Source organism: Bubalus kerabau, chromosome 15 (genome assembly GCF_029407905.1).
Source record: "Bubalus kerabau isolate K-KA32 ecotype Philippines breed swamp buffalo chromosome 15, PCC_UOA_SB_1v2, whole genome shotgun sequence".
NCBI classification, from domain to species: domain Eukaryota; kingdom Metazoa; phylum Chordata; class Mammalia; order Artiodactyla; family Bovidae; genus Bubalus; species Bubalus kerabau.
In genome coordinates, this window is record NC_073638.1 from 50588644 (window position 1) to 50660732 (window position 72089).

Genomic DNA, 72089 nt, shown 5'->3' on the forward strand with positions numbered 1-72089 from the left:
TCATGGTAATTTGTTGTGGGAGAAGAAGAAAACTAATATCCAGAGGAGCCAGAGGAGAGTTGCTTTAACCCCTTTTCAGAAATATTCCCAATCTTCCCATTCAGTCTCATTTATTCAGACCCTGTCCTTTTTCTTCATGGAAATTATTTTTAATATAAATTTATTTATTTTAATTGGAGGTTAATTATTTTACAATATTGTATTGGTTTTGCCATACATGAACATGAATCCGCCACGGGTGTACACGTGTTCCCCATCCTGAACCCCCCTCCCTCCTCCCTCCCCATACCATCCCTCTGGGTCATCCCAGTGCACCATGGAAATTAGACTTCTTTGTCCTAAGGTATACCCAGAAAAGAATTCTGAGATCCATTTCTGTGTTACACCTGAAAGAACAGAATGCCAGATAGAACTTGCGATGAGTTTTACAACTAACAACTGATCCAGTCAGGTGAAATCCAGCTCTGGAGAATCTCCCAAAAGACAGATTCAAACATTACTCAGATTGATGAAGTCATTGGCCTTGGTGTTGAGAACACAATTGGACTTAGTTTTCCTGTTCTTTCATAGAGATCTCTCATTCTATGCATTCCTAGTACTTGCAGCTACTTTAGTAATCTCCTTGAGTTTCCAGCAGCTCTATTTCCTATTGTAATTCTGAGTAAGACCTAGATGAACTTATAAATCATTCTAGATGTTAGTGCCTAACAGTTGCAGTAACAAAGATCAGTATTAAAATCTTGGTGTCATACAATTAAATATCTTCTATTTCAATTACTTGTTATCTTTAGAAGATGCATCCAAATGCACAGCTGAGATATCACTTTTGGGGGGTCAGTCTAGCCACAAATGATAAGAATTCAGGATTGAAGGAAAAAACAGTGCTATAATGGCTCTTAACCGTGATGCTCTTACTGAGCATCTCATAATGAGTTTCTAAAATAAAAGTGTTCATATATACACATACATGAATACAAGCAAAATTCTGCATAGAAATTAAGTGAATTCACATATTATTGCAACCCATCTCAGTATCCATATTAAAGAAAATGGAACAGAAGGCCGAGTCACAGAAAGAGCAAAGTCACTAGACAAAGTCGAGGGTTGGACACAAAGGGTAGAAAACTCTGGATGCTTGGGAATAAATGCAGACAGGAAAGAGTTGCTCCAAGTTTCTTGAGAGTCAATAGCTTAGTGCTGCACTATCCACTCTGGTAGCCACTAGATGCTGTGCTATGCTAAGTCACTTCAGTCATGTCCAACTCTGTGTGACCCCATAGACAGTAGCCTACCAGGCTCCCCCATCCCTGGGATTCTCCAGGCAAGAACACTGGAGTGGGTTGCCGTTTCCTTCTCCAATGCATGAAAGTGAAAAGTGAAAGTGAAGTCGCTCAGTCCTGTCCGACTCTTAGCGACCCCATGGACTGCAGCCTACCAGGCTCCTCCATCCATGGGATTTTCCAGGCAAGAGTACTGGAGTGGGGTGCCATTGCCTTCTCCGAGCCACTACATACCTGTGCCCATTTATCTTTATATTAATTAAGCTAATTACATCATCAGTACCTTAGTTGCCCTCACTGTGTTTCAAGCATTCAGTAGCTACATGTTGCCAATGAGTGCTGTATTTGGAAAGTACAGATGTATAATGTTTTCATCATTCCAAAAAATTCTATTAAGATTTGAAAAATTAGCGATGCAGACTGCAAATTTAGAGAATACCAACATTCTAGCTGACTTCTTGCCAAATCTTAGCTCCAAGTGGATTTAAGAGTCTTTCATACTGCATAACCTCTGCCTCTCTTTACCTATCTCTCTGTCTTTGTCTCTTTTTTGGGGAAATTAAATAGGAAAGTACCACTAAAACTCAAGATTCTGGAGAGAAACCACCTGTGTTTGAATCATAGATCTATTTCCTTAGACAAGTTACTTAAGAATCTCTGTGATTTATTCCTCACCTTTTAAAAATGAGTGGTATAGTTAAAAGAGTATTCACTGGGGATATTGGGCATTTTGTTAAGCACCAAATTAACACTCAAAATTTAGCTATAATTAATGAGCATCTTTTTTTCTCTGAACTTTGTCATATTTGGCTACCTGTGAAAATTAATCTCAAAAATATCAATAGGCTATGGAATTTATTTACACACTGATAGATATATCTACCTATCTATATATTACTGATATATTTTAATCAAATTCTATGTTATCTAAATCTTTGTATCCATCAGTAAATTTATTCCATCACTTAATATCAGTGGCTTGCATGCAGCGATTGTTGCAGTGCTCAAGATCATGAACTCTACTGATCTGTGCTCAGTGACTCTTCATTAATCATGGATGCTTATTGTGAAGAATTTATTGGAAGCAGATCCTAGATAATATAGAGATGAAGGGATAATACACTAGTAGAAATCATAGGTAGTGAAAATCAGTAAGAGGAAGAGAGGACTAAGGAACATTGATTCTGAGGGACTAGGAGTACAGAACAAACACTGCACTGACCGTCTGAGGAGATTCATCCCAGAGATTAACACAGGCCATCCAGAATTCAAGATGAGGTTTGCACGTAAGCCTGTTGATTCCTTAAGATCTGATGAACCCAGGAAAGCTTTCATGTTTAACTAATTTACTGATAAATGACTTTGTTGAATGCCTACTAAGTTCTAGACAAGTCATAATAATCAGAGGCTCAAAATGAGATTTTTTTTTTTTTTTTTTTTTGCCTTCTAAGACCCTTAGCAAAAAACACATGAAAAACAAGATCAGAAAGAGGAGTAGAATGTGTGCCTGGGTTGAATAAAAACAAGCTTTACAGATGGGTCACCTTGTTCACCTTGTTCACCTATGTAGCCTCAGCTGGACTCAAATTAACTCTGTCTCCATCAGAACTAGTGACAGACAGTGGAGAAGATCAAATGTAAACTTCCCTCACAGCAAAAGGACAGAAACTTTATGGCTTAAGAAGAGTATGTGGGGAGGTGGAGGAGAAGTAGAAAATGAGATTTTTCCCTTTTCTACTCACAACATTGAAGAACACTGAAGTAGCATTCAATGTTCTTTACCACCAGGCGGACAGGGAGAACTATTCCCTGAAGGACTGACTGAGAAATCTATACTCTTAAAGTGTCTGAGCTGCAGGCTGAAACAGAGTTCTGCTCCCTTGGATTTGTCTTCTGAGGAACCATAGACCAATCTTTCACTTTGAGAAGAAATGTATTTGCTATTGGCCTTGAGCTGGAACTTAGGAGGGAAGGGCAAAATTTTGGGGGATCTTGTTACTTCTCTAATTGGCCTTCGGTAAAATGACACACTCTCCACCTAATTCTCTTATTTATAGTTAGAAGTATTATTTCTCTACTGCTGCTGCTGCTAAGTCACTTCAGTCGTGTCCGACTCTGTGCGACCCCATAGACGGCAGCCCACCAAGCTCCCCCATCCCTGGGGTTCTCCAGGCAAGAACACTGGAGTGGGTTGCCATTTCCTTCTCCAATGCAGGAAAGTGAAAAGTGAAAGTGAAGTCGCTCAGTCAGGTCCGACTCAGCGACCCCGTGGACTGCAGCCTACCAGGCTCCTCCACCCATGGGATTTTCCAGGCAAGAGTACTGGAGCGGAGTGCCCTTGCCCTCTCCGATTTCTCTACTAAGAAAATATATATATATCAGTTCAGTTCAGTCGCTCAGTCATGTCCGACTCTTTGCGACCCCATGAATCACAGCACGCCAGGCCTCCCTGTCCATCACGAACTCCCGGAGTTCCTCAAACTTATGTACATCAAGTCGGTGATGCCATCCAGCCATCTCATCCTCTGTCATCGCCTTCTCCTCCTGCCCCCAAGCCCTCCCAGAATCAGGGTCTTTTCCAATGAGTCAACTCTTCATTTGAGGTAGCCAAAGTATGGCAGTTTCAGCTTTAGCACCATTTCTTCCAAAGAATACCTAGGGCTGATCTTTAGAATGGACTAGGTGGATCTCTTGCAGTCCAAGGGACTCTCAAGAGGCTTCTCCAACACCACAGTTCAAAACCATCAATTCTTCGGTGCTCAGCTTTCTTCACAGTCCAACTCTCACATCCATACATGACCACTGGAAAAAACCATAGCCTTGACTAGACGGACCTTTGTTGGCAAAGTAATGTCTCTGCTTTTGAATATGCTGTTTAGGTTAGTCATAACTTTCCTTCCAAAGAGTAAGCGTCTTTTAATTTCATGGCTGCAGTCACCATCGGCAGTGATTTTGGAGCCCCCCAAAAAATAAAGTCTGACACTGTTTCCCCATCTATTTCCCATGAAGTTACGAGACAGGATGCCATGATCTTAGTTTTCTGAATGTTGAGCTTTAAGCCAACTTTTTCACTCTCCTCTTTCACTTTCATCAAGAGGCTCTTTAGTTCCTCTTCACTCTCTGCCATAAGGGTAGTGTCATCTGCATATCTGAGGTTATTGATATTTCTCCAGGCAATCTTGACTCCAGCTTGTGCTCTTCCAGCCCAGCGTTTCTCATGATGTACTCTGCATAGAAGTTAAATAAGCAGGGTGACAATATACAGCCTTGATGAACTCCTTTTTGTATTTGGAACCAGTCTGTTGTTCCATGTCCAGTTCTAAGTGTTGCTTCCTGACCTGCATACACGTTTCTCAAGAGGCAGGTCAGGTGGTCTGGTATTCCCATCTCTTTCAGAATCTTCCACAGTTTATTATGGTCCACACAGTCAAAGGCTTTGGCATAGACAATAAAGCAGAAATAGATGTTTTTCTGGAACTTTCTTGCTTTATCAATGATCCAGCAGATGTTGGCAATTTGATCTCTGGTTCCTCTGCCTTTTCTAAAACCAGCTTGAACATCTGGGAGTTCACTGACCTTTTTTTTTTTTTCCCTAAAAACTGTATATACTACAGTCCCTGCATTCTGTGACAGCATCCTAGAAAAAGTATCACCCAAGTCTTGGTCTCCAACTTACTGAAAATCCAGTCTAGGAAATGAGAATCACTTCTGCTGCTGACTGATAGCCACAGCAGTAAAACTGGGATTATAAACTAGCAGCATCTAGTCTGGAATCCCCTCTGGGCTGATCCTCTGGAGACAAGAGTATCAGTCTTGCTAAAGATGTCACCAGGGGCATAGACCATACAGACCCAGGCTTCTGGGCATGTTGGACCTAATTTTCCCTAGTGCAAACCTGTGATGACAAACATTCAAATACAGAATCAATATGAATCTCATATGAATGGTACTTCACCAACTGTATCAAATTACAGATATACTTTACTGCCTAATCTTTACAATTCAGTCAAAAAAAAAAAAAGAAGGGAGGGAGGGTGGGATGCAGGGAGAGAGAGGAAGGAAGGAAAGAAGAGAGAAAGGGAAAGAAACTAAAAGAAAATGTGGAGCTCAGTCTTGTATCCACATACTATCTTGTTTCTTTTTTCTGCTTCATTATTGTAAAGCCTTTCAATGCTGTGATCTGTGGTCCCTCTTCCCACTTGCTTCCCATTTTCTCTACAGTCAGCTTCAGTGACAGTTCTTTCCCACTCCTCTGACATTATCTTTGTGTATGTCACCAATGGTCTGCTTATTGCCAAACATTCCTCATCTTACTTTCCTTTTCAGCAAAATTCAATACAGTGGAAAATTGCCTGGATGTTGAATTGCTTTCTTTTCTGTTTTTCTCATTGTTTGTTTTCTTTTTTATGTGTGTGAAACCATGTTTTTCTTCAGCTTTATTTTTTTTTATTTTATTTTATTTTTAAACTTTACATAACTGTATTAGTTTTGCCAAATATCAAAATGAATCCGCCACAGGTATACATGTGTTCCCCATCTTGAACCCTCCTCCCTCCTCCCTCCCCATTCCATCCCTCTGGGTCGTCCCAGTGCACCAGCCCCAAGCATCCAGTATCGTGCATCGAACCTGGACTGGCAACTCATTTCATACATGATATTTTACATGTTTCAATGCTATTCTCCCAAATCTTCCCACCCTCTCCCTCTCCCACAGAGTCCATAAGACTGTTCTATACATCAGTGTCTCTTTTGCTGTCTTGTACACAGGGTTATTGTTACCATCTTTCTAAATTCCATATATATGTGTTAGTATACTGGATTGGTGTTTTTCTTTCTGGCTTACTTCACTCTGTCCACTCTTCAGTATCCTTTGATGGCTTATCTTCTTCCTACATCACTAAATGTTAATGTATCTCTTATTAGGTCCATTCTTCTACTGAAGGATATTATCAAGTCCCATTGTTTCACATACCATCTATACACTGATTTAGTTCTGCCTTAATCTCCAGGATCAGCTTTCTACTTGATAATTCCACTTGGATATCAAATAGGAAGCTAAAAATTAGCATGATGAATACTGTAAACTTTTTTGCTGGTTAATTTCAAGAAATCAGACTAACCATACAATTCACTAAGCTGCTTAAATCAAAACTACAGATTTTTTCCCCTTCTTCCTTCTATCATTGCCAATTCCTATTAAGTCCAAACCAAAATATTTTCCACATACTTCAAATTCTCTTCCTCTTCACCTCTATCATTTTAGTAAAGTCACCATGACCCCTCATCTGTAGTATAGCAATAGCCTCCTAATTACTGATTTTTTTAATTTGCTTACTTGTTTGTTTTGTTGTGGTATAACTTAGGGACCATAGAATTTATCCATTTTAGATATACAATTTGAATAGTTTCAGTAAATCTATACAACTGTGAAACTATCATACCAAACTGATTTTAAGATTTTAATCACATAAAAATATTTCCTGATGGTGGTTTGTCAGTCCTGGGCCTGTCTCTAGCTCCAGGAAACCACTGATACACTTTCTATCTATATAATTTGTCTTTACTAGAAATTTCATGTAAATGGAGACATATTAATACAATATATTATCACGTAATATTATCAATATCTTTCACGTAATGCAATGTTACGAGTTTTACTCCTGTTGCTGAATATATTCATAATTCATTCCTTTCCTTTAATGAACAGTATGTCACTGTACAAATAAAGCATGTTTATTTATCCAGTCACTAGTTGATATATATTTGGATTGTTTACAGCGTTTGACTGTAAACATTTATAATAATGCCACTACAAACATTGATGGACAGTCTTTGTGTTGGCATGTTTGGGTACATATCAGGGAAAGGAATTACCGGATAGTGTGACAGGTGTTTGTCTAATTTTAAAGATGTCAGACTGTTTACCAGTGTGCTGAATAATTCTACATTCATATCAACCAGTTTTCAAATCTCACTTTACTTTCACTTTCCAGCAGAATCTTTGGCTGCCAACTTACATTTTTCCTTGATGAAACAGAAAGAACATCTGGACATCTGAGAAGCTCCAAGACTCAGTAAGTCTCCCAGTGTGGACCCAGGCAAACTTCTCTTTTGAGCATGAAGTGTTATTTGGGCATTTTGCCAGTTGGTTCTGACATGTATCTGACACCGAAGACAGTTTGTGAGCACAGAGTGTCATTTGGGCATTTTGCCAGTTGATTCTGACATGTATCTGACACCGAAGACAGTTTGTGAGCACAGAGTGTCATTTGGGCATTTTGTCAATTGGTTCTGATGTGTATCTGATGTCAAGGACCATCTGTGAGCATGGAGTACTATTTGGACATTTTTGCCAATTGATCTGACATGAGTCTACCATTGAGGGTCAGTTTGTGAACGCTGAGTGTTACTTGGGCATTTTGCCAATTGATCTGACGTGTGTCATGTCAGGAACTGTTTGTGTTGGGCAAGTGTTTATTTGGTCATCTTCCTGGGGGACTTGTGACAGTTCTGTCTTCTGGTGTGTAAGTATATATTCCATTTGTGTGACTGGTGTCATTGCTGTCTTTTGTAAAATGGGAACTACCGGGTCAATTCATTAGAAAAAAATTAACCATGAAATCATGAATAAATTAAACATTGTATAGCAACAGTATCCTTTAGACTCCAAAGAAACTTGGTTAAGGTGAAGCTCTTTTGAAATTTAAAAACTTATAGTTTTTGCATACACAGTTAGAGAAAGCTAGCTTGACAAAATACTATTTTCAGAATCTAACCCTGTGAGAACAAAAATATGCCTAAGAGAAAGCTTGAAGTAAACTCTTAACCATGTCCTTGAAATACACGACAATCCGGTTTGCTTGAAGCCTCAGCATTGGGTTAATTAGTAGAACTTTAAAATATATTTGGGTTCATTAAACACACATCTTGTACTACATCAAAGGGAAATTGTGGTATGAGAAAAGTGTATGCTTTTAGAGACTATGGAATATGTTCTTAAGTTTACCAATGAGAAAATACTGATATAACAGTTGTTACTTGTTTCTTGGTTTTGTTAAGGTTCTTTAAAAGTTAAAAATTAGAATATGTAATTAAACCTACTTAAATGATAGGGGAAACATTTCAGTATGTTAAGCATTAGGATATGTGTTGCCAGTGAGAGAAAGAATAAAGACTGGCAATATTTTTGTTGAGGAAAAAAAAAGGAAAATAATTTTGTCCTAGAGCTGGTTGCTTATGTATATGAGGATAATAAGGGACAAATTAATTTGGATCCAGAAAGTGAGAAAAAGTCTGTGAAAAAGGAAATTTGAGAAAAGAATTTTGTACATTGTCAGGATTAAAATTAGATTGAATTTAATTAGATGAATGAAAGTTTTGCTAATAGTAAGCTGGTACAAGACTTTATTGGTTTCAGAGTCGTAAGCAGCTGGGCCTCACTTTTGGCCCAGGTTTGCTGCCAGGTTTGCTGATAGCTGACAAAGCCTCGGATTTTTTTCCCTCCATCTCAAGTTGACTCTACTCTCTGAGACCATAGCAGTTGGCTTTGAGCCAGCTCCAACCTGGTAAAACTACTTTTTAAAAATTTGCTTATTAAATCAGTTGTGAAGGAATGTGTCCTTACATGAAGCTGTAAAAGATTTTCAAATATGTTTCTCAATCTGTTGTTTGACTTTGGCCTTAGAAACTTTTGTTGTTACATTTTAAAAAATAATTTATCCAGGTTTATGCATTTCTTTTTTTTCCTCTGAAGAGAGTATTCACCAACCTCTTCCTTTTAAAGTAGGCAGAAATCCATCTTTTCTTAATTTTTTTCTCTAGAGATTTTACATTAAAGGGAAGCAAAGAAATGAGACAATACCAGTGGAACACTTTCTTTCTGATGAAAAATATCACATCATGTAGGATATTGATAAAAATAACCAACCAGAGAGTAAAAACTTTATGATAAAAAGGTGATACAAAGAAGTGTCTAAATGATGTTGCTGAGTAAATGATAAGGACAGGATCTAGTACAAAAATGGAAGGATTGGTTTTAGAAAGGAGGATGAATAATTCATCTAATTTATACAAGGTAACAAAGAAATCAGCATATATTTGACCCTGTTAATAGACGAGTAAATGTGGTCAGGGCACTGGATACTGTTTTCTGATAATTCAACTTTCTTGATGATGTAGGTAATAAAGTCATCAACAAAGAATAAGAATTTGGAAAGATGTAATGGAGTAGAAGAAGAGACATAAAAAAAATGATAATTTGAAAGCTCTGAGGGAGTACATGAGGTCTTTGGTGATACATTTAAAGTAAGAATACAGTACTCAAAATGGTTATATGATCTCCTCTAAGTGTATTGGGCTCATCAATGCAGATGGAGAGGAGAGGGAACAGCTGGACTTAAACAGTAGATGTTGTTTAGTAATAGATAACAAGGAAATGTTGATTGAATAAGAAAATTAATGACTTTCTCTAAGATCAAACTTCCAGAAGATTAAAATGGTGATTTCAAGCAAGGTGCATCTGATTTCACAGACTCTACTCTTTCTGCTGAATTTTACCATTTTGGGTCTGGAAAGGCATACCCTTCATAAAGTAGAACTCCAGATATTAGGAAATTCTGTTAGAATAATATGGGTTCTAATGAGGTGGATGAAACTGGAGGCTATTATACAGAGTGAAGTAAGCCAGAAAGAAAAACACCAATACAGTATACTAACGCATATATATGGAATTTAGAAAGATGGTAACAATAACCTTGTGTACGAGACAGCAAAAGAGACACTGATGTATAGAACAGTCTTATGGACTCTGAGAGAGAGGGAGAGGGTGGGAAGATTTGGGAGAATGGCATTGAAACATGTAAAATATCATGTATGAAACGAGTTGCCAGTCCAGGTTTGATGCACGATACTGGATGCTTGGGGCTAGTGCACTGGGACGACCCAGAGGGATGGAATGGGGAGGGAGGAGGGAGGAGGGTTCAGGATGGGGAACACATGTATACCTGTGGAGGATTCATTTTGATATTTGGCAAAACTAATACAATTATGTAAAGTTTAAAAAATAAAATAAAATTTAAAAAAAATAATAAGAGAAAAAAAAAAAAAGAATAATATGGGGGCATTCCTGAATGAAGCTATTCTAAAGGGGACATCAGTTTCTGTAGGTATGGATGAGGCAAGTCCTGATGTTTGCAGAGGAGCTCAAGTCATCCATTAAACACTCAGATCAAGCATTTTGTATATGTCTATTTCTGTCTCTAACAGCACTTCAAGAGAGATTGGGAAGCATTAAATATTCTCACAGATTAGAAACTCCTTGAGGACAAGGATTTCATCCTTTAACTCCTTACACATAATGGCAAGGGATGCTTAAAGAAATGTAAATCTTTATATATATATATATATATATGTATACTATATATATATATACTATGTATATATAGTAATATATATCTACATAGGCATATGGACATACATACATGTATATAGTTCACATAAAGGATTATGTAAAATATAAATATACAGAAAATTATAGATTTCTATATGTAGTCACATACTCATATTAAAAAATATACAGAAATATCTGTTATAAAACACCAACCCTTCACATTTATGATAAAGTTAGTCTCCTGAAGATTATAATACACATATTTCTTAATAGGTTTAAATTAAACATTTAAACCCAAATTAAATTTAAACCCAATTTAAAATTAAAAACCCAAATTAAAAATAAGTAGATAAACTTCTTCCATACATTCTCTATCATACCTGAAAATAAGTATCTTCATAAGAATTGTTTATATCTGGCTTTTGTTTTCTGCTGTTAAAAATGTAAATATGGCAGAAGCACATTAGTCTGCTTTATTTAGGAAAATTCTATGAAAACCATTTTAACCTTTAAATCATAACAAATAGTTTAGCATATACTTTTGACTGAAGAGGAATAGGAAATTTTATTTGTTCTAGAGAATATTCAGCTTGTTCTAGAGTAGAGACTCCTCAGAATTTTTTTCCCATATTTTGTGATTTTTTTTGAATTTTATTTTATTTATTTTTTAATATAAATTTATTTATTTTAATTGGAGGTTAATTACTTTACAATATTGTATTGGTTTTGCCATACATCAACATGAATCTGCCACAGGTATACACATGTTCCCCTTCCTGAACCTCCCTCCCTGTACCATCCCTCTGGGTCATCCCAGTGCACCAGCCCCAAGCATCCTGTATCCTGCATTGAACCTGGACTGGTGATTCGTTTCATATATGATATTATAAATGTTTCAATGCCATTCTCCCAAATCATCCCACCCTCTCTCTCTCCCACAGAGTCCAAAAGACTGTTCTATACATCTGTGTCTCTTTTGCTGTCTCGCATACAGGGTTATCATTACCATCTTTCTAAATTCCATATATATGCATTAGTATACTGTATTGGTGTTTTTCTTTCTGGCTTACTTCACTCTGTATAATAGGCTCCAGTTTCATCCACCTCATTAGAACTGATTCAAATGTATTCTTTTTAATGGCTGAGTAATACTCTATTGTGTAACACTCTGGGCTTCCATAAAAATATTCAAAACAAAGCACAAAAGATCTATATCTGTGAAACTACCATATGATCCAGCAATCCCACTCCAGGACATATATCCAGAGAAAACCATAATCCAAAAAGATACACACATCCCAATGTTCAGTAGAGCACCATTTACAACAGCCAAGACATGGAAGCAATTAAATGTCCATTGACAGAGAAATGGATAAAGAAGATGTAGTACATAAATACCATGGGATATTTCTCAGCCACAAAAAAAAAAAAAAAAAAAAAGAAAATGAAATAATGCTATTTGCAACAACATGAACAGACCCAGAGATTAGCATACTCATTAAGTCAGACAGAGAAAGACAAGTACTGTATGATAGAGAGCTTATATGTAGAATCTTAAAAAGCTATAAATGACCATATTTACAAAACAGAAATAAAACCGCAGATGTAGAAAACAAACTTATGGTTATCAGGAGGAAGTGGAGGTGAGGGATGAACTGAGAAATTAGGACTGACATATCAGATCAGATCAGATCAGTCACTCAGTCATGTCCGACTCTTTGAGACCCCATGAATCGCAGCATGCCAGGCCTCCCTGTCCATCGCCAACTCCCAGAGTTCACTCAGACTCACATCCATTGAGTCAGTGATGCCATCCAGCCATCTTATCCTCTGTCATCCCCTTCTCCTCTTGCCCCCAATCCCTCCCAGCATCAGAGTCTTTTCTAATGAGTCAACTCTTCACATGAGGTGGCCAAAGTACTGGAGTTTCAGCTTTAGCATCAGTCCTTCCAAAGAAATCCCAGGGCTAATCTCCTTCAGAATGGACTGGTTGGATCTCCTTGCAGTCCAAGGGACTCTCAAGAGTATTCTCCAACACCACAGTTCAAAAGCATCAATTCTTCAGTGCTCAGCCTTCTTCACAGTCCAGCTCTCATATCCATACATGACCACAGGAAAAACCATAGCCTTGACTAGATGAACATTTGTTGGCAAAGTAATGTCTCTGCTTTTGAATATGCTATCTAGGTTGGTCATAATTTATAAAAGAGATAACTAATAAGGACTTACTGTACACCACTGGAAACTCTACTCAATACTCTATAATGATCTATATGGTTATAGAGTGGATATATGTGTTATATAACTGATTCATTTTGCTATATAGCAGAAATTAACACAACTTTGTAAATCAACTACTCTCCAATAAAATTTTTTAAAAAATGTAAATATGCCTATGAAGGTAAAGAAATGGTATGAAAAGAGACATTAAGAAGTGGTGGAAAGGGCTTGTGGACATTTTAATGACTGACCACACAAAGGCAATAAGCACAGTGGTGGCGGCTGCGACCGGTGCACTAAGCGCGGCTGAGAGGAGTTACCCCACGTCCAAGGTCAGGGGCAGCGGCCTAGAGTTCCAGGCTGTGATGGCACAGAAACAGCGGAGAAGAACTACCCAAGTCCGAGGTCAGGGGCGGCGGCCGGGAGGAGCTACCCCACGTCAGAGGTCAGGGGCAGTGACTGAGAGGAGATACCCGCGAATGAGGCCAGGGGCGGCGGCCAGTAGGACCAACCCCACGTCCAAGAAGCAGTGGCTGCACGGGCTCAGGAGGTCCTAGAGGAGCTATCCCACGTTGAAGGTCAGGAGGGGCTGCGGTGAGGAGATACCCCTCGTCCAAGGTAAGGAGCAGCGGCTGTGCTTTGCTGGAGCAGCCGTGAAGAGATACCTCACGTCCAAGGTAAGAGAAACCCAAGTAAGATGGTAGGTGTTGCAAGAAGGCATCAGAGGGCAGACACACTGAAACCATACTCACAGAAAACTAGTCAATCTAATCGCACTAGGACCACAGCCTTGTCTAACTCAATGAAACTAAGCCATGCCCATGGGGCAACCCAAGATGGGCAGGTCATGGTGGAGAGATTTGACAGAAAGTGGTCCACTGGAGAAGGGAATGGCAAACCACTTCAGTATTCTTGCCTTGAGAACCCCGTGAACAGTATGAAAGGCAAAATGATAGGATACTGAAAGAGGAACTCCCCAGGTCAGTAGGGGCCCAATATGCTACTGGAGATAAGTGGAGAAATAACTCCAGAAAGAATGAAGGGATGGAGCCAAAGCAAAAACAATACCCAGCCGTGGATGTGACTGATGATAGAAGCAAGGTCCGATGCTGTAAAGAGCAATATTGCATAGGAACCTGGAATGTCAGGTCCATGAATCAAGGCAAATTGGAAGTGGTCAAACAAGAGATGGCAAGAGTGAATGTAGACATTCTAGGAATCAGCAAACTAAAATGGACTGGAATGGGTGAATTTAATTCAGATGACCATTATGTCTACTACTGCAGGTAGGAATCCCTCAGAAGAAATGGAGTAGCCATCATGGTCAACAAAAAAGTCTGAAATGCAGTACTTGGATGCAATCTCAAAAATGACAGAATGATTTCTGTTCGTTTCCAAGGAAAACCATTCAATATCACATTAATCCAAGTCTATGCCCCAACCAGTAATGCTGAAGAAGCTGAAGTTGAATGGTTCTATGAAGACCTACAAGACCTTTTAGAACTAACACCCAAAAAAGATGTCCTTTTCATTATACGGGACTGGAATGCAAAAGTAGGAAGTCAAGAAACACCTGGAGTAACAGGCAAATTTGGCCTTGGAATATGGAATGAAGCAGGGCAAAGACTAATAGAGTTTTGCCAAGAAAATGTACTGGTCATAGTAAACACCCCTTTCCAACAACACAAGAGAAGACTGTATACATGGACATCACCAGATGGTCAACACCGAAATCAGATTGAATATATTCTTTGCAGCCAAAGATGGAGAAGCTCTATACAGTCAAGAAAAACAAGACCAGGAGCTGACTGTGGCTCAGATCATGAACTCCGTATTACCAAATTCAGACTGAAATTGAAGAAAGTAGGGAAAGCCACTAGACCATTCAGGTATGACCTAAATCAAATCCCTTATGATTATACAGTGGAAGAAATAGATTTAAGGGCCTAGATCTGATAGAAAGAGTGCCTGATGATCTATGGACAGAGGTTTGTGACATTGTACAGGAGACAGGGATCAAGACCATCCCCATGGAAAAGAAATGCAAAAAAGCAAAATGGCTGTCTGGGGAGGCCTTACAAATAGCTGTGAAAAGAAGAGAAGCAAAAAGTAAAGGAGAAAAGGAAAGATATAAGCATCTGAATGCAGAGTTCCAAAGAATAGCAAGACGAGATAAGAAAGCCTTCCTCAGTGATCAGTTTAAAGAAATAGAGGAAAACAATAGAATGGGAAAGACTAGAGATCCTTCAAGAAAATCATAGATACCAAGGGGACATTTCATGCAAAGATGGGCTCGATAAAGCACAGAAATGGTATGGATCTAACAGAAGCAGAAGATATTAAGAAGAGGTGGCAAGAATACACAGAAGAACTAAACAAAAAAGATCTTCATGACCCACATAATCAAGGTGATGTGATCACTGACCTAGAGCCAGACACCTTGGAATGTGAAGTCAAGTGGGCCTTAGAAAGCATCACTATGAACAAAGCTAGTGGAGGTGATGGAATTCCAGTTGAGCTATTCCAAATCCTGAAAGATGATCCGGTGAAAGTGCTGCACTCAATATGCCAGCAAATTTGAAGAAATACAAGCTGGAATCAAGATTGCCGGGAGAAATATCAATAACCTCAGATATGTAGATGACACCACCCTTATGGCAGAAAGTGAAGAGGAACTCAAAAGCCTCTTGATTAAGGTGAAAGTGGAGAGTGAAAAAGTTGGCTTAAAACTCAACATTCAGAAAACTAAGATCATGGCATCCGGTCCCATCACTTCATGGGAAATAGATGGGGAAACAGTGGAAACAGTGTCAGACTTTGTTTTTTTGGGCTCCAAAATCACTGCAGATGGTGACTGCAGCCATGAAATTAAAAGATGCTTACTCCTTGGAAGGAAAGTTATGACCAACCTAGTCAGCATATTCAAAAGCAGAGACATTACTTTGCCAACAAAGGTCCGTCTAGTCAAGGCTATGGTTTTTCCTGTGGTCATGTATGGATGTGAGAGCTGGACTGTGAAGAAGGCTGAGCGCCAAAGAATTGATGTTTTGAACTGTTGTGTTGGAGAAGACTCTTGAGAGTCCCTTGGACTGAAAGGAGATCCAACCAGTCCATTCTGAAGGAGATCAGCCCTAGGATTTCTTTGGAGGGAATGATGCTGAAGCTGAAACTCCAGTACTCTGGCCACCTCATGTGAAGAGTTGACTCATTGGAAAAGATTCTGATGCTGGGAGGGATTGGGGGCAGGAGAAGAAGGGGACGACAGAGGATGAGATGGCTGGATGGCATCACTGACTCTATGGATGTTGGTCTGGGTGAACTCCGGGAGTTGGTGATGGACAGGGAGGCCTGGCGTGCTGCGATTCATGGGGTCACGAAGAGTCGGACATGACTGAGCGACTGAACTGAACTGATACAAAGGCACACATTGATGATTAACACAATCCTAAGAATTACCTCATTGATTAAAAAGTATTATTATAGAAAAATGCATTAAAACAAATGAAAGACATTATATTTAAGATTTTGGAATAATAATGCAGAAAACCAAAGAAGTCCAACAAATTTAAAGAACTCTTTTTCTTTGTTCCTAATGGAAATTCCAAGCAATTCTTCTCTCTATCCAAAACAACAATAGACGTCAGTGCTACTTCAAGGTAAATCTCAGCACTATATTAGCAATGAGACTGAAACTGGTTTTGGAATCAGAAGCTCTAGGTAAAAATTAGGCTGTAACTCTAGGACTTCTTTAGTAATATCATATATATACATACACATACACACAGCCATACACACACATATGTATAAAGTGTGTGTGTGTGTGTGTGTGTGTGTGTGTGTGTGTGTTTGGGAGAAGTAGATCCTTTTTCCTTCCTCAGTCTTGGCTGAGAGGACACAAATAAAATCAAAATGAACGAAATTTTGAAACAGGTGTTCGTAAAAGAAAGGGCAATTTTACAGATGAAGGAGCAGCTTAGAGTTTTGGAAATTCACGATGAAATACGTCAGGTAGCACTACATAACAGGCCTCAAAGGATTTCTCCAGAGGAATTAAAAATCATACAGAACCGTGATGGCTGAGACACCACCAGAAGTTTGAGACGGCTTCATAAGTGCTCTGTTTACTAGTCTCAGGGAAGGAAAGAAGCCAAATTAATTCTGAACAAGAGCACAGAGGTTGATACAGGTAATAAATTTATCTTAAAATATTTTGACATGACCTCTATATACCAAGCTCTGTGTAGGATTATTTATGCACATTATTTCACTAAATCTTCATAAAAATTCTGGTGAGGAAAATGACAAAGGCAGATGAGAAGCACCTAGAGAGTGTCCAGTGTCATGGGGTTGCTGGAAGACAAAGAAAAGATGAGAAAAAAAGTAAAATGTAGGTAATGTTATTAGGAGTAAAATAAGGGATATACTGTGAGGGAGGATCCATCACATAGAAAAAAATGAACAAAAAGTGGATGGAAGAGTAAATGAGAAGTGAATTGGAAGCTAGAGAAAATAAGAGTCTGAAAAATCAGGGAGAATGGAAAAGAGATGAAGAATAGAGATAGAAATGAGATTGTTTAAAAAGGAGAAGATGGGGTAAAACATATTCAGGTAAAGAAAAACAGAGTCAAAGGCACATAAAAGAAAGGGGGAAATAAAATCAGCAATTTCCATAGAACAGCAGTGCTTCAGCAGGCCCTGGGGACTTAATCAGAGAGTATCAAATGTTTTATAAGTTTTTCCAAGAAAAATATCTAATAGGGATGAGCCAACTGATTCTTCTCAAGTAAAAGTCATCACCAATTTCTTGGGAAGAGGGACCAGCCAACTGAAGGGCTCTCACTTAAGCTATAAAGTATAAAAATGTCCCTTCCTCAAAGTGCTCCAGAGGGTTAGCTGGGCATCACAGAGTGCTTTGTTTAGATCTGAGCATTGTGACTTATTTGGAGAGACATCTGGATTCTGTTTTCAACACACAGCACAACCTTTGTAAGAAGACTACAGAATCTTTGAAAGACCCCCTGTGTAAGATCAGAATCTGCAAAATAACTTCTCTGTAGTATTGTCCCAAAACCACAAATTCTTCTCTCACAGCAGGAAAACAGGTGGAAGAATGAGCCTGAAAGTCCATCTGGTATTGTGTACCTGTCAACACCACCACCTCCCATCCCCAACTCTCCCAGAAACACACTCATTGATTTTTCTTTCTCCTTTCTCACAATCAGTACCTGGATGATAACAAAGAAACTTTAATTCCTCTCAAAGACCCTTCATTTAAGCATTTGTGCCCTGTTAGAAAAAGAGATTTTTCTCTAGACCAATGATTTTCAACCCACATACAGAAAATCAGGGAGGAGTTTGAGAGTTTGTAAAATATCTGAAAAGAATGATATTTAATCATCCATATTCATTTATTCTTGATTTCATTCCTTCGTTCAACACATACGGAAAGCTAACATATGATTGGCATATGGTCTTTTAAAGATTTATTTATTTATGTATTTTTTATTGCTGGTTGCAGGTTTTCTCTAGTTGCAGTGAGCAGAGGCTATTCTCTGGTTATGGTGTCTAGGCTTCCCATTGCAGTGGCTTCTCTTACTGTGGATCAGTGGCTCTAGGCACATGGGTCCTACTTTATGCAACCCCATGGACTGTATACAGCACAGGCTCAATAGTTGTGGTGCACAGGTGTAGTTGCTCTATGGCATATGGGATCTTTTGGGATCAGGGATCAAACCCGTTTCTCCTGCATTGGCAGGTGGATTCTTTACCACTGAGCCACCAGGGAAGCCCAGCATATGATCTTTTAGGTGATAAACAGAGTCCTTTTCTTCAGGAAGTTTAATTCTAGTAGGAAAGATAGACATTAAACAAATATATATTTAATTAACTATTAACTATTTAATATCTATTAATCTATTTAAATATCTGTTTAATTAACTGTACTTACTTATAAGAAGAATATGAAAACTATGTACTGAGGAATCTTAAACTCTTATGAGAATTGGAAAAGGCTTAATTAAGAAGGATTATTATTTGGGCTTCCCTGGTGGCTCAGAGGGTAAAGCGTCTCCCTGCAATGCGGGTGACCTGGGTTGGATCCCTGGGTTGGAAAGATCCCCTGGAGAAGGAAATGCCACCCCACTCCAGTATTCTTGCCTGGAGAATCCCATGAACGGAGGAGCCAGGTAGGTTATAGTCCACCGGGTTGCAAAGATTCGGACATGACTGAGCGACTTCACTTTCTTTCACTTTTTCTTTCTATTTGAGGATAGATAGGCTTTGATTAGGCAAAGAGGAACTTTATAGAACGTGGAGGAAGGCACAAGAAACAGAAAAGGACACATGTGAAATCCCATATCCAGAAGTTTCTTAGTGAGGTCCAGGAACTTAAAGACTGCAAATTTGCCTGGATTGAAGAGACCAAAGTGTGGTGGGGGGGGAGGAGTGGGGGCGGTGGGGAATAGTGCGAATTGGCACTAGAGAGGTAGACATGGGCTGAATTTTGCTGTGACTGAAGGAAGTGATAAAGATTTAGGACTCTGTTCTAAGTACAATAGAAGATCTTGAGGGACCTTTTGCTTTGGGTGAATAAATAATTTTCTAAATATTCAAAGTGCATTCTGACTGCAGAAAGGAATTTTTGAAAGGGGCACTCATGGGTGGAGGGTGATAAGTTAGGGTGTCTGGAGGAAATGAACTATGCTATTTTTGACTACACTAAAGGAAAAAAGGAAATAATGATTTTGTATGTTTTGAAGACAAATTTGAAATTCATTAAGTGTTAGTTTAATGAAAGAAGAGGTTTCAAGAATGGCCTCAGGTTTTTGGAGTGTTAGAAGACTCTCGAAATAAAGATTTTGTGAATGGCTACTCTCATATCATATATGTGGTTGTTTCTGGGTCAATAGCCTTTATTCTTTATCCCTTGATATTTTAAAATAAGGTTATGGGAAGTTATAAGTTAAAACTCGTGCAGATTAATTTGAACACTTATGTCCACTAATATGTCTATTTACAAATGTATGTATGTGCTCAGTAGTTCAGTCCTGTCTGACTCTTTGTGACCCCAGGAATGAACTCCACCAGGCTCCTCTGTCCATAGAATTTTTCAGGCAAGAATACTGGAGTGGTTTGCCATTTCCTACTCTGGGGCATCTTCCTGACCAAGGGATTGAACCCGAATTGGCAGGAAGATTCTTTACCGCTTCAGATCAGATCAGTCACTCACTCCTGTCCGACTCTTTGCAACCCCATGAATCGCAGCACGCCAGGCCTCCCTGTCCATCACCAACTCCCGGAGTTCACTCAGACTCATGTCCATCCAGTCAGTGATGCCATCCAGCCATCTCATCCTCTGTCGTCCCCTTCTCCTCCTGTCCCCAATCCCTCCCAGCATCAGAGTCTCTTCCAATGAGTCAACTCTTCACATGAAGTGGCCAAAGTACTGGAGTTTCAGATTTAGCATCGTTCCTTCCAAAGAAATCCCAAGGCTAATCTCCTTCAGAATGGACTGGTTGGATCTCCTTGCAGTCCAAGGGACTCTCAAGAGTCTTCTCCAACACCACAGTTCAAAAGCATCAATTCTTCAGTGCTCAGCCTTCTTCACAGTCCAGCTCTCACATCCAGACATGACCACAGGAAAAACCATAGCCTTGACTAGACGAACCTTCGTTGGCAAAGTAATGTCTCTGCTTTTGAATATGCTATCTAGGTTGGTCATAACTTTCCTTCCAAGGAGTAAGCGTCTTTTAATTTCATGGCTGCAGTCACCATTTGTAGTGATTTTGGAGCCCAGAAAAATAAAGTCTGACATTGTTTCCACTCTTTCCCCATCTATTTCCCATGAAGTGATGGGACCGGATGCCATGGTCTTCATTTTCTAAATGTTGAGCTTTAAGCCAACTTTTTCACTCTCCTCTTTCACTTTCATCAAGAGGCTTTTTAGTTCCTCTTCACTTTCTGCCATAAGGGTGGTGTCATCTGCATATCTGAGGTTATTGATATTTCTCCCGGCAATCTTGATTCCAGCTTGTGTTTCTTCCAGTCCAGTGTTTCTCATGATGTACTCTGCATAGAAATTAAATAAACAAGGTGACAATATACAGACTTGATGAACTCCTTTTCCTATTTGGAACTAGTCTGTTGTTCCATGTCCAGTTCTAACTGTTGCTTCCTGACCTGCATACAAATTTCTCAAGAGGCAGATCAGGTGGTCTGGTATTCCCATCTCTTTCAGAATTTTCCAGTTTATTGTGATTCACACAGTCAAAGGCTTTGGCATAGTCAATAAAGCAGAAATAGATGTTTTTCTGGAACTCTCTTGCTTTTTCCATGATCCAGCGGATGTTGGCAATTTGATCTCTGGTTCCTCTGCCTTTTCTAAAACCAGCTTGAACATCAGGAAGTTCATGGTTCACATATTGCTGAAGCCTCGCCTGGAGAATTTTGACCATTACTTTACTAGCATTTGAGATGAGTGCAATTGTGTGGTAGTTTGAGCATTCTTTGGCATTGTCTTTCTTTGGTATTGGAATGAAAACTGACCTTTTCCAGTCCTGTGGTCACTGCTGAGTTCTCCAAATTTGCTGGCATATTGAGTGTAGCACTTTCAGAGCATCATCTTTCAGGATTTGGAATAGCTCAACTGGAATTCTATCACCTCCACTAGCTTTGTTCATAGTGATGCTTTCTAAGACCCACTTGACTTCACATTCCAGGATTTCTGGCTCTAGGTCAGTGATCACACCATCGTGAATATCTGGGTCGTGAAGATCTTTTTTGTACAGTTCTTCTGTGTATTCTTGCCATCTCTTCTTAATATCTTCTGCTTCTATTAGGTCCTTTATCGAGCCCATCTTTGCATGAAATGTTCCCTTGGCATCTCTGATTTTCTTGAAGAGATCCCTAGTCTTTCCCATTCTGTTGTTTTCCTCTATATCTTTGCATTGATCGCTGAAGAAGGCTTTCTTATCTCTTCTTGCTATTCTTTGGAACTCTGCATTCAGATGCTTATATCTTTCCTTTTCTCCTTTACTTTTTGCTTCTCTTCTTTTCACAGCTTTTTGTAAGGCCTCCCCAGACAGCCATTTTGCTTTTTTGCATTTCTTTTCCATGGGGATGGTCTTGATCCTTGTCTCCTGTACAATGTCACGAACCTTATTCCATAGTTCATCAGGCACTCTATCTATCAGATCTAGGCCCTTAAATTTATTTCTAACTTCCACTGTATAATCATAAGGAATTTGATTTAGGTCATGCCTGAATGGTCTAGTGGTTTTCCCTACTTTCTTCAATTTCAGTCTGAATTTGGTAATAAGGAGTTCATGGTCTGAGCCACAGTCAGCTCCTGGTCTTGTTTTTGCTGACTGTATAGAGCTTCTCCATCTTTGGCTACAAAGAATATGATCAATCTGATTTTGGTGTTGACCATCTGGTGATGTCACCACCAGTATAAAAACAGTGAAATAGATGCTTAGGCATGTGCAAGAATATATACACACACACATATGTGTGTGTGTAAGAGAATATATGCATATGTATATACATATATATAAATGCATACACATGGATTTATATAGATGAGGGATGTAGGTTTGGATGGTGATGAAATTTTGTGTAGGTGTGTTTGTGGTGATGATACTGTGAGTTCTGTTCTTTGATTATTTAGCAAAATTCTCAATATTATTAGGTCCTTGGATGTTGCTGCTTCTTTTCTGCCAAATGTTCAGTGCTGTTAAAGGAAGAGATCAAAATTTTCTTCTGTCTAAACACTAGTTGTTTCATCTTATCTCCCTTTTTAAGATAAGCAAATTAAATTCAAGTGAGTGGAGGTCATTGCATGTGATTGTCTAAGAACTAAAAAGATGCAAAAACCTCTCAGACACTGATTTAAACATAGTTTTACCCTCTGTTGTTCCACTTCTACATCCATAAAGCCATTTACCTATCTAAAAACCTTTTTTCAATTTAGGAGCTGGAAGCCAGGTGGGAGAGTCCAGCCTCAATCAGTGGTAAGAACACTATGATGAACACTAGCTCATCACATGTCAACCACCATAGCTTCATTTTGACAGGTATCCCAGGAATGCCAGATAAAAACCTATGGATGGCTTTCCCCCTGGGATTTCTCTACACCATGACTCTCCTGGGAAATGGCACCATCCTAGCCATCATCAAGGTAGATCGGAGTCTCCATGAGCCTATGTACTACTTCCTCTCTATCTTGGCTCTGACTGACGTTGGTCTCTCCATGTCCACCCTGCCCTCCATGCTCAGCATCTTCTGGTTTAATGCCCCTGAGGTTCCCTTTGATGCATGCATCACACAGATGTTCTTCATCCACAGTTTTGGAGGGGTAGAATCAGGAGTATTAGTGTCTATGGCCTTTGACAGACTTGTGGCCATCCGAGACCCACTGCACTATGCTTCCATCCTCACCCATGGCATCATTGGCAAGATTGGAATAGCTGTCATCATCCGGGCAGTCTGTGTGGTCTTCCCTGTGCCCTTTCTTATAAAGCGGCTACCCTTCTGCCATTCCAATGTCTTGTCTCATTCGTACTGTCTCCACCAAGACGCAATGCGGTTAGCCTGTGCCAGCACTCATGTCAACAGCCTCTATGGCCTCATAGTAGTCATCTTCACTTTGGGGTTTGATGCCCTCATCATTCTCTTTTCTTATGTGCTCATCCTGAAGACAGTACTGGATATCGCTTCCAGAGCTGAAAGGCTCAAAGCGCTCAACACCTGCCTCTCCCACATCTGTGCTGTGCTCCTTTTTTATGTTCCTCTCATTGGTGTCACCATGATCCACAGGTTTGGGAAACATCTGTCACCAGTAGTACACACATTCATGGCCAATACCTATCTGTTACTGCCTCCTTTACTAAACCCTGTTGTCTACAGTGTGAAAACCAAGCAGATACGGAGGAGGATCATCCAGGTGTTCCAGAGGAGAAAGAACAGGGTCTAGGGTAGTGGAATCAAATGTAATATGGAGAATAAGAAGCATTTTGAGCAACTATAATGCAGTCAAATTATACACATCTGGGAAAATCAAAAGTGGGCAAGGCTTGTAGGTGAAAGTCTTTCTTGTTCTGTATATGCTCCATTTTGGAATGCACATTTTTTGGTATCTGGTGTCACTTGAAAAATCTAATGTAATTAATGTAATTGTTCTTCTCTGAAACTGGAGATGAGCATCAGTGAAGACATAAATCATCACCTGTTTATCCAGGTAACACTTCTGAGTGTTTATTCATATAATGTTAAGTAATAGTGTTCTATAGTTATTAATTAAATAATTAGATAAGGAAAGATTCAAAATCCTATACAGCACTGCTGAAAGGTCTGAGATATTTTTTCTTAATATGGGGAAAGAAAATTGTTCCATAATCAAACAGCATTTATTTTGTTGTTTCAATATTTATTGGGTAAAGAGTGCCTATGTTAAAATTAAAACAAACACATGTGTGGTTACTTAATATATGTCTTTTCATTTAAAGGTTATTACTTCTTTACAGTTCTAGTTTTCAGTCACATATTTAGTAGAATAACAGGTGCTCTGTCTTTACTCTTTAAACCCAGCAGGAGTGAACTCTATTTTGCTGTGTACAAAGGACCCAGCAAAACTTTATCAAGTAAAAGTACTGCCATGCTTTGTATAAGGACAAGTGAACACTTGCAGCACTGGGAAGTTTAAGAAAGCAGGGTACCCATGTGTGGGAATGAGTATGTCAAAAGCAATGTGTCTTTGCACTGAAGCTCATACCTGCTGTATGTATTTTGTTAATCATTACACCGTCAAGTTGCTAGAGGGATGACTTATTAAATAGATGTACATTTAACACTAATGAAATGCCAGTCGTGATGCTTGACCCTGCATGTGGGTTCAATCACTCAGTTGTATCCAACTCTTTGTGACCCCGCAAACTGTAGTCCACCAGGCTCCTTGGTCCATGCAATTTTCCAGGCAAGAATACTGGAGTGGATTGCCATTCCCTGCTCCAGGGGAATCTTCCTAATCCAGGGATCAAACCCAAGTCTCCTGAATCTCCTGCATTGGCAGGCAGATTCTTTACCACTGTTCCACCTGGGAAGCCTTCTGGTCCCTGAAGACACAGAGAAAAAGGCACCAACTTTCTGCACAGTTTCTAGCATATTTCTCTGCAAGGAAATATGTATACAAGTCAAGTAGGTATTACATTACAACATCACATTTAATTTGCTATACTAGTAGTTTTAGTTGCCTTTATATATTCTCTCAGTGAATTCTCCCAACAATCTTTGAGAATAATGTTATCACATTTTATACATGAGGAAATGAGGTTTAAAGAAGTTAAGTAACTTACTCAAAATCATACAGCTTCTAAGTGGAAGAACTCGATTCAAGTTTAGATCCGTTGATTCTAAAACCTGTGAATTGAGACTTGACACATGTCTCAGGGTTTTCTAGACTTACAATAAAACTTGAGGTAGAGGGGAAGAACCAGTGATCCTAAGATGTGATGTGTGAGAGATGTTAGTAACCAATATTATAGAAAAGTTATTTCAGGTCAGTTCAGTTCAGTGGCTCAGTTGTGTCCGACTCTTTGCGACCCCATGGACTGTGGCACGCCAGGCCTCACTGTCCATCACCAACTCCCAGAGTTTGCTCAAACTCATGTCCATCGAATCAGTGATACCATCCAGCCATCTCATCCTTTGTTGTCCCCTTCTCCTCCTGCCTTCAATCTTTCCCAGCATCAGGGTCTTTTCCAATGAGTCAGTTCTTCACATCAGGTGACCAAAGTATTGTGAACTTCAGCTTCAGCATCAGTTCTTCCAATGAATGACTGATTCCCTTTAGGAATGACTGATTTGATCTCCTGACAGTCCAAGGGACTCTCAAGAGTCTTCTCCAACACCTCAGTTCAAAAGCATCAATTCTTCGGCACTCAGCTTTCTCTATAGTCCAACTCTCCCATCCATATGACTACTGGAAAAATCATCGATTTGACTAGATGGACCTTTGTTGGCAAAGTAATGTCTCTGCTTTTTAAATATGCTGTCTAGGTTGGTCATAGCTTTTTCTTCCAAGGAGCAAGCGTCTTTTAATTTCATGGCTGCAGTCACCATCTGCAGTGATTTTGGAGCCCAAGAAAATAAAGAGAGGCTGAGTCAGACTAAATTTGCAAGACTAATTTGGAGTTTACATTTTCAATGTTACAAAATTGCTTGAGATTTGTTAGTTTGTGCAGAATGCAAACATCATCCAAGGCCTCACTATGCTGCTGCTAAGTCGCTTCAGTCATGTCCAACTCTGTGCGACCCCATAGATGGCAGCCCACCAGGCTCCCCAGCCCCTGGGATTCTCCAGGCAAGAACACTGGAGTGGGTTGCCATTTCCTTCTCCAATGAATGAAAGTGAAAATTGAAAGTGAAGTCGCTCAGTCATGTCCAACCCTCAGTGACCCCATGGACTGAAGCCTTCCAGGCTCCTCCATCCGTGGGATTTTCCAGGCAAGAATACTGGAGTGGGGTGCCATTGCCTCCTCCAGATAGATGCTATCTAAATGGAAAACATGAATCCCAAACAAAGCACATTATAGTCAATTGGCCTATAAGGAGGAAATAATAGATCTTTTATTTTCATTTAAATTTATCTCATCTTTAAAAAATGTTTATTTTTCTTAATGTGTTGTCATATACATGTTAGTACAGTGTGCCTATATACAATATTTGAATGAATAAACATAAAATATAAACATATCAACGTACAGCAAAAACCACTACAATATTGTAAAGTAATTAGCCTCAATTAAAATAAATTAATTCATTAAAAAAACATATTAAAAAGTGTCTTTTTTTCTTTGTAATTGGTTACAATTACATAACCAAAACTTGAAATCCTTAAATTAGAGATAAAAGCCAACCACCATGGATTATGTTTACAGTGTTCAAATACTGTGATAACAGAGGCAATTAGGAGAAATTGTCCATTAATCTTTGATTCTCTGATGGACCCATGCAGTGGCAAGATCAAAAGTCTAAATTTTGTTACTGGCAATACACACACATCCTCACTGTACACTCTCTTTTCTAGCTCCTGCAGTCTGACTTGGTTTCCATTGGTAGATGAAAGCTGTTCACATGGCTCAGATTTATTCTGAAATAGCAAGTTAAATGTTTCCCCTCAATCCTCCATCAACTTGATGTATTTGAGTAGATTATAAATATTTATAGTCTCCTCCCTTTTAGTCTTCTTTCTGCTTTCATGGCACTCTATTGCATCTTCTACTTCCACCTTCTTTGTTTCCTAACCTGCCCCCCTTCACGTCTTCCTCTCACACATGATGTGAGTATTTCTCCAAGTTCTCCCCTTGCCATTCAGTAACCTCAGTAAATTTCTTTCTTCGTGATACCAGTCATGCTAACAGCTTTAAAATAGAACCCACATGCGTCTTTCTTTCCCTCTTCTTCCCCTCCTCCTCTCTTAAGATCGAACTCTTAATTTTTAACTACCTTTGCATAATCTCTACATGGAGTTTTCTGTATACCTCTGTCTCACACAAGCCATATTTAATTCTCGCTTTTCCCCACAATAATCACTTTCAATTTCTCTGAAGGTATAAATTCTTGATTCATGTAACATTCAAAAACATACAGGCACATATCTGAAAACCGTCCTTCTGTCTTTGATTTATTTGCCTCTGTCATCCATGTTTGCTTCCCAGGTGGCATAGTGGTGAAGAATCCATCTATCAGTGCAGGAGACACAAGAATATGGGTCCGGTCTCTGGGTCAGGAAGATTCCCTGGAGGAGGAAATGGCAACCCACTCTAGTACTCTTGCCTAGAAAATTCCATGGACAGAGGAGCCTAGTGGGCTACAGTCCATGGGGTTGCAGAGTCAGACATGACTGAGGGACTGAGCACACAAACATCTATGTCCATGGTGATCACTCTAGTTTAGTCCTCTTAAAAATGTAAGATACATATTTATATCTTGCCAAGATGAAACCAGAAATGGAGACAGAGTCAAAATAAATTTTCAAGTTTGACTTGGAGTTTACATTTTCAATGTTACAAAATTACTTGAGAATTGTTAGTTTGTGCAGAATGCAAACATCATCCAAGGCCTCAATATAGATAAATGCTATCTAAATGGAAAACATGGAAAAAAAAAAAAAAAGGAAAACATGAATCACCTCAGAATTTGGAGGTGATATGGAATGAGGGGGAACTTTTCTCAGGGGGAAGAAAACAACCAGCACAGGAGACAATATGTAGCTCAGACGGTAAAGCGTGTGCCTACAATGCGGGAGATCTGGGTTTGATCCCTGGTGGGTAAGATCCTCTGGAGAAGGAAATAGCAACCCACTCCAGTACATTTGCCTGGAAAATCCCATGGGAGGACTCTGGTAGGCTATAGTCTGTGGGTTGCGAAGAGTCAGACACGACTGAGCGACTTCACTTCACTTAATATCTTAAAAGAAGATACCTTAGAAAAACATATCTTGAATATATGACCAAGTTTATTACCTGTACCTGTTTTAGAAAAGCTTCTTAGCCAGGAGACTTGGTCTCATGCTATTATTGCATGAAAACTTTTTGCAGTCTTTTTTTTTTTTTTTTTTTTTGTAATTCTGTTTGGGCCATGGAGTGTGAGGCCCTAGTTTTTTTTGTTTGTTTGTTTGTTTTTTAATTGAAACATATTTGATTTACAGTAGTAAATTAGTTTCAAGTGTACAACAGAGTGATTTAGTATTTCATAGGTTGTACTCCATTTAAAGTTGTAAAATATTGGGTATCTTTTATGTTTTGAGAATATATCCATATATCTTATTTATTTTATTATTATTTTATTTTTTTAAATTTTATTTTATTTTTCAACTTTAAAATATTGTATTGGTTTTGCCAAATATTGAAATGAATCCACCACAGGTATACATGTGTTCCCCATCCTGAATCCTCCTCCCTCCTCCCTCCCCATACCATCCCTCTGGGTCATCCCAGTGCACCAGCCCCAAGCATCTAGTATCGTGCATCGAACATGGACTGGCGACTCGTTTCATATATGATACTATACATGTTTCAATGCCATTCTCCCAAATCATCCCACCCTCTCCCTCTCCCACAGAGTCCAAAAGACTGTTCTATAGATGTAGGGTTTCTTTTGTGGTCTCGTATACAGGGTTATTGTTACCATTTTTCTAAATTCCATATATATGCGTTAGTATACTGTATTGGTGTTTTTCTTTCTGGCTTACTTCACTCTGTGTAATAGGCTCCAGTTTCATCCACCTCATTAGAACTGATTCAAATGTATTCTTTTTAATGGCTGAGTAATACTCCATTGGGTATATGTTCCACTGCTTTCTTATCCATTCATCTGCTGATGGACATCTAGGTTGCTTCCATGTCCTGGCTATTATAAACAGTGCTGCGATGAACATTGGGGTACACGTGTCTCTTTCCCTTCTGGTTTCCACAGTGTGTATGCCCAGCAGTGGGATTGCTGGATCATAAGGCAGTTCTATTTCCAGTTTTTCAAGGAATCTCCACACTTTTCTCCATAGTAGCTGTACTAGTTTGCATTCCCACCAACAGTGTAAGAGGGTTCCCTTTTCTCCACACCCTCTCCAGCATTTATTTCTTGTAGACTTTTGGATCGCAGCCATTCTGACTGGCGTGAAATGGTACCTCATAGAGGTTTTGATTTGCATTTCTCTGATAATGAGGGATGTTGAGCATCTTTTCATGGGTTTGTTAGCCATTTGTATGTCTTCTTTGGAGAAATGTCTATTTAGTTCTTTGGCCCATTTTTTGATTGGGTCGTTTATTTTTCTGGAATTGAGCTGTAGGAGTTGCTTGTATATTTTTGACATTAGTTGTTTGTCAGTTGTTTCTTTGCTATTCTTTTCTCCCATTCTGAAGGCTGTCTTTTCACCTTGCTTATAGTTTCCTTTGTTGTGCAGAAGCTTTTAAGGTTAATTAGATCCCATTTGTTTATTTTTGCCTTTATTTCCAATATTCTGGGAGATGGGTCATAGAGGATCCTGCTGTGGTGTGTCTCGGAGAGTGTCTTGTCTATGTTCTCCTCCAGGACTTTTATAGTTTCTGGTCTTACATTGAGATCTTTAATCCATTTTGAGTTTATTTTTGTGTACAGTGTTAGAAAGTGCTCTAGTTTCATTCTTTTACAAGTGGTTGACCAGTTTTCCCAGCACCACTTGTTAAAGAGATTGTTTTTAATCCATTGTATATTCTTGCCTCCTTTGTCAAAGATAAGGTGTCCATATGTGCATGGATTTATCTCTGGGCTTTCTATTTTGTTCCATTGATCTATATTTCTGTCTTTGTGCCAGTACCATACTGTCTTGATGACTGTGGCTTTGTAGTAGAGCCTGAAGTCAGGTAGGTTGATTCCTCCAGTTCCATTCTTCTTTCTCAAGATAGCTTTGGCTATTCGAGGTGTTTTGTATTTCCATACAAATTGTGAAATTATTTGTTCTAGCTCTGTGAAGAATACCGTTGGTAGCTTGATGGGGATTGCATTAAATCTATAAATTGCTTTGGGTAGTATAGTCATTTTCACTATATTGATTCTTCCAATCCATGGACATGGTATATTTCTCCATCTATGAGTGTCCTTTTTGATTTCTTTCACCAGTGCTTTATAGTTTTCTATATATAGGTCTTTAGTTTCTTTAGGTAGATATATTCCTAAGTATTTTATTCTTTCCGTTGCAATGGTGAATGGAATTGTTTCCTTAATTTCTCTTTCTGTTTTCTCATTATTAGTGTATAGGAGTGCAAGGGATTTCTGTGTGTCGATTTTTTATCCTGCAACTTTACTATATTCATTGATTAGTTCTAGTAATTTTCTGGTGGAGTCTTTAGGGTTTTCTATGTAGAGGATCATGTCATCTGCAAACAGTGAGAGTTTTACTTCTTCTTTTCCTATTTGGATTCCTTTGATTTCTTTTTCTGCTCTGATTGCTGTGGCCAAAACTTCCAAAACTATGTTGAATAGTAATGGTGAAAGTGGGCACCCTTGTCTTGTTCCTGACTTTAGAGGAAACGCTTTCAATTTTTCACCATTGAGGATAATGTTTGCTGTGGGTTTGTCATATATAGCTTTTATTATGTTGAGGTATGTTCCTTCTATTCCTGTTTTCTGGAGAGTTTTTTTCATAAATGGATGTTGAATTTTGTCAAAGGCTTTCTCTGCATCTATTGAGATAATCATATGGTTTTTATTTTTCAATTTGTTAATGTGGTGTATTACATTGATTGATTTGAGGATATTGAAGAATCCTTGCATCCCTGGGATAAAGCCCACTTGGTCAACGTGTATGACCTTTTTAATGTGTTGTTGGATTCTGATTGCTAGAATTTTGTTAAGGATTTTTGCATCTATGTTCATCAGTGATATTGGCCTGTAGTTTTCTTTTTTTGTGGGATCTTTGTCAAGATTTGGTATTAGGGTGATGGTGGCCTCATAGAATGAGTTTGGAAGTTTACCTTCCTCTGCAATTTTCTGGAAGAGTTTGAGCAGGATAGGTGTTAGCTCTTCTCTAAATTTGTGGTAGAATTCAGCTGTGAAGCCATCTGAACCTGGGCTTTTGTTTGCTGGAAGATTTCTGATTACAGTTTCAATTTCCGTGCTTGTGATGGATCTGTTAAGATTTTCTATTTCTTCCTGGTCGAGTTTTGGAAAGTTGTACTTTTCTAAGAATTTGTCCATTTCTTCCACGTTGTCCATTTTATTGGCATATAATTGCTGATAGTAGTCTCTTATGATCCTTTGTATTTCTGTGTTGTCTGTTGTGGTCTCTCCATTTTAATTTCTAATTTTATTGATTTGATTTTTCTCCCTTTGTTTCTTGATGAGTCTGGCTAATGGTTTGTCAATTTTATTTATCTTTTCAAAGAACCAGCTTTTGGCTTTGTTGATTTTTGCTATGGGCTCTTTTGTTTCTTTGGCATTTATTTCTGCCCTAATTTTTAAGATTTCTTTCCTTCTACTAACCCTGGGGTTCTTCATTTCTTCCTTTTCTAGTTGCTTTAGGTGTAGGGTTAGGTTATTCATTTGACTTTTTTCTTGTTTCTTGAGGTATGCCTGTATTGTTATGAACTTTCCACTTAGGACTGCTTTTACAGTGTCCCAAGATTTTGGGTGGTTGTGTTTTCATTTTCATTCGTTTCTATGCAAATTTTGATTTTTTTTTTTAATTTCTTCTGTGATTTGTTGGATATTCAGCAGCGTATTGTTCAGCTCCATATGTTGGAATTTTTAATACTTTTTCTCCTGTAGTTGAGGTCTAATCTTACTGCATTGTGGTCAGAAATGATGCTTTGAATGATTTCAATTTTTTTGAATTTACCAAGACTAGATTTATGACCCAGGATGTGATCTATCCTGGAGAAGGTTCCATGTGCGCTTGAGAAAAAGGTGAAATTCATTGTTTTGGAATGAAATGTCCTATAGATATCAATTAGGTCTAACTGGTCTTTTGTATCATTTAAAGTTTGTGTTTCCTTGTTAATTTTCTGTTTAGTTGATCTATCCATAGGTGTAAATGGGGTATTAAAGTCTCCAACTATTATTGTGTTATTGTTAATTTCTCCTTTCATACTTGTTAGCATTTGTCTTATATATTGCGGTGCTCCCGTTTTGGGTGCATATATATTTATAATTGTTATATCTTCTTCTTGGATTGATCCTTTGATCATTATGTAGTGACCATCTTTGTCTCTTTTCACAGCCTTTGTTTTAAAGTCTATTTTATCTGATATGAGTATTGCTACTCCTGCTTTCTTTTGGTCCCTATTTGCATGGAAAATCTTTTTCCAGCCCTGCACTTTCAGTCTGTATGTGTCCCCTGTTTTCAGGTGGGTCTCTATGTAGGGGTCTTATTTGTGTATCCATTCAACCAGTCTTTGTCTTTTGGTTGGGGCATTCAACCCATTTACGTTTAAGGTAATTACTGATAAGTATGATCCCATTGCCATTTACTTTATTGTTTAGGGTTCGAATTTATACACCATTTTTGTGTTTCCTGTCTAGAGAATATCCTTTAGTATTTGTTGGAGAGCTGGTTTGGTGGTGGTGAAGTCTCTCAGCTTTTGCTTGTCTGTAAAGCTTTTGATTTCTCCTTCATATATAGAATGAGATCCTTGCTGGGTACAATAATCTGGGCTGTAGGTTATTTTCTTTCATCACTTTAAGTATGTCTTGCCATTCCCTCCTGGCTTGAAGAGTTTCTATTGAAAGATCAGCTGTTATCCTTATGGGAATTCCCTTGTGTGTTATTTGTTGTTTTTTCCCTTGCTGATTTTAATATTTGTTCTTTGTGTTTGATCTTGTTAATTTGATTAATATGTGTCTTGGGGTGTTTTGCCTTGGATTTATCCTGTTTGGGACTCTCTGGGTTTCTTGGACTTGAGTGATTATTTCCTTCCCCATTTTAGAGAAGTTTTCAACTATTATCTCCTCAAGTATTTTCTCATGGTCTTTCTTTTTGTCTTCTTCTTCTGGGACCCCTATGATTCAAATGTTGTAGTGTTTAATATTGTCCTGGAGGTCACTGAGATTGTCCTCATTTCTTTTAATTCGTTTTTCTTTTTTCCTCTCTGATTCATTTATTTCTACCATCCTATCTTCTAATTCACTAATCCTACCTGCTGCCTCTGTTATTCTATTTGTTGCCTCCAGAGTGTTTTTGATCTCATTTATTGCATTATTCATTATATATGGACTCTCTTTTATTTCTTCTAGGTCCTTGTTAAACCTTTTTTGCATCTTCTCAATCCTTGTCTCCAGGCTATTTATCTGTGATTCCATTTTGATTTCAAAATTTTGGATCAATTTCACTATCATTATTTGGAATTCTTTATCAGGTAGATTCCCTATCTCTTCCTCTTTTGTTTGGTTTGGTGGGCATTTATCCTGTTCCTTTATCTGCTGGGTATTCCTCTGTCTCTTCATCTTGTTTAAATTGCTGAGTTTGGGGTTCCTTTCTGTATTCTGGCAGTTTGTGGAGTTCTCTTTATTGTGGCATTTCCTCGCTGTGTGTGGGTTTGTACAGGTGGCTTGTCAAGGTTTCTAGGTTAGCGAAGCTTGTGCTGGTGTTCTGGTTGGTGGAGCTGTATTTCTTCTCTCTGGAGTGCAATGAAGTGTCCAGTAACGAGTTATGGGATGTCTATGGTTTTGGTGTGACTTTGGGCAGCCTGTATCTTGGAGCTCAGGGCTGTGTTCCTGTGTTGCTGGAGCATTTGCCTGGCATGTCTTGCCCTGGAACTTGTTGGCCCTTGTGTGGTGCTTGGTTTCAGTGTAGGTATGGAGGCGTTTGATGAGCTTCTGTCAATTAATGTTCCCTGGAGTCAGGAGTTCCCTGGAGTCATGGTTTGGATTTAAGCCTCCTGCTTCCAGTTATCGGTCTTATTTTTACAGTAGTCTCAAAACTTCTCCTTCTATACAGCACTACTGATAAAACATCTACGTTAAAGATGAAAACTTTCTCCACCATAAGGGTCACTCATAGAAGTTCACAGCATTACATGGAGAAGAGAAGAGGGAGGAGGGAGTTAGAGGTGACTCGAATGAGATGAGGTGGAATCAATAGAGGAGAGAGTGGGCTAGCCAGTAATCACTTCCTTATGTGCACTCCACAACTGGACTGCTCAGAGATGCTCACGGAGTTATACAGAGAAGTGAAGAAGGAGGAAGGAGACAGAGGTGGCCAGGAGGATAAAAGGGGGGAATGAAAAAGAGGGAGAGAGATCCAGCCAGTAATCAGTTCCCTAAGTGTTCTCCACCATCTGGAACACACAGAAATTCACAGAGTTGGGTAGAGTAGACAGGGGTTAGAGAGGAGACACAGGCAATCTGGTGGAGAAAAAGGAGAGTCCAAAGGGAGAGGGAGCAGTCAAGCCAGTAATCTCGCTCCCTAGTGAAAAATGGTTACTGCAGACTGGGTTCTTAAAGGTACAAAATTGGTAACAAATACATAAAAGCAAAAATTAAAAATCTAGAGTAGAGTTTGGATTTTCAAAAATACAATGTTAAAGAAAAGAAGAAGGAAAAGAAAGAGAGAGAGAGAAAAAGTCACAAAAATTATATAAAAAAAATAGGTACATAGTTGATAACAAATACAAAAAAGCTGAAATTAAAAATCTAGAGTAGAGATTGAAATTTCAAAAATACAATGTTAAAGAAAATTTTAAAAAAAAAACAAGGTCACAAAAATTATAAAATATATATATATGAAGTTTGCTTTAAAAAAATAGGGTGTTTTTTTTTTGCAAATAATAGCAGGTTATAAAAGTAAAAATTAAAGAAATAATAGAGGACTTAAAATTTTTTAAAAAAATTAAAAAAAGAAAGAAAGAATGATTGTAAAAATAGTAAAAAATATATCTAGGACTTTCTCTGGTTTTGTTGTGGGTATTGTGGGGTCAGTTCATTTTCAGCTAGTTCCTTGGTCCGACTTATATTTCTCAAGATCTATAGGCCCCTTCCTATGTATTCGGTACTAACCACAGGGTTTTAATCTATTGCCTGTAGCTTCCAAGGCGGTTCCCTCTGTTATAGCTTCTTCTGTTTGCCGAAGTCGTCAGTGTCTGGTTTCTGCCCTGACACAAAGGGAACGGTGGTGGACACTTTTTTTTTTTTTAGGCTCACTTGTTCAGTCGCACTGTGGGGAGGGAGGGACGCTGCAAACAAATAACACTGGCGTGTGCTCGCAGTGCCTCAGCCACACTGGGTCTGCACCAGCTCATGGCGCGTGTAGCCTCCCTGCCCACACTGCTCAGGCTCTAGGTTGCTCTGCCGGGAACCATCTGTGGCCAGCCCTGGGCTGCTTGCACCTCCCAGGTCCAAGCCACTCATGTTCAGGCACTCGGGTAGTCCTCAGAGGCACAGACTTGGTTGGGCCTGCGTTTTGTGCCCTTCCCACGTCCGAGCAGCTCAGGTGATGAGGTGTTTGGCGAGCGCGATTGCTGTGACTTATCGCCTCCCCGCCACTCGGTTATCTAGGTGTGCAACTGGCACACCTTCTCAGGCAGATGTTGACCGTCCAGACCCCCAAGAAGTTTTAGTTAGCAAAGAAGCCTGCTTACGGTTTTATAGATAATGTCTTTCTGGGGCTGCGATTGCCCCCTTCCAGCTCTGGCTGCCTGTCACCGGAGGGGGACAGTCTGCAGCCGGCTATCTCTGTACAGTCCTTTGTTCCGTGCGCAGGCCTGGCGGTGTCTTAGGTTAGGGCTGGCTTTTCATGTGATAGATATCCCACAGTCTGGTTTGCTAGCCCAAATTATGTTGCTCAGATAGCGCTCAGGGTATTCAGGCCATATCCTTACTCCAAGCAATGCCGCCCACGCCACGCCTCCCTACCCAGCCCCTGCTTGCTAGCGGCATGTGCAGGCATCTGCGCTTCTTCTCCGCTGGGGGAGTTACCGTAGGGCTTGCAGTCTGCGGGGTTTAATTGTTTATATATTTTCCCTCCCTGTTATGTTGCCCTCTGTGCTTCCAAGGCTCGGCACAGATTCGGCATTGAGAAGGTTTCCTGGTGTTTGGAAACTTCTCTCTTTTTAAGACTCCCTTCCTGGGACAGAACTCCGTCCCTCCCTCTTTTGTCTCTTTTTTTGTCTTTTATATTTTTTCCTACCTGCTTTCGAAGACTTGGGTTGCTTTTCTGGGTGCTTGATGTCCTCCACCGGCATTCAGAAGTTGTTTTGTGGAATTTACTCGGTGTTTAAATGTCTTTTGATGAATTTGTTGGGGAGAAAGTGTTCTCCCCATCCTACTCCTCCGCCATCTTAGCTCCTCCTTTGCAGTCTTAAGAGAAGGTGACCCTGAGACCTTGAGAAGTGGGAGCTGAGGTAGAAGCCAGTATGAAAGACTTCAGATACAATTGGAGCTACTCTGATGCTGCAGTTGCTGTAGCAATCATCATCTTCATCTTTAATGGAGAAATGTGATGGAGACACAAACTAGATAGAGGGAAACTCAAAAACTCCTTCACCAATACACTTGTTTCTGGGGTCAGCTTTTAAGTATTTACAGCACCAAAGACGACAGTTATGGAGAGCATTTCCACCTGTCTCTGAAATGTGGAGTGTGATTTAGAAATTTGGTGCATCAATTAAATGTCAAGCACTGCATTGAATGAAAACAACCAAGAGCTGAAAGTCCTCAAAGAGATCTGCTCATCCCAAGGATACTGGTCACTGCACTGCTACTAGGACCTTTGCTCTCATATCGGAACAAGCAAATAGAGACCTATCTTCTTAACTATGGTATTGGTGGTGGTTTAGTCACTAAGTCAAATCTGACTTGCAACCCCATGGACTGTAGCCCTCCAGGCTCCTCTCTCTGTGGAATTTCCCAGGCAAGAATAGAGGAGTGGGTTACCCTTTCCTTTTCCAGGGGATCTTCCCAACCCAGCGATTGAATCCAGATCTCCTGCATTGCAGGGAGATTCTTTACTAAGTCACCAGGGAAACCCCTTCTTAACAATAACCCCTAGTAATTCCTGTTCTAGGCTCAGGACTGTGATAGTATTGGTGAACTCTTAGCAAGCCCTTCCAGAGGTGGTAGGACTCAAGGCTCCCCACAAATCCCAGAAGGTTTAAATGATATTTTAGATTCATTTTATTAAATGTTATCAATGTGCCTTTGTTTTTTATAGAGTTAAGAAAAATTTTTGTTGTGAACCTATCTAAAATTAATTCAGAAAGACTGGTGAACCTGAAAGCAGTATTAAAATGGGAATAAGCTTTCTGGTACACAGTATTATTAAATTTGTCTTAGCTAGGCTAGTGTCTGTTCTGACAGACTTCTAAAGTAGCTACTGATTTGAGTAATAGGTAACTGCATACCATGAAAGACCCAAAGAATCTTTTGTGTTAGATTTTAAAGATCAAATAAAAACTTGAGCAAAAGTCATGTGGCTCATGTAAAAGAGTGTAAGTCGCTCATTAGTATACATTGTATATGTGTGCTTTTGTTCTTCTTCTTCATATATGGAGTTGGCCAAAATGTTTATTTGGGTTTTTCCATAACATCTTAGGGATAAATCCAAATGAACATTTTGACCAATCTGATACTTTGTCTTCAAATTAAATCCATAGTAATTCTTTAACCTTCTACCCTGAGTGTCATCCCCACCCTGCCCAACCCATTTTATCTGTCTCCCACAATATAGATAGTTCAACATTCCCCAGAAAATCTGCCTGACTGAGCCTTGGCCAACACATGAACTGCTTTGGAAACAGCATACAACACTGTCCCCCATACGGATGCTGTAGTTATCCAATATGACAGCATGTAAAAGGCTCTGGTACTGTCTTCTGCTTCGTGGACAGTCTATAAGTACTTTTATTGTCTTACATTCAATATTCTTGAACACTTACTATAGTTGCACAACCCTTCATAGTTTACAAATACTTGTCCTTATATGATTAAATTTAATTTCATTACCACACTGGTTGTTAAGTGATAATATTTCCAGCTTCAAAATGAAGGAATTGCCATTAGAGGTAGGGAAGGGAACATCCAATGTCACACGTGGAAGAGTTAAAGCTCACCCTTCATCTGTTGATCTCAAGTTATACAATATGGTTGGCCCCTGCTCAATTATATACATTTATATTCTTAATCCTAAAATTTAACCATCTTTCATTATTAATCCATGTATTATTTAATACCCAATGTATTATCTCCAGGTGTTCTCTTATTATTTAATGAGTATAATTCATTTCTCCCCTATTAAGCTAATAGAGGCCATTCCTAACACTTGAGCTAGAATGTTAAATCAACTCAATGATCTTTAATTTAAAAGACATTAAGCTTGTGGCTTATTTCTGCTCAAAAGAGTTATTACAGATTGGAATTAGTAATATGCCCCTTTCATTTTTTATGGGCCAACTCTAATGCAAGGCCACAGGAAAGTCCATGGAACAGTTCTTATAAATGCTGCTCTTTATATACTGCAAAAAGGACGATTTGGTACAGGAAGTGGAAAGTATGTTCTGAGAGCAGGGAACTATCTCTGCCCAATTCAAATCACACCAAAAATGTGAAAAAATAAAAACTATTTTTTCATAGTCATAATTGAGCCTTTACAGAAGAGATTTTTCCTCTCTTAAACTGGCAGACCCTAATCCTCTGCAGTGACCTTGGCTGGAACAAACATCTGGATGAGCTTCCTCCGTATCTCTTTGGTCTTCATAGTATAGACGATGGGGTTTAGCACAGGGGGTATGAGAAGATAGGCATTAGCCATGAGGGCATGGGTCAGTGGTGAAAGGTGCTTTCCAAAACGGTGAATGACAGACACCCCAATGAGCGGTACGTAGAAGATGAGAACTGCACAGATGTGGGAAACACAGGTGTTGAGTGCCTTCAGCCGGCCCTCCCCTGAGGCAATGGCCATCACTGTTCGAAGTATGAATGCATAGGAGAGGAGGATGGAGAGGGAGTCAGAACCCTTGGTGAAGATAACCGCAATGAGGCCATAGAGACTGTTGACCCAGGTGCTGGCACAGGCAAGGCTCATGACATCTTGGTGGAGGCAGAAGGAGTGGGAGAGGATATTGGAGTGGTAGAAGGGGAGCCGCTTGATGAGGAAAGGCACTGGGAAGACCACACAGATGGCTCTTGTCAAGATGACTGCCCCTGTTCTGAAGACCACGCCATTGGTGACGATGGTGCCGTACCTGAGGGGTTTCCAGATTGCCACAACCCAATCAAAGGCCATGGCCACCAGCACGCCAGATTCAATGGCTGAGAAGGTATGGATGAAGTACATCTGAACAAGGCAGGCATCAAAGGCGATGGACTTGTAGTTAAACCAAAACATGCCTAGCATGGAGGGCATAGTACAAAGGGCAAGTCCCGTGTCTGCCAGTGCCAGCATACACAGAAAGTAATACATGGGGATGTGCAGGGACAGTTTGGACTTGATGGTAGAGATGATGACACCATTGCCAAAGAGGGCAATGACATATATAGCACCCAGTGGGAATGCCATCCAGTAATACTTTAGATCAAGCCCTGGAATTCCAGTTAAGACAAAGTAGAGATGTTGGAAGTGAGAGTGGTTATTATCTGCCATGAAGTCAATGTAACACAGGAGGGAAATTTTGAGATCCTGATGTGTGTCTTCCTAAGAATGCAGTGACAAGTATTAACAATATATTAGAATCTGATCTTCCTCAGAGCAGAACCATTTTATTTTTACACGGGTGAGAGAGAGTTTAATGGAGGGCTGAGTCCCTGAAATTACTTTTCCAAGATATATCCTGTGGAGGAAACTTCTACTGTCCCAATGAAAAAGTTTCACCAAGTCAAATAAGTCACATTCAGTTTCAAACACACTGCATTAGATAAAATATTTTGCTTTCTCCAGTCCATTTCTCCCTCTTTCTCATCCATATCTTACAAGCTGTTGAGTCAGACGCTGAGGACACAATAACTAAGACAGAATCAGTATAAAACAAAAATTAGTTGACTGCTCACAAAGGATGTCATTTCCACCCATCACTCTCCTTATGCCCAGTACTGGAACTCTGATGAAGACAATGGGTCTTGTATGTAAGGCAGGGATGGACATGCCCAGGGTATATGCCTATGCTTGCATCTGAACATGACCACCTTCATTTCCCCTGAGCCTGGATGTGGACTCCATCATTCTCAACCCAGGAACCTCAGACAGCAACTTCTGATCATAGAAAATGAAATGTATTTGTCATCTCTAATCTAATGAAATCTAGACAGGGGAGTAAGTTATATTTAGGAAAGCAACAGCAGCAATTCTTTTTTCAGACTAACTCATTTTGTCCAAAAGGAAGTGAGGCTCCTCTGAAGCCTTTTTTAGAATCAGGATCATCTGGAAATTGTATTACTAAAGGCACAGTGATCATTCACATAATGCCATTTACACTCTCAGGGAGCCAGTATAGAGGTCCTAGTACAGATCTGGAAGAAACATGCTGGTATTTCCAGTAACTATGTTTTTTTTTTCCAAAATGCCTCCTGATGGGGTCATTCAACTTTAGACATGAATACCAGTTAGAGGTACTGCATACTCTCTTTGAGAAGCTCTCTCAACCTTAAGATGCACATCAGATGCCTTCATCAATTGAAGAGAACCAAGGTGACTAAAGGCAAGGTAATGTAAACTCCAGATCCACACATCTTCTAATCAGATTCTGGTTTCCCTTGCTCCTCATATATGGCCTTATATATGTAGCACATGTACAATAATGCCTATGCTAAGGGGCAGTGCCAGGGTTACAAAAGATCTTTCCATTGGTAAAAAAGCAAAATATGTGCTTTTAATTATGAGACCTTGGAATAAAAAGTTCTTCTCTTCACATGTTCTCAATATCAGTGTTGATATTGAGGTGTTTTTTTTTTTTTTCTTGTTTTTCGTTTTGTCTCTCTGATTTGGATTTTTCAGCCAGAGATCTTTGCAGCTGATGAAAGTGAAATTGATAGATGCTCTTCTATCAGCAAAGAATCGCATTTAATTTTATGTCTCTTGTAATCTTTGAATAATTTACCCTCTAACTCTGCAAACATGTGTCTGAACCCCAGGCTATGTATACATCTCTGACTGATGCATACTCCTGATGAATCAAAAACATATTGTAGAGTTTTGAAATCTCTCTCCTCAAAGATCTTCTTTGAAAGATTTCTGACACAGATTCCCCCAGCCTTATTTAGGGTATATCCTCTGTTTCTGTAAAATATTCATGTCTTTCCATTGCTCCTATGAAAGACAGCTAGACTTTTGTTCAAAAGACTCTAGCTTTTTAGATAGCATATATTTTCTACTCTTTCAACAAACTTATTTTAGTTTTTTGTTTGTTTTAGGACTTTTGAGAAAGTAAATATTTATTAAGTTTTTAAAATAATTGTAATAGAATGAAAATTAAAGGAATTTTTAAGAGGTAAACAAATGAGAAGAATAGAATACAAGGTGAGAGAAAGAAGGAGAGAAAAGGAATGAAAAAAAGAAAAGCATAAACCAAAGAACACCAGGTGCTTCCCAGGTGGCGCTAGTGGCAAAGAGCCCGCCTGCCAAAGCAGGAGACATAGGAGATGTGGGTTTGATCCCTGGGTTGAGAAGATCACCTGGAGGAAAGTATGGCAACCCACTCCAGTATTCTTACCTTGAGAATCCCATGGACTGAGGAACCTGGTGGGCCTCAGTCCATAGGGCCGCACAGATTTGGACACGACTGAAGTGATTTACACACACAAAGAAGAGCAGAAGTAAATGTCGAACTACTTCACATTTTACTATTAAAGAAATTGAAGCATAGATAAAGAAAATAACTTGTTCTGAGTCAAACACATAGTCAGTGGTTAAAAAAAATAAAGAAAAGAAAAACAGATGAGAAGAGGAGGGAAAAAAAGTTACAACTAAATATACTGGAAGCTTGAGGGTTCAGCTAGCAAAGACAAAGTTAAAATGGCATCTCTTGGCTAGGTTGCTTATTCCTTAAAATGTGTCCTTGATTTTGTCCATAATTATATTGCCCAGGATGTACTAAACAGGTGAAGATCAGTTTCTTAGATCCCAAGTTCTTCTGAAAGTTTCACCTAAACTGACCCTCTACTGACCATGGAAACTGCCTCATTTATGGAAAAAGATTGTGTAAGTGTTTTATATCTGCCCCATAGGCTGCCACAAGTTATATGATCTCATTAGAGATCTTTGATTGACTAGTGGACAATAAAATTGCAAAACTTCCGTATTGTCTGAGTTACAGCAGAAAAACAAAAACACTTCCATTTCACTAAGTACTAGAAAGTGGTTGGGGGACAACTGGAAACTTTAGTAGCATTATCTTAAGATATTCTGTTGATAGAACAACTTTTAGCCTCTGATTTTGCTCTAAAACTTACCTTGTTGCTTAGGGTACCCTGAGCTGGAAGAGGATTCTCCAGCTGCCTGAGGCTCACTTGGCAAAACCATTTCTACTCACATGAAGACTTTTATTTCCTGAGCTGCTCCCAAACTCCTCCCCATACCAGACCACAGAGAGTTTCACAGATCGGTAAACAGGGTTGTTCCCTGGGGCTCCCAAGATTGAGGCGGTCTCTCCAGGATTGTGAAATCAAGCCCTAGATTCTCATGTCTGAACAATGAGATAGTATTGAGGAGGATATTAGCAAAAAGTACATGTGTATGTGTGTATTTGGGGTGGGGGATTCAGAGGCTGGTCAGTATTCAGTCACATTCTCTTAGAGCCATCTTGGGCACCTCACTCTTTCATGCCCTGAAATGAATAATAGTTGCTTTTATTTTTCTCAAAACACAGCAAAACTAATAAAACTCTCCCAAAGAAATATGATTCTAAAGTTGAAATGATTCTTTAATGAATAAATTTTTCTTCATAATTCACCTGCATTTTTCAGTTTTCAATATCAAACTAATCATACTTTGTGAAAAAGGAAAGCAAGAAGCCCTTCAGGGAGTCATTAATAAATGCAGTAGGCAATGAATATTCCAAAATATCCAATTATCATCTTTAGAAAATGCTACTGTCTTTACCTGCCTCTGAATAACAATAATAGTATCATAAGTAGCATTAATAATAGTGATAATAACATCTAATATTAATTCTGAGGATTATCAGTTGTATAATTTTATCACATTTGCTTTGCACTTCACCATTATAATCCTCATGACCTTAATACTCCTTTGAAAAGAGGATCACACTGGGAATTGGCCCAGTAAGAATTTAACTGTAGAAATTACTCAGGATATAAATAACAGGGCAGGGGCTCCTCACTGCCCCAGGTGGTTCTGGACTTCCTGGATCCTGGAGGACACCAGGACTAGGTAAGGGAGAAATGCTCATAGGGAACGAGATAATGTACTAAGCTCTCAGTCACTGAACATATATCTACATGATAATCCTGGACTAAGTTAATATAAGTGCAGATTACTCTTCTAATACTATAGACTCTAAAAGTATTGAGTTCTTTAATTCAGGTGAAATTCACCTCTGATTTATAATCATTCTTTTAATACTTTTGAAGTAGTTAAAATGTGAAATTGCTCTACTTTCAATAGCTTAACCTCCTCTTTAACCTTACTCCAGTGCTCACTATAAATGTGTCATCTTGCAGCTCAGTTTTGCTCCTATTTGTAATTTTCTTCTATGTTGACAAATAGGGTTTTTGAGTAATTGAATCACTATAATTTCATTCCAGCTCCACAAGTAACAGCTTTTTGTTGTTGTTTTTGTTACTTATACAGGTTCAATATTTATACCCCACATGGATTCTGATTTTCTGTCATAAATTGCCAGTGTTAGTATAAAACTAAAGAAATGATACCATCTTTTTTTTTATTATTTTAACATAAAAATAAAAGTATCTGACTCTTGTGGACTGTAGCCTGCCAGGTTCCTCTGTCCATGAGATTCTCCAGGCAAGAACACTGGAGTGGGTTGCCACTTCCTTCTCCAGGGGATCTTCCCGACCCAGGAATCAAACCCAAGTCTCCTGCATTGCAGGCATGTTCTTTACCAACTGAGCTCTGAGGGAAGCCCTACTTTTTAACATAGTCAAAGCTAAAAATGCAAAGGAGATTGATTATACAATAGAGCAGACTCTATTGTCCTATATATTTAGAGAATCTATTTTTAATTAGCTTACTTTCCCTTGATTGGATACTAACCCCATTTTTATCAAAAGTCCTCCTCTCTTAGCTACTTATTTTTAATTAATTAGCTAATTTAATGGAAAAAATGAAGGAGGAGCTAAGATGGAGGAGGAATAGGACGGGGAGAACACTTTCTCCCCCATGAATTCATCAAAAGAACATTTAAACGCCGAGTAAATTCCACAAAACAACTTCTGAATGCTGGCAGAGGACATCAGGCACCCAGAAAAGAAGCCCAACTCTTCGAAAGGAGGTAGGAAAAAATATAAAAGACAAAAAAAGAGACATAAGAGGGAGGGACGGAGCTCCATCCTGGGAAGGAAGTCTTAAAAAGAGAGAAGTTTCCAAACACCAGGTAACATTCTCACTGCCGAGTCTGTGCCGAGCCTTGGAAGCACAGAGGGCAAAATAACAGGGAGAAAAATAAATGAACAATTAAAACCCACATTACAAGCCCTACGGTAACTCCCCCAGTGGAGAAGCAGCGCAGACGCCTGCATCCACCATTAGCAAGTGGGGGCTGGGCAGGGAGGCGTGGTGCGGGCTGCATCCCTTAGAGTAAGGATCTGGCCTCAATGCCCCGAGCACTAACTGAGCGAAATAATTTGGGCTAGAAAACCAGACTGTGGGATATCTGCCATGAGAAAAGCCAGGCCTAACCTAAGACACCGCCAGGCCCGCGCACATAACAAAGGACTGTACAGAGATAGCCATATGCAGACCGTCCCCCTCCGGTGACAGGCAGCCAGAGCCAGAAGGGGGCAATCGCAGCCCCAGAGAGACATTATCTACAAAACTGTAAGCAGGCTTCTTTGCTAACTAAAACTTCTTGGCGTTCTGGACAGTCAAAATCCGCCTGAGAAGGTGCGCCAGTTGTACACCCAGATAACCGAGCAGTGGGGAGACAATAAGTCGCAGCAACTGAGCTCACCAAACACTTCATCACCTGAGCTGCTTGGACGTGGGAAGGTCACAAAATGCAGGCCTAACAGAGTCTGTGCCTCTGAGGACTACCCGAGTGCCTGAACCTGAGCGGCTTGGACCTGGGAGGTGCAAGCAGCCCAGGGCCAGCCTCGGATGGTTCCCAGCTGAGCAATCTAGAGCCTGAGCAGTGTGAGCAGGGAGGATACACGCTCCGTGAGCGGGGGCAGGCCCAGTGTGGCTGAGGCACTGCTAGCACACACCAATGTTATTTGTTTGCAGCGTCTCTCCCTCCCCACAGCGCAACTGAACAAGTGAGCCAAAAAAAAAAAAAAAAAAAAGGCGTCCACCACTGCCCCCTTTGTATCAGGGCTAAATCAGACACTGAAGAGACCAGCAAACAGAAGAAGCTATAACAGAGGGAACCGCCTTGGAAGCGACAGGCAATAGATTAAAACCCCGTGGTTAGTACCAACTACATAGGAAGGGGCCTATAGATCTTGAGAAATATAAGCCGGAACAAGGAACTAGCCGAAAATGAACTGAACCCACAATACCCATAACAACATCAGAGAAAGTCCTATATATATTTTTACTATTTTTAAAATCATTCTTTCTTTCTTTCTTTTTAAATTTTTAAAAAAATTTTAAGTCCTCTACTACTCCTTTAATTTTCATTTTTATAGCCTACTATTACTTAGCAAAAAAAAAAAAAGACACTTTTTTTTAAAAAAAGCAAACTTCATATATATATATATTTTATAACTTTTGTGAACTTACTTTTTTTTTCTTCTTTTCTTTAACATTGTATTTTTGAAATTCCAAACTCTGCTCTAGATTTTTAATTTTAGCTTTTGGTATTTGTTATCAATTTTGTACCTATTTTTTTTTTATATATAACTTTTGTGACTTTTTTTTTCTCTCTTTCTTTTTTTTTCTCTCTTTCTTTCTCTTCATTTTTTCTTTAACATTGTATTCCTGAAATTCCAAACTCTAACTCTGGATTTTTAATTTATGCTTTTTGGTATTTGTTATCAATTTTGTAAACTATATCTTCTTTATAATTTTTGTGACTTTGTTTGTTTTTGTTTTTTCTGTTTTTTTCTTCTTCTTTTCTTTAACATTGTATTTTTGAAATTCCAAACTATACTCTAGATTTTTAACTTTTGCTTTTTGGTATTTGTTATCAATTTTGTACCTATATTATTTTTTATAATTTTTGTGCCTTTTTTGTTGTTGTTGTTCTTTTTATCATTTTATTTTTCTCTTTTTCTTTTCCTTCACCTTTTCTTTAACATTGTATTTTTGAAATTCCAAACTCTACTCTAGATTTTTAATTTTTGCTTTTAGATATTTGTTACCAATTTTGTACCTTTAAGAACCCAATCTTCAGTACCCATTTTTTACTAGGGAGTGAGATTATTGGCTTGACCACTCTCTCCCCCTTCGGACTCTCCTTTTTCTCCACCAGGTCGACTGTGTCTCCTCCCTAACCCCACTCTACTCTACCCAACTCTGTGAATTTCTGTGTGTTCCAGATGGTGGAGAACACTTAGGGAACTGATTACTGGCTGGATCTATCTCTCTCCTTTTCATTCCCCCTTTAATCCTCCTGGCCACCTCTGTCTCCTTCCTCCCTCTTCTCTTCTCTGTATAACTCCGTGAACATCTCTGAGTGGTCCAGATGTGGAGTGTACATAAGGAAGTGATTACTGGTTAGCCCACTCTCTCCTCTATTGATTACACCTCATTTCATTTGGGTCACCTCAAACTCCCTCCTCCCTCTTCTCTCCTCCATGTAACACTGTGAACCTCTCTGGGTGAATCTCACGGTGGAGAAACTTTTCATCTTTAATGTAGATGTTTTATCAATGGTGCTGTATAGAAGGAGAAGTTTTTGACTACTGTAAAAATAAGACCGATAACTGGAAGCAAGAGGCTTAAGTCCAAACCCTGACTCCAGGGAACATTAACTGACAGGAGCTCATCAAATGCCTCGATACCTACACTGAAACCAAGCACAACACAAGGGCCAACAAGTTCCAGAGCAAGACATACCAAGCTTATTCTCCAGCAACATAGGAACACAGCCCTGAGCTCCAATATACAGGCTTCCCAAAGTCACCCCCAAACCACAGACATATCATAACTCATTACTGGACACTTCATTGAACTCCAGAGAGAAGAAATCCAGCTCCACCCACAAGAACACCGACACAAGCTTCCCTAACCTAGAAACCTTGACTAGCCACCTGTACAAACCCACACACAGTGAGGAAACACCACAATAAAGAGAACTCCACAAACTGACAGAATACAGAAAGAACACCCCAAACTCAGCAATTTAAACAAGATGAAGAGACAGAGGAATACCCAGCAGGTAAAGAAACAGGATAAATGCCCACCAAACCAAACAAAAGAGGAAGAGATAGGGAATCTACCTGATAAAGAATTCCAAATAATGATAGTGAAATTGATCCAAAATTTTGAAATCAAAATGGAATCACAGATAAATAGCCTGGAGACAAGGATTGAGAAGATGCAAAAAAGGTTTAACAAGGACCTAGAAGAAATAAAAAAGAATCAATATATAATGAATAATGCAATAAATGAGATCAAAAACACTCTGGAGGCAACAAATAGTAGAATAACAGAGGCAGAAGATAGGATTAGTGAATTAGAAGACAGAATGGTAGAAAAAAATGATTCAGAGAGAAAAAAAGAAAAATGAATTAAAAGAAATGAGGACAATCTCAGAGACCTCCAGGACAATATTAAACGCAACAAATTTCGAATCATAGGGGTCCCAGAAGAAGAAGACAAAAAGAAAGACCATGAGAAAATACTTGAGGAGATAATAGTTGAAAAATTCCCTAAAATGGGGAAGGAAATAATCACTCAAGTCCAAGAAACCCAAAGAGTCCCAAACAGGATAAATTCAAAGCGAAACACCCCAAGACACATATTAATCAAATTAACAAAAATCAAACACAAAGAACAAATATTAAAAGCAGCAAGGGAAAAACAACAAATAACACACAAGGGAATTCCCATAAGGATAACAGCTGATCTTTCAATAGAAACTCTCCAAGCCAGGGGGGAATGGCAAGACATACTTAAAGTGATGAAAGAAAATAACCTACAGCCCAGATTATTGTACCCAGCAAGGATCTCATTCAAATATGAAGGAGAAATCAAAAGCTTTACAGACAAGCAAAAGCTGAGAGAATTCACCACCACCAAACCAGCTCTCCAACAAATATTAAAGGATATTTTCTAGACAGGAAACACAAAAAGGGTGTATAAATTCGAACACAAAACCATAAAGTAAATGGCAATGGGATCATACTTATCAGTAATTACCTTAAACGTAAATGGGCTGAATGCCCCAACCAAAAGACAAAGACTGGCTGAATGGATACAAAAACAAGACCCCTACATATGTTGTCTACAAGAGACCCACCTCAAAACAGGGGACACATACAGTCTGAAAGTGAAGGGCTGGAAAAAGATTTTCCATGCAAATAGGGACCAAAAGAAAGCAGGAGTAGCAATACTCATATCAGATAAAATAGACTTTAAAACAAAGGCTGTGAAAAGAGACAAAGAAGGTCACTACATAATGATCAAAGCATCAATCCAAGAAGAAGATATAACAATTATAAATATATATGCACCCAACATAGGAGCACTGCAATATGTAAGACAAATACTAACAAGTATGAAAAGAGAAATTAACAATAACACAATAATAGTGGGAGACTTTAATACCCCACTCACACCTATGGATAGATCAACTAAACAGAAAATTAACAAGGAAACACAAACTTTAAATGATACAATAGACCAGTTAGACCTAATTGATATCTATAGGACATTTCATCCCAAAACAATGAATTTCACCTTTTTCTCAAGTGCACATGGAATCTTCTCCAGGATAGATCACATCCTGGGCCATAAATCTAGCCTTGGTAAATTCAGAAAAATTGAAATCATTCCAAGCATGTTTTCTGACCACAATGCAGTAATATTAGATCTCAGTTACAGAAGAAAACTATTAAAAATTCCAACATGTGGAGGCTGAACAACACGCTGCTGAATAACCAACAAATCAAGAAGAAATCAAAAAAGATATCAAAATTTGCATAGAAATGAATGAAAATGAAAACACAACAATCCAAAACCTGTGGGACACTGTAAAAGCAGTCCTAAGGGGAAACATCATAGCAATACAGGCATACCTCAAGAAACAAGAAGAAAGTCAAATAAATGATCTAACTCTACACCTAAAGCAACTAGAAAAGGAAGAAATGAAGAACCCCAGGATTGGTAGAAGGAAAGAAATCTTAAAAATTAGGGCAGAAATAAATGCCAAAGAAACAAAAGAGCCCATAGCAAAAATCAACAAAGCCAAAAGCTGGTTCTTTGAAAGGATAAATAAAATTGACAAACCATTAGCCAGACTCATCAAGAAACAAAGGGAGAAAAATCAAATCAATAAAATTAGAAATGAAAATGGAGAGATCACAACAGACAACACAGAAATACAAAGGATCATAAGAGACTACTATCAACAATTATATGCCAATAAGATGGACAACGTGGAAGAAATGGACAAATTCTTGGAAAAGTACAATTTTCCAAAACTCGACCAGGAAGAAATAGAAAATCTTAACAGACCCATCACAAGCACGGAAATTGAAACTGTAATCAGAAATCTTCCAGCAAACAAAAGCCCAGGTCCAGACAGCTTCACAGCTGAATTCTACCAAAAATTTAGAGAAGAGCTAACACCTATCCTACTCAAACTCTTCCAGAAAACTGCAGACGAAGGTAAACTTCCAACCTCATTATGTGAGGCCACCATCACCCTAATACCAAATCCTGACAAAGATCCCACAAAAAAAGAAAACTACAGGCCAATATCACTGATGAACATAGACACAAAAATCCTTAACAAAATTCTAGCAATCAGAATCCAAAAACACATTAAAAAGATCATACACCATGACCAAGTGAGCTTTATCCCCGGGATGCAAGGATTCTTCAATATCCGCAAATCAATCAATGTAATACACCACATTAACAAATTGAAAAATAAAAACCATATGATTATCTCAATAGATGCAGAGAAAGCCTTTGACAAAATTCAACATCCATTTATGATAAAAACTCTCCAGAAAGCAGGAATAGAAGGAACATACCTCAACATAATAAAAGCTATATATGACAAACCCACAGCAAATATTATCCTCAGTGGTGAAAAATTGAAAGCATTTCCCCTCAAGTCAGGAACAAGACAAGGGTGCCCACTTTCACCATTATTATTCAACATAGTTTTGGAAGTTTTGGCCACAGCAATCAGAGCAGAAAAAGAAATAAAAGGAATCCAAATTGGAAAAGAAGAAGTAAAGCTCTCACTGTTTGCAGATGACATGATCCTCTACATAGAAAACCCTAAAGACTCCACCAGAAAATTACTAGAACTAATCAATGACTATAGTAAAGTTGCAGGATAAAAAATCGACACACAGAAATCCCTTGCATTCCTATACACTAATAATGAGAAAACAGAAAGAGAAATTAAGGAAACAATTCCATTTACCATTGCAATGGAAAGAATAAAATACGTAGGAATATATCTACCTAAAGAAACTAAAGACCTATATATAGAAAACTATAAAACACTGGTGAAAGAAATCAAAGAGGACACTAACAGATGGAGAAATATACCATGTTCATGGATTGGAAGAATCAATACAGTGAAAATGAGTATACTACCCAAAGCAATTTATAGATTCAACACAATCCCCATCAAGCTACCAACGGTATTCTTCACAGAGTTAGAACAAATAATTTCACAATTTGTATTGAAATACAAAAAAACCTCGAATAGCCAAAGCAATCTTGAAAAAGAAAAATGGAACTGGAGGAATCAACATGCTTGACTTCAGGCTCTACTGCAAAGCCACAGTCATCAAGACAGTATGGTACTGGCACAAAGATAGAAATATAGATCAATGGAACAAAATAGAAAGTCCAGATATAAATCCATGCACCTATGGACACCTTATCTTTGACAAAGGAGGCAAGAATATACAATGGATTAAAGACAATCTCTTTAACAAGTGGTGCTGGGAAAACTGGTCAACCACTTGTAAAAGAATGAAACTAGAGCACTTTCTAACATTATACACAAAAATAAACTCAAACTGGATTAAAGATCTAAACATAAGACCAGAAACTATAAAACTCCTAGATGAGAACATAGCCAAACACTCTCCGACATACACCACAGCAGGATCCTCTATGTCCCACCTCCCAGAATATTGGAAATAAAAGCAAAAATAAACAAATGGGACCTAATTAACCTTAAAAGCTTCTGCACAACAAAGGAAACTATAAGCAAGGTGAAAAGACAGCCTTCAGAATGGAAGAAAAGAATAGCAAATGAAGCAACAGATAAACAACTAATCTCAAAAATATACAAGCAACTCCTACAGCTCAACTCCAGAAAAATAAATGACCCAATCAAAAAATGGGCCAAAGAACTAAATAGACATTTCTCCAAAGAAGACATCCAGATGGCTAACAAACACATGAAAAGATGGTCAACATCACTCATCAGAGAAATGCATATCAAAACCACTATGAGGTACCATTTCACACCAGTCAGAATGGCTGTGATCCAAAAGTCTACAAGTAATAAATGCTGGAGAGGGTGTGGAAAAAAGGGAACCCTCTTACAATGTTGGTGGGAATGCAAACTAGTACAGCCACTATGGAGAACAGTGTGGAGATTCCTTAAAAAATTGGAAATAGAACTGCCTTATGATCCAGCAATACCACTGCTGGGCATACACACTGTGGAAACCAGAATTGAAAGAGACACGAGTACCCCAATGTTCATCGCAGCACTGTTTATAATAGCCAGGACATGGAAGCAACCTAGATGTCCATCAGCAGATGAATGGATAAGAAAGCAGTGGTACATATACACAATGGAGTATTACTCAGCCATTAAAAAGAATGCATTTGAATCCGTTCTAATGAGGTGGATGAAACTGGAGCCTATTATACAGAGTGAAGTAAGCCAGAAAGAAAATCACCAATACAGTATACTAACGCATATATATGGAATTTAGAAAGATGGTAACAATAACCCTGTGTACGAGACAGCAAAAGAGACACTGATGTATAGATCAGTCTTATGGACTCTGTGGGAGAGGAAGAGGGTGGGAAGATTTGGGAGAATGGCATTGAAACATGTAAAATATCATGTATGAAACGAGTTGCCAGTCCAGGTTCGATGCATGATACTGGATGCTTGGGGCTGGTGCACTGGGATGACCCAGAGGGATGGTATGGGGAGGGAGGAGGGAGTAGGGTTCAGGATGGGGAACACATGTATATCTGTGGCAGATTCATTTGATATTTGGCAAAACTAATACAATTATGTAAAATTTAAAAAAAATAAATTTTTTTTTAAAAAGGATACATTTGAATCCGTTCTAATGAGGTGGATGAAACTGGAGCCTATAATACAGAGTGAAGTAAGCCAGAAAGAAAAACACCAATACAGTATATTAACACATATATATGGAATTTAGAAAGTTGGTAACAATAACCCTGTATTCGTGACAGCAAAAGAGACACTGATGTATAGAACAGTTTTTTGGACTCTGTGGGAGAGGGAGAGGGTGGGATGATTTGGAAGAATGGCACTGAAGCATGTATAATATCATATATGAAACGAGTAGCCAGTCCAGGTTAGATGCATGATACTGGATGCTTGGGGCTGGTGCACTGGGACGACCCAGAGGGATGGTATGGGGAGGGAGGAGGGAGGAGGGTTCAGGATAGGAAATACATGTACACCTGTGGCAGATTCATTTTCATATATGGCAAAACCAATACAATATTGTAAAGTTAAATAAAATAAAATTTAAAAAAAAAAGAAAAAGAAAAAATGCAACCCTCTCCAGTGTTCTTGCCTGGTGAATCCCAGGGACAGGGTAGCCTGCCAGGCTGCCGTCTATGGGGTCATACAGAGTCGGACACGACTAAACGACTTAGCAGCAGCAGCAGCATACTTGATTTACAATAGTATATTATTTTCAGATGTCAGTTCAGTTCAGTTCAGTCGCTCAGTCGTGTCCGACTCTTTGCGACCCCATGAATCACAGCACGCCAGGCCTCCCTGTCCATCACCAACACCCGGAGTTCACTCAGACTCACGTTCATCCAGTCAATGATGCCATCCAGCCATCTCATCCTCTGTCATCCCCTTCTCCTCCTGTCCCCAATCCCTCCCAACATCAGAGTCTTTTCCAATGAGTCAACTCTTCGCATGAGGCGGCCAAAGTACTGGAGTTTCAGCTTCAGCATCATTCCTTCCAAAGAAACCCCAGGGCTGATCTCCTTCAGAATGAACTGGTTGGATCTCCGTGTAGTCCAAGAGACTCTCAAGAGTCTTATCCAACACCAGAGTTCAAAAGCATCAACTCTTCAGCACTCAGCTTTCTTCACAGTCCAACTCTCACATCCATACATGACCACAGGAGAAACCATAGCCTTGACTGGACAGACCTTTCTTGGCAAAGTAATGTCTGTGCTTTTGAATATGCTATCTAGGTTGGTCATAACTTTCCTTCCAAGGAGTAAGCGTCTTTTAACTTCATGGCTGCAGTTACCATCTGCAGTGATTTTGGAGGCCCCTCAAAAATAAAGTCTGACATTGTTTCCACTGTTTCCCCATCTATTTCCCATGAAGTGATGGGACTGGATGCCATGATCTTCGTTTTCTGAATGTTGAGCTTTAAGCCAACTTTTTCACTCTCCACTTTGACTTTCATCTAGAGGCTTTTGAGTTCCTCTTCACTTTCTGCCATAAGGGTGGTGTCATCTGCATATCTGAGGTTATTGATATTTCTCCCGGCAATCTTGATTCCAGCTTGTGTTTCTTCCCGTCCAGCGTTTCTCATGATGTACTTTGCATATAAATTAAACAAGCAGGTTGATAATATACAGCCTTGACATATTCCTTTTCCTATTGGAACCAGTCTGTTGTTCCATGTCCAGTTCTAACTGTTACTTCCTGACCTGCATATAGATTTTTCAAGAGGCAGATCAGGTGGTCTGGTATTCCCATCTCTTTCAGAATTTTCCACAGTTGATTGTGATCCACACAGTCAAAGGTTTTGGCATAGTCAATAAAGCAGAAATAGATGTTTTTCTGGAACTCTCTTGCTTTTTCCATGATCCAGTGGATGTTGGCAATTTGATCTCTGGTTCCTCTGTCTTTTCTAAAATCAGCTGGAACATCAGGAAGTTCACGGTTCACGTATTGCTGAAGCCTGGCTTGGAGAATTTTGAGCATTACTTTACTAGCGTGTGAGATGAGTGCAATTGTGCAGTAGTTTGAGCATTCTTTGTCATTGCCTTTCTTTGGTATTAGAATGAAAACTGACCTTTTCCAGTCCTGTGGCCACTGCTGAGTTTTCCAAATTTGCTGGCATATTGAGTGCAGCACTTTCACAGCATCATCTTACAGGATTTGAAAGAGCTCAACTGGAATTCCATCACCTCCACTAGCTTTGTTCAAAGTGATGCTTTCTAAGTCCCACTTGACTTCACATTTCAGGATGTCTGGCTCTAGATGAGTGATAATATCATCGTGATTATCTGGGTCGTGAAGATCTTTTTTGTACAGTTCTCCTGTGTATTCTTGCCATCTCTTCTTAATATCTTTTGCTTCTGTTAGGTCCATACCATTTCTGTCCTTTATTGAGCCCATCTTTGCATGAAATGTTCCCTTGGTATCTCTAATTTTCTTGAAGAGATCTCTAGTCTTTCCCATTCTGTTGTGTACAGCATAATAATTCAGTATTTTTGCAGATTGCACTTCATTATAAGTTACTAAAAGATAATGATTATAGTTCCCTGTGCTATACAATATATCCTTGTTGTTTATCTCTTAGCTACTTCTTGAAATACATCCACACGCATCCTTTCCTTCTCAGCATTTCAGTAAATTGCCCCTTCCCAGGTTCAGTAGTACCCCCACTCACCACTCCAGTGAAATGACTCTCTCTCTCTCTCTCATCATTGTTCAGTTGGTTAGTCATGCCCTCTTCTTTGAGACCCCGTGGACTGAAGCATGCCATCTCCTTCACCATCTCCTGGAGTTTGATCAAACTTACGTCCATTGAGTCGGTGAGACCATCCAACCATCTCATCCTCTGTCCTCCCCTTCTCCTCCTGCCTTCAATCTTTCCTAGCATCAGGTTCTTTTCTAGATGCTGGGTCTCTCTCTCTCTCTTGCTATATATATATATATATATATATATATATATATATATATATATATTCAACTTCATATATATATACATACATATGTATGTATATATACATACATATATATGTGTGTATATATATGAGTATGTCTATATATGTATATGTACATACATATATATGTGTGTGTATATATATGAGTATGTATATATACATATATATATGAGTCCTTTCAGATCTACATCTCTGATACTGAGCCTTATGATGAATTCCAGATAATAATACATTATCTGCCTGGTGGCCATTGGAAGAGTGGAAAACTTTTCCCTTCTTCCCTTCTAGATTCTTTCACTGGCCTAATAATTAAATTAACATAAAACAAATTAAGAAGAGAAAAACATTTAATCTGCATGTATAGGAGTTCATAAAATAATATGAGACTCAAAGAATTGACCAAAGCAGACAAACTTTGTACCTTTTAGACAAGGATGCAATGCATTTGTGAAGAATTGACAATACAGAGGGGATTTGGGCTTGACTTAGTAAATTAGTGAAGAAGTAAGAAGGTTTAGGAAAATATAATCATCCAATAAATCTTAAGTCCCAACGATTTGACCTCTTAAATATTTCTATTATTGTTCTTTTCTTTCTATATGTGACAATATTATACAATTCCAGAGTCTCTATTTTTGCTATGTGGACTTCCTCAGTAACATCTTAAGTTTCTTATTCACATAAAAATAAATCACTTTGCTTCTTCTTTTTTTCCCCTGTTCCTTCTTTCTTTTACTTTGAATGAGAAATCACTTTCTCTTATGTCTTGTCAGCTTCTTTAGAAAATATTAGTTTAATAATATTTAGCACTAACCAAATTTGAATTAGACAGATCTCCTATTGCCTCTAGTTAAATGATTTAATTGCCACATAAATTTGATATTTATGAAAGCCATATGAAAAATCATAATCATGAACAGCCAAAAGTACATTTGAAATAATTTGTAAGCCTGTATAATACATCTTGTCTATCCTTAAGCAGTTTTCATACTGTCAAGATAATTTTCAGCATTCATGAACATATTTTTCCCAAAACATACTCTTTCTTATTGACTCATTCTTAATATGTTTCTGAGACATTTCAAAAACTGGATTATTACAATGTGTCAAATACAGATCCTTCAGATCATAACACAGGGCTAATATATATTGTATGGTCAGGGTTGATCAAGAAATATTTGTTGTATAGAAAAATGGCAGGATGGAAGGATAGAAGAAAGAAGAAAGGAAAGAAGCAGAAAACCCAGGAAAGAAGATATTATAATGAAAAAATGGGAGAAAAGACAGGGAAGATATAAGAAAAGAAGAATGAGCCTCACATAGGTACATTTTAAAGAAGTGAAACTGCCAAATGTTCATATAAGTTTACAGTTTTCAGATGCTTTTTAAACTTATGGGATTTCCCTGGTGGCTCAGATGGTAAAGAATCTGCCTGCAATACAGGAGACCTGGGTTTGATCCCTGGGTTGAGAAGATCCTCTGGAAAAGGGAATGGGAGCCCATTCCAGTATTCTTGCCTGGAGAATTTGATGGACAGAGGAGCCTGGCAAGATACCATCCATAGGATCACAAAGAGTCAGACATGACTGTGCAACCAACACTTTAAAATTATACTGAAATCACTTTCTTTAGTACAATTCTATGAGTTTTGACAAACACAAAACCCATAGTCATGTAACCACTACCCTAATCCAGATACAAAGAAGTTCTATCAACCCAAAGCCCATTCTCATGCTACCCACCCTGTAGTCAACCTCTTCACACATCAAAAGACCTAAGGTAACGACTAATCTGTTGTCTAGCTCAATAATTATGGTTCATTATACAGTAACTAATCTTTCAAACTGAATTCTTTACTTAACATAATGTATTTTATATTTATCCTGTTATTGTTGTACAGTATTCCTTTGTATGGACATCCACTCTGTGGATATAGATGATACTGTGTTTACCCATTTAGTAGTTGAAAGAACTTTAGTATAGGTAAAGTTGCTGTAAGCTTTCAAGTATAGGATTTTATATGTTCATGTTTCATTTATTAGTCAAATACCTAGAAGTGAATTGCCCAGTCATATGTTAAGTATATGTTTAACTTCCTAAGAAAATACCAAATTGTTTTTCAATTTATTTGTGTTATGTAGCATTTCTACTGTATGAACATTCTAGCCATTTTGTATTCTGACCTCATATTATCTTCTTATCATTCTAATAGGTATATAGTGGCATCTCATCATGGTACTTTTAATTTGTATCTCTGCAATGACTAACATGTAATGTTGAACTTCTTATTTGCCATGCATACCTCTTTTTTGGTGAAGTGTCTGTTCAAGTTTTTGTCCATATTTCTTATTGGGTTACTATTTTTTTCTTATTGTTAAACTTATAATGTTTTTATTTTAATACACATTCTGGATAAAAAGCCTTTGTTCATATTGTTAGTAATATTTTCTCTTAGTCTGTGTCTTGTCTTTTCATTCTATTAACAATGTCTTTCATTAAACATTTAAAAATATCTTTTGATGAAGTCTAATTTATCTTTCTTATCCTTTTATATGTTATGTTTTTGGTGTCTAAGAATTATTTGTATAACAAAAATTCTCAAAGACACTCTCATATGTTCTCTTCTAAAAGTTTTATAGTATCGTGATTTACTTTTAGGTTTATGTGTTTTTTGGTTCAAAAATCATCTGGACATACTTATGTAGGTTTATTTCTAGATACTGATTTATGCATCTATCCCCCTGCAAAAACCATATCCTCTTGATTACTGTAGCTTTCTAAGAAGTCTAAAAGTCAGTTATTGTGGGCCTTTGAAATTTGCTCATCTATTTCAAAATTGTTTTGTCTGTATTAATTCCTTTGACTTTTCATAGACATTTTAGAATTGGCTAGTCTATATCTACAAAAAAGTACTGCAAGAATTTTGATTGAAGTGGCATTAAATCTTTAGAACAACTTGGGTAGAACTGATATCTTAATAATGAGTCATAATTTATTCTCTCCATTTTTAGATCATCTTTGATTTCTTTTAGCAATGCTTTATAGTTTTTGGCATAATAATCTTGCACAAATTGTGTTAGATATATACCTGAATGACTCATTTTGATGCTCTTTTTTAAATGGTACTTTAAAAATTTTCCAATTTCCAATTATCCATTGTTAAGGTATAGAAATATCACAGATTTTTGTATATTGACCTTGCTTCCTATGATCTTGCCAAGCTCACCTTTAAATTCTAAGAGCATTTTGTAGATTTCCTGGAACTTTCTGCATAGACTTTCATGCTATTTGTGAAAAGACAGTTCAATTTATTTCATTCCAATCTAAATCAATATGTCTCCATCTTCTTTTTTTTTTTTTTCTTTTTCTTTTTCTACTTTCACTGACTAAGACTTCTGGTACAATGTTGTATAAGAGTGTTGAAAGACAGGCTCTTGTCTTTTTTTCCTAATCTCAAAGAGAAAGCATAAGTCTTTCATCATTAATAAAGCTGTGACAGGAAGCTTTCTGCAGATGGCCTTTATGAAATTAGGAAAAGTTCCTGTTGTATTCCTAATGTCCTGGGAACTTTTGCCATGAATGCCAACGTGTCATTGCTGGCTTTGAAGATGAAGGAGACTACCTGCAGGGATCTAGGATACGATAGTGATCCCCAACCAATAGCTAACAATAAATTGGGGAGCATGCAGACTGAGTCTGGTTTGCCCTCTCAATCATGAAGCTCTTTTAGCTTAAGAGAAGATCTTTTATGAGCAGAAAAATTGAATTTCATTGCCATACATATTTAAGGGAGTATTAGCTAGTAGGAAATAGAAAAATTACCAATACTGTATACCAACACATTTGTTTACTCTTGTATTGGTGTATACTAAATCTAAGGATGTGCAATAAAACTTGGAGTGTATCATTCCTCTCAGTGCTACATTTCTAAAACAACATTGGCAGAGGGCAAAAATGACATTTACTGAATCTTTCTATTTTGGGGGGGTGGGTGGGAACAATATCTAGTCAAATCTTCAGGTTGCTTCACAAATTGGAAATTTCCTTCTTGAGTTTCAGCCTAGGGAGTTTAGAGTGAATATTGTTTCAAAAGAAGAGAGAGTGGTATCCAGATTACTTAGGCAGCATGGTCATAGTCATATCCACTTTAACTCCATCGTTTTTCTTCTTCTGGGGTTATTCTCTGTTTCTCATTGTTCTTCTGGGGAATTTCACACAGGATATCCCTGAATGGAAGAAAGACTCCAAAATCTCAAGAAAGGTAATTGTAACTTCTCTTTTCTTTTTCTTTTCCTTTCATTTTGAATTTGACTTTTGTCCCTTTTCTTGAGGGTCTTTCACTCCTAGCATGCACAAGATGCAAGCTTTGTTTGTTACCTAGCTGTGAATTCTCCTTTAAAATAATTTTCAACCATTTTGTTTGCATATCAGCGTTTAAAGGCAAAGTGTCAGGCACTCTGACTTCTGTTGTGAGTCACACTTTCCCTATCTGACGATCTGATATAACCAACCTGCAAACAAAAGCAGCAATTGCTCTCCCACCATCTTCCTCCCAGAGAGCAAAAAGCCATGTTGAAGGAAAAGGTGAAGTCAATGTTCTAGAACTGAAAGGCAAAACTGTACTTTATATCCTTTCTTCTGCATTTTCATCTAGAAATATTTAATGACTCTGCCAAATTCCATAACTGAATTTTACTTTACTATTAGGTAAGGAGATAGTTTGTAGTCAAAAGGAACATACACTCCAAAGAGTAAATATTAAGCTACTTTATCTTTTATGAATACTTTTGCTAAATTGAAATGATTTGTTTTTCTGACTTGCAGTTATCTTGCTTAAAATGTTTGAATGATAAATTTTAGGTATGTCTTTCTATCATTATTTAGCAGCTGCATTGCATTATCAGGTCTATATTGGTCAAAACCAGTGAAAAACAAGATATATTAAACTTGTGGATTATCTAGTTATTAATATCTCTGTCCCATTGCACTGAGCAATTAAAAATAATAATCCTGTGTATAAATAGACTATACTATTTCTTCTTCATTAATACTGACTCCACTCTGTGGGTACCAATGGAATAAAAACAGAGCTTTGTGTTTTTGCAACTATATCATATGTTTGTTTTGTTTGTTCAGTTTTTATTTATTTTAGCAGATATGGTCAATATTTTCCAAAGCTTTTCATTTCATTTGTGTAAAACAAATTAACATTGAGTTGAACTTTGTTTTCAAAAGCTTTCTATATAATCATGTGTAACTTTACCTTTCATCCACCAAATTGTTTAAGACTTTTTAAAAGATATGTATATATAGAAAAAAATATGATCAAGAGTAATTACTAATCTCTTTAATGATAAAATCTTTATCTTTGAGTATCTATATGGAATATGTCATGAGCTTTTTCTTAAATCAGTGGCTAAATTTCAGATATTTAATCCTGTAAATTTTCATTTCTCAGGAAAAAAGATGCATTTTAATGTATTCTTAATAAATAAACATCACTAAAAATACTACCCCTTTTAATACTGTAATTCTCATATGAGGTATCAAAAGTAAGTCAAAATCGTAGAAACAGAAAATAGAATGGTGCTTATCTGGAGCTTTAGGAGAGGAAAAAAGGACTCTACTGTTTAATGGTTATAGAGTTTCAGATTCAGAAGACAAAATGTTATGGAAATCTATTTCACAACAATGGGAATATACTTAGTATCACTAAACTATACACTTAAAAGTGGTTAGCATGGTAGATTTCCTAATATGTTTTCTATCAAAATAATAGATTTAGAAATGAAATAAATATGAAAATACATATAAGAAAGTTAAATGTGTTATGTACTGTACAAGGAGCACAAACCAAGATAAGGTTTTTAAAATCAGGATGATCACTGTTAGCTGGTAGGGAGTGGGGAAGACTGAGAAAATTTAATATATGAAGTCATATTTAATTTAATAGTGTGTGTATGTTAGTCCCCAAATTCCTAATTTATCTCCCTTTGGTAAACATGTACAGGAGACAGGGATCAAGACCATCCCCATGGAAAAGAAATGCAAAAAAGCAAAATGGTTCTCTGGGGAAGCCTTACAAATAGCTGTGAAAAGAAGAGAAGTGAAAAGCAAAGGAGAAAAGGAAAGATATAAACATCTGAATGCAGAGTTCCAAAGAATAGAAAGAAGAGATAAAAAAGCCTTCTTCAAAGATCAATGCGAAGATATAGAGGAAAACAACAGAATGAGAAAGACTAGAGATCTCTTCAAGAAAATCAGAGATACCAAAGGAACATTTCATGCAAAGATGGGCTCGATAAAGGACAGAAATGGTATGGACCTAACAGAAGCAGAAGATATTAAGAAGAGATGGCAAGAATACACAGAAGAACTGTACAAAAAAGATCTTCACGACCCAGATAATCATAATGGTGTGATCACTGACCTAGAGCCAGACATCCTGGAATGTGAAGTCAAGTGGGCCTTAGAAAGCATCACTACGAACAAAGCTAGTGGAGGTGATGGAATTCCAGTTGAGCTATTCCAAATCCTGAAAGATGATGCTGTGAAAGTGCTGCACTCAATATGCCAGCAAATTTGGAAAACTCAGCAGTGGCCACAGGCCTGGAAAAGGTCAGTTTTCATTCCAATCCCAAAGAAAGGCAATGCCGAAGAATGCTCAAACTACCGCACAATTGCACTCATCTCACACGCTAGTAAAGTAATGCTCAAAATTCTCCAAGCCAGGCTTCAGCAATACGTGACCATGAACTTCCTGATGTTCAAGCTGGTTTTAGAAAAGGCAGAGGAACCAGAGATCAAATTGCCAACATCCGCTGGATTATGGAAAAAGCAAGAGAGTTCCAGAAAAACATCTATTTCTGCTTTATTGACTATGACAAAGCCTTTGATTGTGTGGATCACAATCAACTGTGGAAAATTCTGAAAGAGATGGGAATACCAGACCACCTGAGCTGCCTCTTGAGAACAGTAGAGTCCTTTTTTCCTCTCCTAAAGCTCCAGATAAGCACCATTCTATTTTCTGTTTCTACAATTTTGACTTACTTTTGATACCTCATATGAGAATTACAGTATTAAAAGGGGTAGTATTTTTAGTGATGTTCATTTATTAAGAATACATTAAAATGCATCTTTTTTCCTGAGAAATGAAAATTTACAGTATTAAATTTGTATGCAGGTCAGGAAGCAACAGTTAGAACTGGACGTGGAAAAACAGACTGGTTGGAAATAGGAAAAGGAGTACGTCAAGGCTGTATATTGTCACCCTGTTTATTTAGCTTATATGCAGAGTACATCATGAGAAATGCTGGACTGGAAGAAGCACAAGCTGGAATCAAGATTTCCGGGAGCAATATCAATAACCTCAGATATGCAGATGATACCACCCTTATGGTAGAAAGTGAAGAGGAACTCAAAAGCCTCTTGATGAAAGTGAAAGTGGAGAGTCAAAAAGTTGGCTTAAAGCTCAACATTCAGAAAATGAAGATCATGGCATCTGGTCCCATCACTTCATGGGAAATAGATGGGGAAACAGTGGAAACAATGTCAGACTTTATTCTTCTGGGCTCAAAAATCACTGCAGATGGTGACTGCAGCCATGAAATTAAAAGATGCTTACTCCTTGGAAGGAAAGTTATGTCCAACCTAGATAGCATATTCAAAAGCAGAGACATTACTTTGCCAACAAAGGTTCGTCTAGTCAAGGCTATGGTTTTTCCTGTGGTCATGTATGGATGTGAGAGTTGGACTGTAAAGAAGGCTGAGTGCCGAAGAATTGATGCTTTTGAACTGTGGTGTTGGAGAAGACTCTTGAGAGTCCCTTGGACTGCAAGGAGATCCAACCAGTCCATTCTGAAGGAGATCAGCCCTGGGATTTCTTTGGAAGACTCCAGTACTTTGGTCGCCTCATGCGAAGAGTAGACTCATTGGAAAATACTCTGATGCTGGGAGGGATAGGGGGCAAGAGGAGAAGGGGACGACAGAGGATGAGATGGCTGGATGGCGTCACTAACTCAATGGACATGAGTCTCAGTGAACTCCAGGAGTTGGTGATGGACAGGGAGGCCTGGCGTGCTGCGATTCATGGGGTCGGTTGCAAAGAGTCGGACACGACTGAGTGACTGATCTGATCTGATCTGATATATATATATATATATATATATATATATATATATATATATATTCTGTCTCTGAGTCTGTTACTGTTTTGTAAAGAAATTAATTTGTTGTTTTTTTTTTTTTTTTTTAGATTCCACATACATGTGGTATCTTCTGATAATCTTAAATGGTCTTCCTGCTTCCATTTGTGCCTGCTAAATCCATTCCTACTCTACATGGCAGGTAGATGTAACTTTTTAAAATCACAAATCATATCTTTACATTTCCCTACTTTGAAAATACCCAAGGGTATTTCCTTGGACTTCAAACAAAAACTTAGTATTGCCTCACTGCTTGAGAATTTGCCTGAAACCTGCTTTGTCCATATCAGCACATGACTATTTCATTCTCAATATTTAAATCTCAGTTTAAATATAACCTTCAGAAATATCACCCTTTCTATAGTGTTCAGCCACTCTCCATTCATTATCCCATGATCCTTTTGTTTATTTTATGTACCTCAGATAGAGCCATCTGGAATTGTCTGAATTGTTTATTAATTTATTGTCTATCACTCTCCCTGCTGGAAGATCCGTGAAACAAGCAACCTGAGTATTCTTGTTTACTCCCTTGTTTACTGCTGTAGCCTATAATAATATCTGGTATATATCAGGTGCTCATAACTCATCTTTGAGAGAAAGCCACTTTGGACAACAAAGGGGGAAGATTGGAGACCTGACATTGATGGGCACATACAGCAAATGATAGGAGTTATGCATGTTCTGGACACTTCACTAACCTTACATACAAAGTCTTTTTACTGATGAGGAAACTGAAGCTTGGAGATGTGAAGTGGCTTGCTCTGTGTTATAGAAAGAAAGTAGCAAAGCAGGGATTTTTACCTAGATAAGTAAAAGAGTTCCAGAAAAAACATCTATTTCTGCTTTATTGACTATGCCAAAGCCTTTGACTGTGTGGATCACAATTAACTGTGGAGAATTCTGAAAGAAATGGGAATACCAGACCACCTGACCTGCCTCTTGAGAAACCTATATGCAGGTCTGGAAGCAACAGTTAGAACTGGACATGGAACAACAGACTGGTTCCAAATAGAAAAAGGATTATGTCAACGCTGTATATTGTCACCCTACTTAGTTAACTTCTATGCAGAGTACATCATGAGAAACTCTGGGCTGGAAGAAACACAAGCTGGAATCAAGATTGCTGGGAGAAATATCAATAACCTCAGATGTGCAGATGACACCACTCTTATGGCAGAAAGTGAAGAGGAACTAAAAAGCCTCTTGATGAAAGTGAAAGAAGAGAGTGAAAAAGTTGGCTTAAAGCTCAACATTCAGAAAACTAAGATCATGGCATCTGGTCCCATCACTTCATGGGAAATAGATGGGGAAACAGTGGAAACAGTGTCAGACTTTATTTTTGGGGGGCTCCAAAATCACTGCAGATGGTGACTGCAACCATGAAATTAAAAGACGCTTACTCCTTGGAAGGAAAGTTATGACCAACCTAGACAGCATATTCAAAAGCAGAGACATTACTTTGCCAACAAAGATCCATCTAGTCCAGGAAAGGTTTTTCCAGTAGTTATGTATGGATGTGAGAGTTGGACTGTGGAGAAAGCTGACCACCAAAGAATTGATGCTTTTGAACTGTGGTTTGGAGAAGACTCTTGAGAGTCCCTTGGACTTCAAGGAGATCCAACCAGTTCATTCTAAAGGAGATCAGTCCTGGGTGTTCTTTGGAAGGAATGATGCTAAAGCTGAAACTCCACTACTTTAGCCACCTGATGCAAGGAGTTGACTCATTGGAAAAGACTCTGATGCTGGGAGAGATTGGGGACAGGAGTAGAAGTGGACGACAGAGGATGAGATGGTTGGATGGCATCACCGACTCGATCGACGGACATGAGTTGAATGAACTCCAGGAGTTGATGATGGACAAGGAAGCCTGGTGCGCTGCAATTCATGTGGCCGCAAAGAGTCGGACACGACTGAGCGACTGAACTGAACTGAACTGAGAATGTTAGAGACTGTATTAGGGAATGTGCCAGAGTGTGACAGGAGAGGGTAAGTAATCTATCCTGGACCCTGGGAGAAAAGGTGGTCTGCAGGGGTCCAGGGGAGAGAGAAACAGTATCTGTGTTGGAACTCCATGATATATATGAGGCATGATGATACAGAGAGAGAGAAGAAAATTGCACTTATGTATTGTATTTTTGAAGGTGTGAAAGTCAGTGACATACCTGAGGAGTCACAGTAGGGCTGGAAGGCTAAAACAGATGAGTAGAAATAGAAAAGAATTGGATTAAACAGTAAACGTTGTTTGGGGCCAGATGGTAAAGTGGTTTTGGACTCTGTTCTAAAGCAGGAGAAAACCAGATGGATTTGAGGAAAGACATCACAGCCACATTATCAGACAGCAAATTGGAAATAACACTGTGAGATCTGTATGGTGAAAGGATCAAAAAGAAGAATTAGTAGTAGGGAAACCAATCGAGATAGTGTAAATATAAGCCTCAGCAAAGACCACAGCATTGTTGATGAGTGAATGAATTGGATTAGGGAGAAATATTTGATAAGAAACAATGGAGCTTACCAAGTAATTGACAGTTACTCATTTGATAAGAGAATCTATCTGAAAAAATAAAGTATTAGGCTTAAGGCCAAAGTCATCTTTGAATTCCTATCCTCCATCCAGAATTAGTCCCTTTTCCACAGCCATTACTACTCTAATCAAATCAATTGAATGCAAATCCTTCTAGGGCTTCTAGGCATTTAAGTACAAATGTAGCTATCAGGGAGACAGAGTACTTTAAGAGGGTTTTAAACTGATGCCATTGTATAGAAATCACTATACATTTTTTAACTCAACAATATATTTTCTTTCTTAACTATTAAGATTATTACTCACCATGACCATCTCCCTGATTAATTAGTTATCGGAACTAATTAATTGAAGAACTATAAAGAACTCTACTTTTTTCCTTTTGCAAACAAAAATCTTTTTTATGCCTCCATGAGAGTCGTTGTGTCTGGTTAATATATCAAAAACTAGAATTGTGAAATAAAGTTCTTGTTTTAATGAGTTCTGCCAAATTGCTCTCAAAAGGGCTACACAGTTTTATAGTCTTGCAGCCTTGATTAAGAGCCAGGCCCTTAATCTTTTCCAGAATATAATTTTATCAGATTTTATGATTTATTCCATGTGATGTGTAGGAAAAGTTTCATTATTTTGAAAATGTGTATTATTTTTGCGACCATTGGGACTGATTTTATTGTACATTTGTTCGGTATTTGTATTTATTTTTATAAGAAAAAATCATATTTTGCCAAATTTGGAGTTAGATTACTCATCTATCTTATTTATTTGTAGTTTTTTACTGTATTTCAAATTCTAAACCTCACTCAGTAATGTAAGCTGCAAATATTGTTCCATTTAGGGATACTCTGTTCCATTGTTTCCCTAATCTTTAACCTCATATAAAATACCATGGTTATATTAGATTTTTTTTTTTTTGCTGTGAAATTTTTTATTTTAAGATTAATCATGACATCTAACCTCTTAAAATTTTAAGTTGGTAACTCTAGGCACGATGTGGTACAGAAGATTTCTAGAACCTTTCATCTTGCATAACTGAAACTTTTTATTCATTAAACAGAATTTTCCCCCTCTCCCAGCAACCACCATTCTCTTTGTTTCTATGAGTTTGACTACTTATATACTTCATATAAGTGAAATCATGCAGTATTTGTCCTTCTGTGACAGGCTTATTTCACTTAGCAGACTGTCTCCAGGTCCATCCATGTTGCTGTATATAGCAAGTCATCCTTCATTCTTAAGGCTGAATAGCCTTCCTTGTGGGCTTCCCTAACGACTCAGTGGTTAAAAAAAAAATCTGCCTGCTAATGCAGAGGACACAAGGTTCCATCCCTGCATCAAGAAAATCCCCTGGAGAAGGAAATAGTTACCTGCTCCAGTATTCTTGCCTGGGAAAACCCATGGACAGAGGAACCTGGCAGGCTATAGTCCATGGGGTCGCAAAAAGCCAGACATGACTCAGTGACTAAATAACAACAATAGAAACAGCCTTCCTTGTGTGTTTACCATATTTTCTTTATTCATTTATCCACTGGTTGACATTTAGGTTGTTTCCATATATTGACTATTGTGAACAGTGCTCCAAGGAACATGGGGATGCAGATATCCTTTGAGATTCTGATCTCAATATTTTTGAATGTATACCCCAAAACAGATTTATGGATCATTTAGCAATTTCGTTTCTAATTTTTTGAGGAACACTGTACTGTTTTCCTTGGTGACTGCACCATTTCACATTCCCAGTAACAGTGTACAAGGTTTTCAATTTCTTCATCTCCTTAACAACTCATGTCTTTTTTAAAAAAAATTATAGTCATCTTAACAAGTGTGAGGTTATTATATAATTAAGATTTTATTTACATTTCCTTGAGTATTACTGATGTTGAGTATCTTTTCATGTACCTGTTGACCATTTGTATGTAATCTTGGGAGACTCATTTCCCATTTTTAAAATGGAGTTATTCCTTTTTTTCTATTGAGCTGTAGAGACTATGTATTTTAGATATCAGATATATGGTTTAAAAATACCCTCTTCCATTTTATAGGTTACCTTTCTACCCCACTGATTGTTTCCTTTACTACACGGGAGTTTTCCAGTTGATACAATGCTGCTTTTCAATTTTGCTTTTGTCACATGTGCTTTCAGTGTCATACTCAAGAAATTATCACCAAGTCCTATGTCATGAAGCTTTCCCCTTATATTTTCATCTAGTAGTTCCAGGTCTTACATTTAAATCCTTAAACCTTTTTGAGTTGATTTTTGTTTGCAGTATAAGAACCAAGTACAATTTAATATTTTGTATGTGAATACATTTGTTAAGATCTGATTTGGATTATTTGAATTTAAAATGCTTACAACTTCCAAGTAGAGATTTGGGTGAACTAACTATAGAATGATCTGGAGATATATTTATGATTCATCAATTTATAAAGTTTAGTTGAAGTCAGGAGGAATGTCACTGAGGAAAAAGGAAACAGCCAAATAAAGATTCTCAAAAATACCAGTGTATAAATTGGATGGGAAAGGGGATGGAGAACTAAAAATATAAATTCTGAGAGGTCAAAACTAATACAGTTATGTAAAGTTTAAAAATAAAATAAAATTAAAAAAAATAAAAAAAGAAAAAGAAAAGGAGAAAGTGTTTCATAAGAGCCAAAGCTCATTGAGAAATACATCAGTTTAGGAAATGTAAGTGTCCCTAGATTTAGTAATAAAGGAGTAATAGATGACTAATGAGAGCAGTTAAAGTGAATTGAAATGTGTGTTGAGGCAGCACAGAAGTCAGATTGCCTGGGACTGGGAGGAGTAGAAAACATGTTTAGGGACTTCCCTGGTGGTCCAGTGGCTAACACTCCATACTCACAATGCAGGGAGCCTGGGGTTCAATCCCTGGTCAGGGAACTAGATCCCACATGCTGCAACTTAGTTTGCATGCTGCAACTAAGATCCTGCATAGCCAAATATATTTAAAAAAGAAAAAAAGAAAACGTGTCCGTAGGAGTATAGACCCCCTTATGGGTGTTTTCCGTTAAAGGAGGGAGCAAATTAGGAAAAAAGCTACAGTGAAAAACAGGGTTGAGGAAAATGGGAAAATAATTTAAGGAGAGAATCAGAGCTTTGTGGACAGTTATAGAAAATGCTCCAAGGCAAGGGATGACTATGGCATAGATACTAGAATGAGTATGCGTATGTGTGCCTGGGGCAGGAGAGGGAGGGGGCAGGCAGTTTTAGAAAGCCTTATGCAAATGTGTCATAAGGTTAAATAAATCTTTCTAATCATTTTCGGTTTCCAGAGTTCAAAGTGGGATCCTGAAGTATGTTAACATTCCTCACCCACTCAACTCCCAATGCCAGCACTTCAATGGCCCCCACCTTCCTGTTGGTGGGCCTGCCAGGCCTATCAGCTGTACCCTCCTGGTGGGCAGTACCCCTCATCACTGTCTACCTTCTGTCTGCCCTGGGTAATGGTGCTATCCTCTGGATCATTGCCCTGGAGCCCACACTGCACCACCCAATGTACTTCTTCCTCTTTCTGCTCAGCATGTCTGATGTTGGCTTGTCCACAGCCCTGATGCCCACCCTGCTGGGTCTTGCCTTTGCAAATACTCATGCTGTCTCTGCCTCAGCCTGCCTCCTCCAGATGTTCTTTGTCCATGTTTTTTCTGTCATGGAGTCCTCTGTCTTACTCGCCATGGCCTTGGATCGGGCACTGGCCATTTGCCACCCTCTCCACTACCCAACACTCCTCACCAATGGTGTCATCAGCAAGATCTGTGTGGCCATTGCTTTCCGAAGCCTGGGTCTCCACCTGCCCCTTCCATTCCTCCTGGCCTACATGCCTTACTGCCGTCCACAGGTCCTGACCCATTCTTACTGCTTGCACCCGGATATAGCCCATTTGGCCTGCCCCGGAGGTGGGGGAGCAGTCTACAGCCTCTTTGTGGTCCTGTCTGCCATGGGCTTGGATCCTCTGCTTATTTTATTCTCCTATGGCCTAATTGGCAGGGTGTTGCAAGGTTTGGGATCCAGTGAGGATCGCTGGAAGGCTGGCCAAACCTGTGCTGCCCACCTCTCTGCTGTGCTTCTCTTCTATGTGCCAATGGTCCTCCTGGCTCTCATTGATCATCTCAGGATGCCAATCCCTCAGCCTGCCCATACTCTTCTCTCCTATGTCCACTTCCTGCTTCCCCCATTGATAAACCCTATTCTCTATAGTGTCAAGATGAAGGAGATTAGAGAGAGAATCCACAAGAGACTGCGCCCAAGAAGGTGGGTTGTGCTTAGTGAGAAGGATATTTCCTCCATATTTGGTGGTTACCTGACACAAAGGTTTCCATGACTGAGAACTCAGTTCATCATGCATAAATAAAATGTCATTCAAGTACACAGAAGTCCATGTACACAGGTGTATATTTCTATCCCTTGAAGTGTTCATGTGCATATTGATGAAAGTTTATGAGCCCTAGAGAAGGGGAGTGATCTATTGTGAGCCCCTATTAACATCACATCCATGGCCCAGAAACAGTCAGAATCTAAGTCTTGTCATAACCATTCAGGTGTGTTAAGAGTGTACGTTTTTCTGCATGTCCACCAGAATTCCCTGTTACCATTATTATCAAATTTTCATCAATTTTATTAGTGATGAATTTTATTTTACATCAGATTTTCCTAATAGAAACAGTGTCTTTCACATAACTGTAGGCTATTTTGTTTCTTCCTCTATGAATAGTCTCTTCAAAAAGCCTTCATCCATTTTTCTACTGGATTGTTTATGGTTTTAAAAACAAATGTGCAAGAAATCCTTCATATAAAATCCTTTTTATACTTTTATCAATATAGTATTTGCCTTTTTCATTATTTAAGGAACCAAATCTCAAGTAAATACAGTTTTACATGATCAAATCCACTTTTATATATCTTTATAATTTTTGTTTTTCATGTGTTGCTTTTAAAACACAGAAATCCCTTGCATTCCTATATACTAATAATGAGAAAACATAAAGAGAAATTAAGGAAACAATTCCATTCACCATTGCAATGGAAAGAATAAAATACTTAGGAATATATCTACCTAAAGAAACTAAAGACCTATATATAGAAAACTATAAAACACTGGTGAAAGAAATCAAAGAGGACACTAACAGATGGAGAAATATACCATGTTCATGGATTGGAAGAATCAATATAGTGAAAATGAGTATACTACCCAAAGCAATTTATAGATTCAATGCAATCCCTATCAAGCTACCAACGGTATTCTTCACAGAGCTAGAACAAATAATTTCACAATTTGTATGGAAATACAAAACACCTCGAATAGCCAAAGCTATCTTGAGAAAGAAGAATGGAACTGGAGGAATCAACCTACCTGACTTCAGGCTCTACCACAAAGCCACACTCATCAAGACAGTATGGTACTGGCACAAAGACAGAAATATAGATCAATGGAACAAAATAGAAAGCCCAGAGATAAATCCATGCACATATGGACACCTTATCTTTGATAAAGGAGGCAAGAATATACAATGGATTAAAGAC

General features: G+C 38.4%; 3 protein-coding genes across 3 annotated transcripts; 2 read left to right on the plus strand and 1 right to left on the minus strand.

The window, feature by feature from the left end:
• Nucleotides 1–22909: 22909 nt before the first annotated feature.
• Nucleotides 22910–23860, plus strand: LOC129629121 (olfactory receptor 51H1-like). Its single transcript, XM_055548891.1, has one exon. It carries the CDS (start codon nucleotides 22910–22912, stop codon nucleotides 23858–23860), a length of 951 nt encoding a protein of 316 aa, XP_055404866.1.
• A 15174-nt stretch (nucleotides 23861–39034) lies between these two features.
• On the minus strand, nucleotides 39035–39991 carry LOC129627833 (olfactory receptor 51H1-like). Its single transcript, XM_055547313.1, has one exon. It carries the CDS (start codon nucleotides 39989–39991, stop codon nucleotides 39035–39037), a length of 957 nt encoding a protein of 318 aa, XP_055403288.1.
• A 29876-nt stretch (nucleotides 39992–69867) lies between these two features.
• On the plus strand, nucleotides 69868–70890 carry LOC129627834 (olfactory receptor 51S1-like). The gene has a single exon (XM_055547315.1). The coding sequence runs from the start codon at nucleotides 69868–69870 to the stop codon at nucleotides 70888–70890; it is 1023 nt and encodes a 340-aa protein (XP_055403290.1).
• The last annotated feature ends 1199 nt before the right edge of the window (nucleotides 70891–72089 follow it).

What these genes read in the sequence shown, in the direction of transcription:
- LOC129629121 (XM_055548891.1), top strand. Translation starts at nt 22,910, where the DNA reads ATGATGAACACTAGCTCATCACATGTCAACCACCATAGCTTCATTTTG.
- LOC129627833 (XM_055547313.1), bottom strand. Translation starts at nt 39,991, where the DNA reads ATGGCAGATAATAACCACTCTCACTTCCAACATCTCTACTTTGTCTTA.
- LOC129627834 (XM_055547315.1), top strand. Translation starts at nt 69,868, where the DNA reads ATGTTAACATTCCTCACCCACTCAACTCCCAATGCCAGCACTTCAATG.